General features: G+C 45.6%; 4 protein-coding genes, 1 long non-coding RNA gene and 1 other non-coding gene across 7 annotated transcripts; 1 reads left to right on the forward strand and 5 right to left on the reverse strand.

Annotated features, from left to right (window-relative positions):
• Positions 1-10,072: 10,072 nt before the first annotated feature.
• Positions 10,073-28,905, reverse strand: LOC109767877 (uncharacterized). 2 transcript variants are annotated; one of them, XM_020326600.4, is made up of 7 exons: positions 28,736-28,893; positions 27,823-28,359; positions 26,672-27,340; positions 25,871-26,008; positions 11,188-11,551; positions 11,019-11,093; positions 10,073-10,412 (listed from the first exon to the last, which is right to left on the reverse strand). In XM_020326600.4, exons 1-7 carry the CDS (start codon positions 28,756-28,758, stop codon positions 10,356-10,358), a joined length of 1,863 nt encoding a protein of 620 aa, XP_020182189.1. In that variant the 5' UTR covers positions 28,759-28,893; the 3' UTR covers positions 10,073-10,355. The 2 variants fall into 2 exon arrangements, with proteins under 2 accessions (XP_020182189.1, XP_045085281.1); XM_045229346.2 differs by lacking the exons at positions 10,073-10,412; positions 11,019-11,093; positions 11,188-11,551 and adding an exon at positions 20,025-20,336 and having other exon boundaries at positions 28,736-28,905.
• A 6,751-nt stretch (positions 28,906-35,656) lies between these two features.
• On the reverse strand, positions 35,657-35,730 carry TRNAV-CAC (transfer RNA valine (anticodon CAC)). Its single transcript has one exon. It is a non-coding gene; the product is annotated as a tRNA-Val (tRNA).
• Positions 35,731-36,159: 429 nt separating this feature from the next.
• LOC109767878 (protein MIZU-KUSSEI 1-like) lies at positions 36,160-36,957 on the forward strand. Its single transcript, XM_020326601.1, has one exon. The coding sequence runs from the start codon at positions 36,160-36,162 to the stop codon at positions 36,955-36,957; it is 798 nt and encodes a 265-aa protein (XP_020182190.1).
• A 9,500-nt stretch (positions 36,958-46,457) lies between these two features.
• On the reverse strand, positions 46,458-47,831 carry LOC109767874 (uncharacterized). Its single transcript, XM_020326599.4, has 4 exons — positions 47,485-47,831; positions 47,297-47,379; positions 46,927-47,129; positions 46,458-46,690 (listed from the first exon to the last, which is right to left on the reverse strand). The coding sequence occupies exons 1-4, from the start codon at positions 47,712-47,714 to the stop codon at positions 46,604-46,606; spliced, it is 603 nt and encodes a 200-aa protein (XP_020182188.1). The 5' UTR covers positions 47,715-47,831; the 3' UTR covers positions 46,458-46,603.
• A 7,262-nt stretch (positions 47,832-55,093) lies between these two features.
• Positions 55,094-57,945, reverse strand: LOC120965370 (uncharacterized). The gene is made up of 2 exons (XR_005758229.3): positions 57,700-57,945; positions 55,094-55,480 (listed from the first exon to the last, which is right to left on the reverse strand). It is a non-coding gene; the product is annotated as an uncharacterized lncRNA (long non-coding RNA).
• Positions 57,946-61,493: 3,548 nt separating this feature from the next.
• On the reverse strand, positions 61,494-68,161 carry LOC109767871 (glycosyltransferase BC10). Its single transcript, XM_020326594.4, has 2 exons — positions 67,223-68,161; positions 61,494-62,326 (listed from the first exon to the last, which is right to left on the reverse strand). The coding sequence occupies exons 1-2, from the start codon at positions 67,961-67,963 to the stop codon at positions 61,685-61,687; spliced, it is 1,383 nt and encodes a 460-aa protein (XP_020182183.1). The 5' UTR covers positions 67,964-68,161; the 3' UTR covers positions 61,494-61,684.
• Between the last annotated feature and the right edge of the window lie 3,377 nt (positions 68,162-71,538).

A 71,538-nucleotide genomic window follows, 5' to 3' on the forward strand; every position in this document is an offset into this window, starting at 1 on the left:
AGGCCGCGTGCCCCCCCCCATGGGCTGGTCCGAATTGGACTAGGGAGGGGGCGGCGCCCCCCTCTTTCCTTCTCCCTCTCCTACTCCTTCCCTCTCTCCCCTCTTGGAAAAGGAAGGGGACTCCAACTAGGATTGGGAATCCTAGTTGGAATCCCCTATAGGCGCGCCCTGTTGGGGAACGTCGTATTTCAAAAAAATTGCCTACAATCACGCAAGATCTATCTAGGAGAAGCATAGCAACGAGCGGGGAGAGTGTGTCTATGTACCCTCGTAGACCGAAAGCGGAAGCATTTAGTAACGCGGTTGATGTAGTCGGACGTCTTCGCGATCCAACCGATCCAAGTACCGAACGCATGGCACCTCCATGATCTGCACACGTTCAGCTCGGTGACGTCCCTCGAACTCTTGATCCAGTTGAGGCCGAGGGAGAGTTTCGTCAGCACGACGGCGTGGTGACGGTGATGATGAAGTTACCGGCGCAGGGCTTCGCCTAAGCACTACGACGATATGACCAAGGTGTGTAACTGGGGGGGGGGGCACCGCACACGGCTAAGACCAATCTTCAACTTGTGTTCTAGGGTGCCCCCTTGCCCCCGTATATAAAGGAGCAAGGGGAGGGGGCCGACGGCCTCATAGGGAGCGCCCAAGGGGGGAATCCTACTCCTACTAGGAGTAGGTTCCCCCTTTCCTAGTCCAACTAGGAGGGGAAGGAAAGAGGAGGAGGGGAGAAGGAAAGAGGGGGCCGCCCCCCAAGCCCTAAGCCAATTCGGTTTGGGCCTAGGGGGGCGCGCCCCACAGCTCCCTTGCTGCCCTCTATTTCCATTAAGGCCCATTGACCCCCCGGGGGGTTCCGGTAACTCCCCGGTACTCCGGTATTTATCCGGTGATCCCCGGAACCTTTCCGGTGTCCAAATGTAACATTCCAATATATCAATCTTTATGTCTCGACCATTTCAAGACTCCTCGTCATGTCCATGATCTCATCCGGGACTCTGAACAATCTTCGGTACATCAAAACACATAAACTCATAATACCGATCGTCATCGAACGTTAAGCGTGCGGACCCTACGGGTTCGAGAACTATGTAGACATGACCGAGACTCATCTCCGGTCAATAACCAATAGCAGAACCTGGATGCTCATATTGGTTCCTACATATTCTATGAAGATCTTTATCGGTCAAACCGCACAACAACATACGTTGTTCCCTTTGTCATCAGTATGGTACTTGCCCGAGATTCGATCGCCGGTATCTCAATACATCGTTCAATCTCGTTACCGGCAAGTCTCTTTACTCGTCCCATAATGCATCATCCCGCAACTAACTCATTAGTCACATTGCTTGCAAGACTTATAGTGATGTGCATTACCAAGAGGGCCCAGAGATACCTCTCCGATACACGGTGTGACAAATCCTAATCTCGATCTATGCCAGCCCAACAAACCCTTTGGAGACACCTGTAGAGCATCTTTATAATCACCCAGTTACGTTGTGACGTTTGATAGCACACAAAGTGTTCCTCCTGTATTCGGGAGTTGCATAATCTCATAGTTAAAGGAACATGTATAAGTCATGAAGAAAGCAATAGCAAGAAAACTAAACAATCATTATGCCAAGCTAACGGATGGGTCTTGTCCATCACATCATTCTCTAATGATGTGATCCTGTTCATCAAATGACAACACATGTCTATGGTCAGGAAACATAACCATCTTTGACAAACATGCTAGTCAAGTAGAGGCATACTAGGGACACTCTGTTTTTGTCTATGTATTCACACATGTACTAAGTTTCCGGTTAATACAATTCTAGCCTGAATAATAAACATTTATCATGATATAAGGGAATAAATAATAAATTTATTATTGCCTCTAGGGCATATTTCCTTCACGCCCCTCCTAGGCCGGCCTCCTCTTCCTCCTCCTTTATATACGTGGGCAGGGGGCACCCCAAAGACACACAAGTTGATCTTTTAGCTGTGTGCGGTGCCCCCTCCACAGAAACACACCTCGGTCATATCGTCGTAGTGGTTAGGCGAAGCCCTGCGCCGGTAACTTCATCATCACCGTTGGCACGCCGTCGTGCTAACGAAACTCTCCCTCGGCCTCAACTGGATCAAGAGTTCGAGGGACGTCACTGAGTTAAACGTGTGCAGATCGCGGAGTTGCCGTGCGTTCGGTACTTGGATCAGTTGGATCACGAAAACGTTCGACGACATCAACTGCGTTACTAAACGCTTCCGCTTTCGGTCTACAAGGGTACGTGGACACACTCTCCCCGCTCGTTGCTATGCTTCTCCTAGATAGATCTTGCGTGATCGTAGGAATTTTTTTGAAATACTACGTTCCCCTACAGTGGCAACTGAGCCAGGTCTATGCATAGATGTTATATGCACGAGTAGAACACAAAGAGTTGTGGGCGATAATAGTCATACTGCTTACTAGCATGTCATACTTTGATTCGTCGGTATTGTTGGATGAAGTCGCCCAGACCGACATTACATGACCGCGTTCATGAGACTGGTTCTACTGCCGTGCTTCGCACACAGGTGGCTAGTGGGTGTCTATTTCTCCAACTTTAGTTGAATCGAGTGTGACTACGCCCGGTCCTTGTTGAAGGTTAAAACAACATACTTAACAAAAAATCGTTGTGGTTTTGATGCGTAGGTAAGAACAGTTCTTGCTAGAAGCCCGTAGCAGCCACGTAAAACTTGCAACAACAAAGTAGAGGACGTCTAACTTGTTTTTGCAGGGCTTGTTGTGATGTGATATGGTCAAGACGTGATGATATATAATTTGTTGTATGAGATGATCATGTTTTGTAACAGTTATCGGCAACTGGCAGGAGCCATATGGTTGTCGCTTTATTGTATGAAATGCAATCGTCATGTAATTGCTTTACTTTATCACTAAGCGGTAGCGATAGTCGTAGAAGCAATAGTTGGCGAGACAACAACGATGCTTCGATGGAGATCAAGGTGTCAAGCCGGTGACGATGGTGATCATGACTGTGCTTTGGAGATGGAGATCAAAGGCACAAGATGATGATGGCCATATCATATCACTTATTTGATTGCGTGTGATGTTTATCTCTTTATGCATCTTATTTTGCTTAGTACGGCGGTAGCATTATAAGATGACCTCTCACTAAATTTCAAGGTACAAGTGTTCTCCTTGAGTATGCACCGTTGCTACAGTTCGTCGTGCCGAGACACCACGTGATGATCGGGTGTGATAAGCTCTACGTTCACATACAACGGGTGCAAGCCAGTTTTGCACACGCAGAATACTCGGGTTAAACTTGATGAGCCTAGCATATGCAGATATGGCCTCGGAACACTGAGACCGAACGGTCGAGCGTGAATCATATAGTAGATATGATCAACATAGTGATGTTCACCATTGAAAACTACTCCATCTCACGTGATGATCAGACATGGTTTAGTTGATATGGATCACGTGATCACTTAGATGATTAGAGGGATGTCTATCTAAGTGGGAGTTCTTAAGTAATATGATTAATTGAACTTTAATTTATCATGAACTTAGTACCTGATAGTATTTGCATATCTATGTTGTAGATCAATTGCTTGCGATGTAGCTTCCGGTTTATTTTTGATATGTTCCTAGAGAAAAATAAGTTGAAAGGTAATAGTAGCAATGATGCGGACTTGGTCCGTGATCTGAGGATTATCCTCATTGCTGTACATAATAATTATGTCCTTGATGCACCGCTAGGTCACAGACCTATTGCAGGAGCAGATGCACGTTATGAACGTTTGACAAAGCTCGGTATGATGACTACTTAATAGTTTAGTGCACCATGCTTTACGGCTTAGAACCGGGACTTCAAAAACGTTTTGAATGCCACGGAGCATATAAGATGTTCTAAGAGTTGAAATTGGTATTTCATACTCATGCTCGTGTCGAGAGGTATGAGACCTCTGACAGTACTTTTCCTACAAGATGGAGGAGAATAACTCAACCAGTGAGCATGCGCTCAGATTGTCTGGGTACTACAATTTCTTGAATCAAGTGGGAGTTAATCTTCCAGATAAGATAGTAATTGAAAAAGTTCTCTAGTCACTATCACCAAGTTATTAGAACTTAGTGATGAACTATAATATGCAAGGGATGACGAAAGTAATTCCCAAGCTCTTCGCGATGCTGAAATCGGCGAAGGTAGAAATCAAGAAATAGCTTCAAGTGTTGATGGTTAACAAGACCACTAGTTTCAAGAAAAGGGCAAAGGGAAAGAAAGAGGAACTTCAAAGAAGAATAGCAAGCAAGTTGCTGCTCCCATGAAGAATCCCAAAGCTAGACCCAAGCCTGGAACTGAGTGCTTCTACTGCAAAGGAAATGGTCACTGGAAGTGGAACTGCCCTAGATACTTGGCGGATAAGAAGGATGGAAAAGTGAACAAAAGTATATTTGATATACATATTATTGATGTGTACTTTACTAGTGTTTATAGCAACCCCTCAGTATTTGATACTGGTTCAGTTGCTAAGAGTAGTAACTCGAAATGGGAGTTGCAAAATAAACAGAGACTAGTTAAGGGCGAGGTGATGATGTGAGTTGGAAGTGATTCCAAGGTTGATAAGATCACCATCGCACACTCCCTTTACCTTCGGGATTAGTGTTGAACCTAAAATAAATGTTATTTGGTGTTTGCGTTGAGCACAAATATGATTGGATCATGTTTATTCCAATACGGTTATTCATTTAAGTCAAAGAATAATTGTTGTTCTATTTACATGAATAAAATCTTCTATGGTCATACACTCAATATAAATGGTTTATTGAATCTCGATCGTAGTAATATACATATTCATAATATTGAAGCCAAAAGATGCAAAGTTAATAATGATAGTGCAACTTATATGTCGCACTGCCGTTTAGGTCATATTGTTGCAAAGCGCATGAAGAAACTCCATGCTGATGGACTTTTGGAATCACTTGATGCTTGCGAACCATGCCTCATGGGGAAGATGACTAAGACTCCGTTCTCCGGAACAATGGAGCAAGCAACTGACTTATTGGAAATAATACATACTGATGTATGCGGTCCGATGAGTGTTGAGGCTTGCGGCGGGTATCATTATTTTCTGACCTTCACAGATAATTTGAGCAAATATGGGTATATCTGCTTGATGAAACATAAGTCTGAAACATTTGAAAAGTTCAAAGAATTTCAGAGTGAAGTAGAAAATCATTATAACAAGAAAATAAGGTTTCTACGATATGATCGTGAGGTGAATATTTGAGTTATGAGTTTGTTCTTCATTTGGAATGATGTGGAATAGTTTCGCAACTCACGCCACGTGGAACACCATATATAGCGTAATGGTGTGTCCGAACGTCATAACCGTACTTTATTAGATATGGTGTGATCTATGATGTCTCTTACCGATTTACCACTATCGTTTTAGGGTTATGCATTAGAGACAACCGCATTCACGTTAAATAGGGCACCATCTAAATCCGTTGAGACGACATCATATGAACTGTGGTTTGGCAAGAAACCTAAGCTATCGTTTCTTAAAGTTTGGGGCGGCAATGCTTACCTGAAAAAGTTTCAACCTGATAAGCTCGAACCCAAATCGGAGAAATATGTCTTCATAAGATACCCAAAGGAAACTGTTGGGTACACCTTCTATCACAGATCCGAAGGCAAGATATTCGTTGCTAAAAATAGGATACTTTCTAGAGAAGTAGTTTCTCTCAAAAGAAGTGAGTGGGAGGAAAGTAGAACTTGATGAGGTAATTGTACCTGCTCTCTTATTGGAAAGTAGTTCATCACATAAATCAGTTCCAGTGATTCCTACACCAATAAGTGAGGAAGCTAATAATGATGATCATGAAGCTTCTGATCAAGTTACTACCGAACCTCGTAGATCAACCAGAGTAAGATCCGCACCAGAGTGGTACGGTAATTCTGTTCTGGACGTCATGTTACTTGACCATGACGAACCTACGAACTATGAGGAAGCGATGATGAGCCCAGATTCCGCGAAATGGCTTGAGGCAATGAAATCTGAGATGGGATCCATGTATGAGAACAAAGTATGGACTTTGATTGACTTGCCCGATGATCGGCAAGCCATTGAGAATAAATGGATCTTCAAGAGGAAGACATACATTGATAGTAGTGTTACTATCTACAAAGCTCGAATTGTCACAAAAAGGTTTTCGACAAGTTCAAGGTGTTGACCACGATAAGATTTTCTTACTCATAGCGATGCTTAAGTCTGTCCGAATCATGTTAGCAATTGCCACATTTTATGAAATCTGGCAAATGGATGTCAAAACTACATTCCTTAATGGATTTCTTAAAGAAGAGTTGTATATGATGCAACAAGAAGGTTTTGTCAATCCTAAAGGTGCTAGGAAAGTATGCAAGCTCCAGCGATCCATCTATGGACTGGAGCAAGCATCTCGGAGTTGGAATATATGCTTTGATAAGTTGATCAAAGCATATAGTTTTATACAGACTTGCAATGAAGCCTGTATTTACAAGAAAGTGAGTGGAAGCACTACAGCCTTTCTGATAAGTATATATGAATGACATATTGTTGATCGGGAATGATGTAGAATTTTCTGGAAAGCATAAAAGGAGTGTTTGAAAGGAGTTTTTCAAAGAAATACCTCGGTGAAGCTACTTACATATTGGGCATCAAGATCTATAGAGATAGATCAAGACGCTTGATATGATTTTTCAATGAGTACATACCTTGACAAGATTTTTGAAGTAGTTCAAAATGGAACAGTCAAAGAAGAAGTTCTTGCCTGTATTGCATGGTGTAAAGTTGAGTAAGACTCAAAACACGACCACGGCAGAAAATAGAAAGAGAATGAAAGTCATTCCCTATGCCTCAGCCATATGTTCTATAAAGTATGCTATGCCGTGTACCAAACCTTTTGTGTACCTTGCCATGAGTTTGGCAAAGGGGTACGATATTGATCCAGGAGTGGATCACTTGACAACGGTCAAAATTATCCTTAGAACACTAAGGAGATATTTCTCGGTTATGGAGGTGATAAAGAGTTCGTCGTAAAGAGTTACGCCGATGCAAGCTTTTACACCGATCCGGATGACTCTGAGTCTCAATATGGATACATATTGAAAGTGGGAGCAATTAGCTAGAGTAGCTCCATGCAGAGGATTGTAGACATAGAAAATTTGCAAAATACATACGGCTCTAAATGTGACAGATCCATTGACTAAGCTTCTCTCACAAGCAAAACATGATCACACCTTAGTACTCTTTGGGTGTTAATCACATAGCAATGTGAGCTAGATTATTGACTTTAGTAAAACCCTTTGGGTATTAGTCACATGGCGATGTGAACTATTGGTGTTAAATCACATGGCTATGTGAACTAGATTATTGACTCTAGTGCAAGTGGGAGACTGAAGGAAATATGCCCTAGAGGCAATAATAAAGTTGTTATTTATATCTCCTTATATCATGATAAATGTTTATTATTCATGCTAGAATTGTATTAACCGGAAACTTAGGACATGTGTGAATACATAGACAAAACAGACTGTCCCTAGTATGCCTCTACTTGATTAGCTCGTTAATCAAAGATGGTTATGTTTCCTAACCATAGACATGTGTTGTCATTTGATGAACGGGATCACATCATTAGAGAATGATGTCATGGACAAGACCCATCCGTTAGCTTAACATTATGATCGTTGAGTTTTATTGCTATTGCTTTCTTCATGACTTATACATGCTCCTCTGACTATGAGATTATGCAACTCCCGAATACCGAAGGAACACCTTGTGTGCTATCAAACGTCACAACGTAACTGGATGATTATAAAAATGCTCTACAGGTGTCTCTGAGGGTGTTTGTTGGGTTGGCATAGATCGAGATTAGGATTTGTCACTCCGTGTATCGGAGAGGTATCTCTGGGCCCTCTCGGTGATGATCATCACTATAAGCCTTGCAAGCAATGTGACTAATGAGTTAGTTATAGGATGATGCATTACAGAACGAGTAAAGAGACTTGCCGGTAATGAGATTGAACTAGGTATGTTGATACCGACGATCGAATCTCGGGCAAGTAACATACCGATGACAAAGGGAACAATGTATGTTGTTATGCGGTTTGACCGATAAAGATCTTCATAGAATATGTAGGAACCAATATGAGCATCCAGGTTCCACCATTGGTTATTGACCAGAGATGTGTCTCGGTCATGTCTACATAGTTCTCGAACCCGTAGGGTCCGCACGCTTAACGTTTGATGACGATTTGTATTATGAGTTATGTGATTTGATGACCGAAGTTTGTTCGAAGTCCCAGATGAGATCACGGACATGACGAGGAGTCTCAAAATGGTCGAGACGTAAAGATCGATATATTGAAAGGCTATATTCGGACATTGGAAAGGTTCTGAGTTGTTCAGGTATTTTTCGGAGTACCAGAGAGTTATGGGAAGTCGTCGGGGGAAGTATTGGGCCTTCATGGGCCTTACTGGAAAGGAGAGAAGGGCCACAAGGGGAGGCCGCACGCCCCCCCATGGGCTGGTCCGAATTGGAGCTTCCTCAAGTCACCATCAGTTCCTCGATGACCGCTGTCAGTGTCATCCCTGTGGCACTGCTCTGCTTCTGCAGCATCTTCCAGCCGGCGGCGTCGTCCTCCTTCTCAGCGAGCGCCTTGAGGAGCTTCGCATTTTCACCCATGAGTTGCTCGACGAGGCCGGTCGCCTTGTCAACCGAGGCATCGCTGATCTTGAGCAGCTTCATCAAGCCGTCGACCAGCTCCTGCTGCTTAGTGACGCCAGCGAGAATGTTGTCGTCGCCGGCGAAGGACTTCAGGAACGCCAGCTCGTCACGATGGCCAACGCCGTGAATGCGCTTGTGAGAGCCCTCGCGTGCCCGTGAGAGCTCGTTCGAGGGCTCCGCGGCGAGCCGGGACATCTCTGCTGCGGCTGCGGCTTCGCGACGAGACCTCTCTAGTGCTTCCGCGGCCTTGGTCTTTGCTGCCTGGTTATATGTCCACCCTAAGCTCCTCCTACCGGTCATGGCGGAACGATTTGACAGGAAAGATCAATTTTGTGGGTGATGAGGAGAGGAACTATGAAGTAATTTTCGAGTGGGTAGTTTTAATAGCTGGTGCTAAGTGTGAACACATATTAGTTTAATAGGTGTGAACAGATTTGCAATTACTTATTGCGTTGTAATCTGCAATGTGATGAGAAACAAGGTCAAAATTGATTGATGGCAGAAGGTTGACCACGTGGTTGCTCGCCGTTGAGGCGGCGGCGGCGCGCTCTGCTCACGTCCGTCTGAGCGTTTTGCTCGCCATTGAGGCGTCTGCGGGGCGCTCCGTTCATCCGAGTCGGCTGTTTGCCATGTATCACACACATCTTGTTAAGTTGAAGCGTTTCTGTTGTGTTCCCTAATCGAAAACATATCGTTCAAGTGAACCGTATGCCGTATATCACACACACATTGATCTGGCTAACCGTTTCTGTTGCACTCCTAATAGCAAACAGTTCATCGAAGCGAACTGTATGCCATATATCGCACACACATTGATATGACTGCCCGTTTCTGTTGTTCTGCCTCATCGCAAACAGTTCGAATGGATTAACTGTGTGCCCTGCATCGCACACGCAACTAAAATCTGAAACGTGTTTGATGACTCCGCCATCGCAAATGTTTTGCACCTTTTTTGACGGGTTTTTACATCCCCGTTTGCGATTAATGCATCGCACACAGTTTCGTGAAAGGGTCTCTAATCGTAGTGTCGCGTTAGCAGCATCCTGCTATAGTGTTAATGCCGAGCGGATTAGATCATATTTAGAGAAGGGCCCTTTTCCCAGACTTACACCACTCCCGCATCCACATGTGTAGAGCCACTTGAAACTTAACGAAACTGATATCGACTGGCTAGCACTAGCCCTAGTTAAAGCCGTCGCTAAGTCAACAGAAAATTTACATTGAGTAGGGTAGACATAACATCAAGAGCTCATCCCTTTGTGCTTTTGCCAACGCGAAGCAACAAATAGTTACTGAAAATAGAAACTCGAGAGGCAAAGCAACAAATAGTTCCTGCAAAACATAAACTTGAGATGCATGGTGGCAATTGGTAGCAGAGATGCAACATTCCAAAACCATTATTGGGTAGCACAACATCAACCTCATAAGTTATTTTCCGGGTTTTTTATTTGACTCAAACTCATGGAATGCCCATCCATGATCACTATCTTCAACCTCTCTTTCTCTTGCTACCCCTTTTCCTGACGCTTCTCCTCATCGGTAACGCCAAAATATCCTTTCTCCCGTTGTTGCACCATTGTTGGAGTCGCTCCCGAGCTCCTCTTCGAACTCAGTCGGAGTCGGAGTCCTCGTCATCCGTCGACATGCCTTTCAGGCCGCCCACGCGCTGCAGAATAGCACAAAGCTCAACAAGGTGATCATCCATTTTGGCTACATGCCAAGTCTCTGTCATGCGAACAGAGAGAAACTGAAAGCCAAAAACACTGAAAGCAAAACGTTCAATGGGTTTGGCTGCGATTCTGTCCCCAAGACGGTACTAGGAAAATTAAGTCTCCAAGACAAAGTACTTCCTCCATCCAAATTGTCAGCCCCGCTCGTATCTTAAAACAATTTTCAATATAGATGTCACTTGCAAAATATGTGATATACTATAATAATTGTATTTTCAGATTTGTATTTGAAAGAAGTTTCTAATAATATATTTTTTGTTAAACATATAACTCATATTTTGTAAGTTGAATTTATGATAGAAATTTAACTCAAACTCTAGTGATAAATTTCTAGAACCAAAAACACTGAAGTCGTGTTATAAATCTCTAGAAATCTAATTACAATGCGAAATTTAGAAATAACATACGCAGTTGGATCTAAACAACTAATATAATTATAATCCTAACGAGGTGAATCACAATCAAATATATAATTCATCAAGAATAACAAAATCATGGTGATGAAGTGAAGTGCAAATAGCAGTGGAAAAGCTAGTCAGTACCTTCTCGGACTTCTTTTCCTTGACTTTGTACCTGGTCCTGTTGGCCTGCCAGAGCCACTCCCCTGGGCAGATGTTCTGCACGCACGAACAGATCGTGTCAGTGATACCAAAACGAATCCATGAAACAAAGGCAAAATTAATAAAAAAATCTTTGGGCATGCATGCATACGTTGACTTGCTTCTGGACTATCCCGGGGCGCCTGTGGGGGAACCGCGGCAGCCTGGTGACCGTCATGGCCAGCCAGTCCTCCTCTTTCTCCTCGTGCGTCAGCTGCGTGACGACCCGCGGCACCACCGGCCTCGCCATGGCCGCCTTCTCCTCCTCCTCCTCCTCAACGTGTGGCGGCACCTCCACCATGGGCGCCTTCCCTTTCTGCTCCGCTGTCGCCTTGATCGACTCCTGACGCTGCTGCTTCTTAGGCTCCACTTTGGGCGCTGGCTGCTGCTTCTCCTCCTCCACCGCTGGCTGCTGCTTCTCCTCCTTCGCCCCTGCCTGCTTCTCGCCGGCGGCGGTGTGAGGTTCCTCCGAAGAACTGGTCAACATCAATTTTTGCATTAGTAGAACGATCGATGACACGACCAGAACTCAAAAAAGCTTATCTCTTACGGCAACGTTGCGGCGTTGTTGGGTTGAAACTTGAAAGGGAGGGTCTGGGTGACACGATCAAAACGATCGACCACATGAAATAGAACAACAGAACTAACGCAGGACTATGTATGTTGTACGTAGTAGTATCAATCTATTTTGCGCCGGTGATGTCACCGGTTCGTCCCTTCCTTGCACCGCGTACATGCAAACAATGGGTTAGATAGAAACTATTAATGTGGCATTAGTGCCAGAGTGTACGCGGATGGATATGCAAGCTCACTGGATAGATACTCGATATATAATGCTGGACATTGGCCAGATTATCTATCCTCGGGATAATCTGGTGACGCTTAATGTGACGTTAGTACTCTACTGGTAGTGGAAACAAAACATGATTAAAATAAACTTCGGTTTCTAAAGATGAAAATAGAAGACTACAAAAAGTGTTTAAAAAAATTCGAAACAAACGCAAAAGATTTGCCTCATCTTGTCAATAAAGAAGAAGGTTACTAGAGGTTTAAGGGAGGAGGCCATTACTCCTTCACAAATGGACAAAAAAGGCATACTCTCGTGGCATAATGGAACCCAGGTGCCTTGCACTAGTGGGTGGTTACCCAAAGCATGGCCTCGGCCTTATTGAGCGCGAAGACGATCATCAGCATGTTAGATGGCGCAAATGAATCGTTGATTCAGGATCGCTAGGCCCTAGCCTTGTCGTCTGCTGGTAATTCGCATGGCCCTTTTGAGGCATGGATTGTGCTTGCGGCAAATTTACGCGTTTTGTACGTGTTTTTTTTGGGGGGGGGGGGGGGGGGGCAACGTGGGAACTCTTGACAAGGCTTTGCGCAAGCAGTTAGTGGCCAAATTGGCAATGCTAGATGCCCAGGCTGATCAATGTGTGTTCTTGCCGAACGGGAACATAGATACGCCACCGAGAACAAGGTCCGCGCTATCCTTCACACGGAGGAAGAGTACTCACGTCATAGAGGTGGGGTCAAGTGGATTACCAAAGGGGATGCAAACACACGCTACTTTCATGCATAAGCGAATGGTCGTCGGCGTAAGTGCTCCATCCAGCGTCCGCAATCGGAGCAGGGCGTATCTATAGTTTCTACATTAGCTGGACAGGCTCGGATGAGCCCAAATTGGTTGTGCTGCACTCTAATCTGCGGGTTAACTCGCAGTGCATTTCGCATGAGGAAAATGCTAGATTATGTGCTCCTTCCTGGCTCAAGAGATCGACGCGGAGCTTCTCTCCATGGAACTGGATAGGGTGTCCGGTCTAGACGGTTGGTCGGTTGCCTTCTTTCACATGTTCTTGAATTTTCTGAAGGGCCCTTTGCTTGTCATCTGCACTGGTTTCACGGTTGGTATGCTTGACATATCTAGGTTAAAATTTGGCGTGCTTCCGTTAATTTTGAAGTCAAGGGGGCTGATAAAACATTTGCCAATTTCGCCCGATAGCGCTGATCAACGTTCCTTTTAAAATCCGTTGTAAAAAGCCTATGCCTCACGTCCCTCTCCGATGGCCCATCGTGTCATAAATTGATGTCGATCCGCGTTTGTCAAAGACTGTTACATCCTTGAAGGGTCAGTGGCGTTGCATGAGAAAATGCACGGAGTTAAGAGATGTAGACAATAGGCTACCCTACTTAAGTTAGATATCAAAAAAAGCTTATGATTGTGTCAGCTGGGTATTTCTCCACGAGGTTTTTCTTCACAGTGGTTTTGAGGCTAGGTGGGTTCAACAAGCGTGGGTTGATACAAGGCAATCCCTCTACCGCTTGCTCTTTAACTTCGTTGTTGAGGCACTCTCGGCAATGCTCGATAGGGATCAAGCTACTGGGCATATGAAGGGGGTGGCCCACCTTATCCCTAGGGGATGTGCAATTGCAATACATAGATGACACAATGATGTTGTTCGAACCGGACCAGCTTAGTATTGCCTCGGTAAAACTAATCCTTCTATGTTTTGAGGCAATGTCGGGGATGAAGGTTAATTTCCATAAGTCCAAGGGGATGGATCACTTGGAGGAATATCAGGTTCCAAGTTAGGACACTTCCCAATCTCGTACTTAGGGGTTCCCAATTAATAACACGAACATTACAATCTCTGATGGCGAGGCGTTGTGTTGCTCGGTAGCTAAGTGGGTTTGCCCGTGGCATGCAAGGTCATGTCTTCGGGCGCCAGGCTGATCTTAACAAATTTGAGCATCTCCTATCTTACCATATCCACGACGGGCTTGTTCCTTCTAGCTGACGGGGCTCGCGCCAAACTGGACATGTCGCGCTCCAAGTTCTTTTGGGAAGGAGGTGGAGCCAAGAGGAAATACCATGAGGTTAAGTGAGCGACAGTTTACCGTCCAAAAAAGTCAGGAGGCTTGGGCATAATAAATCTCAAACTTATGAACATTTTCCTTTTATCCAAGTGGGTTTGGAAGCTCTCCCAAAATGCTAGTGAGCTTTGGGTAAGCTTTTCAAGGCAAAGTATTTCCCGGACTGCTCTTTTGTTTTGAATCTAAGGCTTGTGGCTACCCATTTTGGAATGCCGGCTTTCACTTTGGGGGCAAAGTTTTCGACTGGGAATGGCAAGCCCATCCGTATTTTTGTTTGACTATTGGCTGGATTTCCAGCTGCTTTGGATGGAATTATGTGCTCTGTACTCCATAATAGTGGAGCCGGATATCTCGGTAGCCGAGGCATTTCTCTTCTCCCCCTAGTTGTAGCATTTCATCATGAGCTAACCACTATTGAGAATGCTAGTCGGAACTCTCTTTGGGATAGGCTCCAATACATGCTCATGTCCAGTGGTGAGGACGTGGTTACGAGACACGATTACTAGCTCTAGCCAGTTCTCGGTAAAATCACTCTATGCACAACTATCTAAAACTTCTTCACTTTTTGTCATGTGCCATATTTGGAAGGCCACTACGGCTCAAAGTTAAAATATTCTTGTGGCAAATGTTTAGAAACCACCTGCCGACGTCTAACAATATAGTTAAGCGCAATGACCGTTTGGACGCCCATTGTGCTTTGTGTGTGGTGTGGAAGGACGCCAACCACGTCTTCTTTAGATATCATTTTTCGCGCTTTCTGTGGAGTGCAGTTCGTGAAGCTTCGGAGCTGCATTGGGATCTAGCCTCTAGTGCAGAGTTGATCTTGCTATTGAACTCGTTACGTGGCGTGTCCAAACACGTAATGTGGCCATATGTAGAGCCACTGTTATGGGCCATTCGGCAAAACGACAACAAAATTACGATTGAGGTTGCCCTCCCTCTCCCCGCTGACCGCTTTTTCCAGTGCAATGTTTACCTGCAGCAGTGGATGCTGCTTGGGAAGCGAAGCGACGTTGATAGCATAGTGTTGGCGATCAACAAGCTATGACGGGTCTACTCGATAGCTCATTCATCTCCGCCGGTGTGTTAGGGTCATGGCATCCTTTTGGATCCTCCCCGAGCCTGCGGGCTCTGCCTTGGTTTGATGCCCTAGTGATTTATGTCGTACTCGGGAAACCAAGTTTCCTCTATGTGGTGTGACTTGTTTGTATATTGTCGGTGTGTAGGCTTTATTAAGTTTATGCCAGACACTTTTGTTATCTTCATTCGACCTCGCATTCCTCTCATTCCAAAGTTCCCACACAACGAGCATGATGGTGGAGGCTATCTCTTTCCTACTTTGGCCACGACCGAGAGTACCGTGGTAGTCCACCCCATTGAGCGATGTTCAACTCCAAGGAGGCAAGCCATGCCTTTAAAACCTTGAAAACACAGATGGAGGGTTTGCACTTGAACAAAATGTGTGTAGCGGACTCAAGCTTCCTCCTAAAAAGTTGACTGAAGCTAGTTTGGACATCCTCTCCTCTCTAGACTCGGTAGTCGAAAATCATATTCTTGATGGCAAGTCATGCAAAAAACTTGCACTTGGGGGCACCCACTTATGAAATGTTGCATGCTTAATCAAAATGGTGATGGACCCCTCAGCGGAAGCAGCAGAGTAGATGCCATTTGCCGCAAGCTTCCAAACGATGTTATTGGCGGTCTCTTGCTGAAGATGAACATGATCAAGCATAGCCCAAAGAGCGCAAACTTGATTGATGTGATAAATTATGAGTCCCGTGGACATGTCAATTCTCCTCAGCCAACCATTGTCGTGGAGAGTGTGATGAGGACCGAACCTCGAGGCAAGATCTGGTCTATCATCACAACCCTATCTTTCACGGCCGTCCACCTTCAGTGCAGTAGCCTCTTGCCCCGCACGTGGTGTACACGAAGTAGAGGGTTTGAACCTTGCGGTTGAACACAATATAACCAATCTAGAAGATGGAAACTCATGCACAAGACAATTTTTATGCAGAAATCACAATATACAGGTCTTCAAAGATTCCTCCAAAACATAGGATTTTCAGACAGCTTCCCTCAAAACTCGATATGGGTATTTTTCTGCAATATATGTCTATTTACTCAAAATAACTTGTTTAGTTACATGGCACACAACATAGGCTTTAATACATGACCCAACTAACTTAGCTTGGAAAGAAAGTTGATTGCCCAACTAAATCTCATGTACATGCTCAAGAATTGCCTAAAATCTATCAACTATTAGATTTCTTAGTTTATAGGTTAGCAAGACAAGCTTTACAACCCAAATCAAACACCTTAGATTTCTATCGTAAATAAATACGACTTCTTTTAAATTGGTGCGTCACAGTGATGTTGTTCAAACCGGACCAGCTTAGTATTGCCTCGGTAAAACCAATCCTTCTATGTTTTGAGGCAATGTCGGGGATGAAGGTTAATTTCCATAAGTCCAAGGGCATGGATCACTAGGAGGAATATCAGGTTCCAAGTTAGGAGACTTCCCAATTTCGTACTTAGGGTTCCCAATTAATAACAAGAACCTTAAAATCTCTGATGGCAAGGCGTTGTGTTGTTCGGTAGCTAAGAGGGTTTGCCCGTGGCATGCAAGGTCATGTCTTCGGGCGCCAGCCTGATCTTAACAAATTTGAGCATCTCCTATCTTACCATATCCATGATGGGCTTGTTCCTTCTAGATGATGGGGCTCACGCCAAACTGGACATGTCACGCTCCAAGTTCTTTTGGGAAGGAGCTGGAGCCAAGAGGAAATACCATGAGGTTAAGTGAGTGACAGTTTACCGTCCAAAAAATTCAGGAGGCTTTGGCATAATTAATTTGAAACTTATGAGCATTCCATTTTATATAAGTGGGTTTGGAAGCTCTCCCAATATGCTTTTTCCAAGCAAAGTATTTCCCGGACTGCTCTTTTGTTTTGAATCTAAGGTTTGTGGCTGCCCATTTTGGAATGGGCTTTCAATTTGGAGGCAAAGTTTTCGACTGGGAATGGCAAGCCCATCCGTATTTTTGTTTGACTATTGGCTGGATTTGCAGCCGCTTTGGATGGAATTATGTGCTATGTACTCCATAACAATGGAGCCGGATATCTCGGTAGCCGAGGCATTTCTCTTCTCCCCCTAGTTGTAGCCTTTCATCGTGAGCTAACCACTATTGAGAATTCTAGTCGGAACTCTCTTTGGGATAGGCTCCAATACATGCTCATGTCCAGTGGTGAGTACGTGGTTACGAGGCACCTTACAAGCTCTAGCCAGTTCTCGGTAAAATCGCTCTATGCACAACTATCTAAAACTTCTTCACTTTTTGTCATGTGCCATATTTGGAAGGCCACTACCGCTCAAAGTTAAAATATTCTTATGGCAAATGTTTAGAAACCACCTGCTGACGTCTAACAATATAGTTAAGCGCAATGACCGTTTGGACGCCCATTGTGCTTTGTGTGTGGTGTGGAAGGACGCCAACCACGTCTTCTTCAGATATCCTTTTCGCGCTTTCTGTGGAGTGCAGTCCGTGAAGCTTCGGGGCTGCATTGGGATCTAGCCTCTGGTGCGGAGTTGATCTTGCTATTGAACTCGTTACCTGGCGTGTCCAAATGCGTAATGTGGCCATATGTAGAGCCACTGTTATGGGCCATTCGGCAAAACGACAATAAAATTATGATTGAGGTTGCCCTCCCTCACCCCGCTGACCACTTTTTCCAGTGCAATGTTTACCTACAGCAGTGGATGCTGCTTGGGAAGCGAAGCGATGTTGATAGCATAGTGTTGGCGATCAACAAGCTATGACGGGTGTACTCGATGGCTCGTTCATCTCCGCCGGTGTGTTAGGGTCATGGCATCCTTTTGGATCCTCCCCGAGCCTGCGGGCTCTGCCTTGGTTTGATGCCCTAGTGATTTATCTCATACCCAGGAAACCACGTTTCCTCTATGTAATGTGACTTGTTTGTATATTCCGGTGTGTAGGCTTTATTAAGTTTAAGCCGGACACTTTTTTTATCTTCATTCTAAAAAGAACCTCGCATTCCTCTCGTTCCAAAGTCCCCCCCCCCACAATGAGCATGATGGTGGAGGCTATCTCTTTCCTACTTTGGCCACGACCGAGAGTACCGTGGTAGTCCACCCCATTGAGCGATGTTCAACTCCAAGGAGGCAATCTATGCCTTTAAAACCTCGAAAACACAGATGGAGAGTTTGCACTTGAACAAAATGTGTGGCGCGGACTCAAGCTTCCTCCTAAAAAGTTGACTCAGGCCACGGTTTGGACATGCTCTCCTCTCTAGACTCGGTGGTCGAAAATCATATTCTTGATGACAAGTCATGCAAAAAACTTGCACTTGGGGGCACCCACTTATAAAACATTGCATGCTTAATCAAAATGGTGATGGACCCCTTAGCGGAAGCAGCGGAGTAGATGCCATTTGCCGCAAGCTTCCAAACGATGTTACTGGCGGTCTCTTGCTGAAGACGAACATGATCAAGCATAGCCCAAAGAGCGCAAACTTGATCGATGTGATAAATTATGAGTCCCGTGGACATGTCAATTCTCCTCAGCCAAGCATTGTTGTGGAGAGTGTGATGAGGAACGAACCTCGAGGCAAGATCTGATCTATCATCACAACCCTATCTTTCATGGCCGTCCACCTTCGGTGCAGTAGCCTCTTGCCCCGCACGTGGTGTACACGAAGTAGAGGGTTTGAACCTTGCGGTTGAACACAATATAACCAATCTAGAAGATGGAAACTCATGCGCAAGACAATTTCTATGCAGAAATCACAATATACATGTCTTCAAAGATTCCTCCAAAACATAGGATTTTCAGACAGCTTCCCTCAAAACTCAATATGGGTATTTTTCTGCAATATATGTCTATTTCCTCAAAATAACTTGTTGTTACATGGCACACAAGATAAGCTTTAATACATGACCCAACTAACTTAGCTTGGAAAGAAAGTTGATTGCCCAACTAAATCTCCTGTACATGCTCAAAAATTACCTAAAATCTACCAACTATTAGATTTCTTAGTTTATAGGTTAGCAAGATAATCTTTACAACCCAAATCAAACACCTTAGGTTTCTATCGTAAATAAATACGACTTCTTTTAAATTGGTGCGTCATTGTGGTATACTGTGCATGGTAGACCCCAACTGCAAGTCTTCCAACACAATATATTCCATGCATGTGAACCTCTCAGCCAAATCTCTCCTTGATGTGAACGAATAAAAATAGCAAGTTCATGCACCTTTCTCTTTATACCGCGGCCCTTAAATAATCCAACCATCTCTTCTTCAAAGTAGGAAGCCAATCTCTTTGTTTTTGTCATACACCTTTCACTTTCTACCATGTCACGTAAATAATTCGACCATCTCTTCTTCAAAGTAGGAAACTAATCTCTATTTTTTCATCTCCAACTCTTAAATTATAACTAAGTTGTTGGTTTCCTTTTACTCATATGATTGATACGGTGGCTCTGAAATGACAAAATAGAAGCATGGACTTCTCTTCTCCTCAGCTCGCCCACATGCATCGATACCTGGTTTCTTCTTGCTCCCAATTGAAGTTATTTTTGTCCAGTCCGGGACAAATACATTATTTCTCATGTCCAACCCATGCAAAGTAGATGCATGGATTACGACTTATGTACAATGTGTGCATTGGCGCTTTATCATCACAGACTGGAATAACACTAAGAAAATCATGAACATGTATGGTCGTATCATCCTCTAGACCTTGAGACGAAACTGACCTCGGTTTTGAGTAAGTCCCTTCAGAGATATTTAATTTGTAGATTGATCAGAGACCATAGAATTTCAATAGCTTTGACCTTCTTCTTTTCTGCTTCTTTGTGATCTTTTATCTTCTCAAGGTGTTCTTTCCTCCAAGCAATAAAAGGCTCATCCTGCACGTGCACGAAGCCATATTTCTGACCCTCATTAATGTGATATGTGTTGGCGTGACTATTATATTTAGCACGGTGTTCCTTGTACCATGTATCTCCCAACAACAAGTGACATGAAACCATCTATACAGGGAACATGTGGAACATGACTTCTCAAAAGGATTTTTTCAACAAAAGCGATACCTTTGTTCAACAAGTATGGTTGAGACCCTCGGCCTCTGCATCATTGTGATGCACAAAACCATATATTAATTGTCAAGCGGAGTACTGAACAAATGCATCTCAGGCCGAAACATTACAGGTTGTGAAAAAACACCTAGGACTAAATCAACTTCTTCCGCAACAACGCCTTCAAGAAGGGATAAACGTCCTCGCTTGTCATAGCCACATCCTATCAAAGATGGACCAGACATGATTTGCATCATGGTTGCCGTGACCAGCACCACAACAAGTAGAGAACACCTTCAACAAGGTAACAACGCAAGTTCGTCACTTGTAAGCATGATTAATAAAGACCAGTACAAAATAATTCACCATAGATATGAAGGAGTGTTTCAGTTAGCATCTTCATCATGTATGAGGGGATATTAACATCCATTAGTACTCCATGTGAATAAGGTTAATCCACCTAAAGTCAGCGAAGCATTCATCACCATTCTTCTTTGGGAGGATCACAATGTTGGCCGAATTAAGCCGCTTAATGTGCTCAATAATGAGTCTGGAAAAATTATTGATCATAGCCATGATGCCATGCTTAATTGTAGCACAACAAGCCTTGGAAAAAGCCCAGACAAAGCGATCTGGAGATCGAGACTTATCCTTAGGCATCTGTGCAATGACGTCAATCATTTCCTTCTCTGTGAAAGGGTCTCCGATGCCAGAGAGGTCGCAGAGAAATATAGAATTTCCCAATTAAAGGCTCATTGACACCCCTGTGCTTTATGCGACATGGTGAAGAAATGGTCTTGCACCACCCTTGCTTTATCATTGTCGAAAGTAAGCTAGCCGGCTCCCTGCCGAATCTTGTCGATGAAGTTATTGTGCCTTCAAGCATAGATGCAGAGGTAATTTGTTTGTATTTGCATCACCCTCCTTAAGGTTTGAAATGATCTTTCCAGACTCGTTAGATCGACGACCCTCCACTTTATCCTTTATCTCAAATCACTCTCCTCTAGTGAAATCGGTAGGGAATCTATGTCTGTATAGAATCTAAGGATGACCTCAAGTGCCATGTACTACCGAATCTTAAGGTAGAGAAAACGACATTGCTCCATCACCGAAGATGGATGTTTGTGCAATTTAATTTGTCAAAGAGCACCCTACACTACTCCTTGTGTGGCGAGGACTTCCCCCAAGCCTCCACAACAAAATTCCAAAAATGGGAAGCTTGACCCAAAAGTTCTCGAACTTGAATGCACGCAGCTACTTCAGACCATGGTCACTAGCAAGAAACAAGGGAAGATGATCCGATAGGGCGGACGAGGGGGCAGCGAGCACATGATTTTCAAAATGAAGATCCCAATAGGTGTTGCGGAAATAGCTATCCGGCTTGCATAGGGTCGGATCCGGCCGCTCATTACACCAAGTGAACTTCCTATTCTGCAGGTGGATCTCTTTAATCTCGCATGGATCAAGAGTACCGCATAAGCGAGTGACGTGTCGAATATTAGTGTGCCTCCTTTGCATCGTGCTCTATAAATTTGGTTAAATTCACTTGTGACTAACCACATGACACCAAGACAAAGTTTGTGGATGAGGAGCTCTACAAAAGAACCATCTTTCCGAAGATAGGTCATGGGTCCATAGGCCGTAGTCAGCTTGATCTCGATCATAGCTGATAGATGGAACACCTCGCTGGTGATGCCAGAAGCATCGAGCATGTCGTTGTTCTAGAAAAGCAAAATACCACCCCTAGTACCAAGGGCCGGTGTGACTGGAAAGTTCCTCAGCCTGACGTCACCAAAATAAATGATAGTAGCAGCGTCAGTCGTTCCCAACTTGGGTTCTTGAATGTGCACGAGTTTATGAGAGGATGTCACAATCATCTCAAGGAAAATTGATATTCTATCATGATAGTTTAGCCCCATGACATTACAACTAATGATGCTAAGGGTTTGTTCTAACATTGGTAAGAAAGGGTAATCAAGCAGAGCACACAAAGGAACACTTGCACTTTAAGAAACAATGGACTACAAACAAGTTCGGACCATCTCTAACCACAACATTATGCTACAAAGAGGAACAACAAGGTTAAGGAGAATGCCCTCCCCTAAAGACATACAACAAAAGGCTTGCTAGCATCTGGGACTAAAAGAACTCAAGCAACAACTTGTACACAAAGTTAGACCACAATTGTGGTTTTGAACGATTCCTGTATTTACTAGTCGAAGCTCTCCTCGTCCCCATGCAGGATCAGAACATCCTCCATCGTGGTAGCCAGGTCGCAGTCCTGCCTAAAGAGCGCATGGAGCGCGCTGACAGTGACCGACGAAAGCTTCCCTTCAAGCAGTTTATCTAACTTGGAGATAGAAGCTGAGTAACATCCTCGCCCTCGACGATAATCTCCATATGCCAGTACGGGATCTTCTTGGCAATCACGCCACTAGGGTGGACCTGATCTTGGACTGGAGGCAAGCATTGTTTCAAATAAGTGACACCACGTCGTGCTGCAAAGTCGATGCCTCGGCCTATAGCAATGAAGAGTGTGAAGTAGCGAGGGTAGTGTCGGATGACGAACAACGTGGCCGATGGGGTCTCAACATTGTGGGGTATAGGGGCTGGGTTCCCATGCTCGTGCATGAGATCCGACAATGACTCAACCATCAGTGGCGATGCAGAGGCCACTAGTGGCGGCGGTGTTCCCAGGACCGGATTAGGTGCAGTAGGGTCATGCATATGTGTGAGTGGTAAGCGCATAATAGCTTCCCACATGGTGGCGTACCATGCGCCACATAAGAGCTCGTGGCATCAAAGAAGTAGGCCCACCGTTGGTGAAGCATTGAGAGTGTCGTGCAGTAGCTGAGTGAAACCAGCCCCCACCATGGCCTAGGATGCACCCTTTGTCCATAGGGCGTGGGAGGCAGGGCCAAGACAGTCTTGCCCGCTAAGTTGTGCAGGCACGCGAGGGAGGGTTGTGGACGGTTGTCCTAGAAGCCGACGCATGGCCATCACGGGATGAGTGATGTGCTAGACAAGCACCGCGCCATGATGCTACACTGCAGCTCCCCGCTGCCAGTGAGGTCCGCCAGTCGCAGCACCACATGGTGCACTGCAGCTCCGCCACACTGCCAATGAAGACCGTCCCAACACAATGAACGTTGCACTGGAGCAACCACACCCCCTCGCCTGCGAGGTCCACCGGTCATAGCACCATTTGTTGCATTCCAGCTCCGCCATGCCACCGATGAGACGGCTACAACACCTCTCCGCCGGTCGCAGCACCGCGTGTTGCATTGCAGCTCCGCCGTCCCCGACAAGATCTGCAAGGGCGCGACACCGTGCGCGCTGCACCCTGCACGGAAGCATCCCTATAGGCCGGAGAGAACTGCAGCCCCCCCCCCCCCCCCCCCCCTCACCTGCAGCGCCGGCAGCGCTGTACCAACGTGCTCTGCAACATCGACCACAACAGCGGCCTACAGCGCCAATGATTCTCGGCATCACAGACCACAACGACGGAAGACACATATGCTGCAAGACGACGCAGGTGCAGCGGGTCGACGGCTGCTGGGCTGCCGCACCCCGCTTGCGGCTGCTCTGGCGAGATCCATGGCGAAAGGTCGGAGAGGGATGCGGAGAAGAAGTGAAAAAATGGGGATCTCGCTCGTGTGTGGAAGAATGAGTGGATCTGAACACCATCCTGACTTTCACTTCTCGGGAGCTGTTTCCATTGTGGAGGGCGCCCCGCTGGAAGAAACTCGCGGTCTAGCTTTTCTTAACCAGGGGCTCAAGGCACACATCAATATTTGGAAGGAGAGACTGACCATGGATGAAAGCATCGGTGTGGCATAGTAGAATGGGCTCCTGTAGTTCTGCATGGATGGTGAGTCACATAGAGTAGAGATGGAAAAGGTGTCAGGTGGTGAGGACTGAGAAGGAGACTTGTTTTGCCAAGCTTTTACGTAGAGAACCATGGTGGGACGCGAAAGAGGACACACGACAGAGAGCGGCGGTGGTTGTGGTCACGATGTGGCTGAGCTTGCGAGACAGATGCGGTGGACGAGGGTGGTGGCTAAGAGAGAGAGAGATTTATCCCGACGTGAGGAGGTGATGATTTTCAACCCAGGAATCTGGAGTGGATCCGGGACGAGCCCAGCGGGGTGATGGATGGATAAATTTCTTAAGTTTTCATTTGTTGCCGGATATACTATACTATGATCCTTAATGTGTTCTGTGGCATTGGTATTGCTAGCATATTATGGAAACGAAACATGTTGTAAATGGAAAGGTTACAGAAGGCGTACTCTCTCCGTTTTTATTTAGTCTGCCTATTAGGTTTAATCAAAGTCAAATTTTGTAAACTTTGATAAAATTTATAAACAAAATTATTAACATATACAATAACAAATCAATATCATCAAATTTATTATTGATTGTAATTTCACATCATATAGATTTGTTATATAAATGTTTGTAGTTTTTTTTATAAAATTGATCAAATTTTACCAAGTTTGACTTCAGTCAATTCTAATATGCAGAGTAAATAATAACAGAAAGAGCATAAATGAGAAAATAAATGCACCACAGTCCCATATGGAGCACCATCGGAATGATCCCCTATGCCGACGGCCTTAGGCCCGAACCTCGAGGGGGCGTGATAGCCCACAGCACGCCACTAACTAGATCGGACGAAGCCTGAATGAACCCATAATAACACAAACAAAGGAGACCAGAGCTGCTGCGGAACGGACTCACGGTGGGAGCTGAGCTGCACCGGAGGCAGATCAAAGGCGGAGTATTTTGTGCTGCCTGTGGGAGAGAGAGGAATCTATTTTTCACCGCTTTTGGGGCAGTCCACACTCGAAACAGTTCTGGAAAGTGCTCCGACAGGAGAAGGCTGCGCCGGTAGCCACACCGCCGGAGTTTAATGGTTCCCACAGCGCCGTTTCACAGTGGCTGCAGGAGTGGTTCGCCGGTGCTAGTGACGCTGAACGTGAGACAATGGTGCAGGCTGTGGCTTGCTCGGAATTAGGCACGCGATGGGAAGAGAATTGCGGACGCGAAAGCTGTGGCGGAGCGGGTTCATGATCATATTAGGGAGTGGACGACTGAGGTTCACCAAAGAACAGCCAGGACCATGGAGCCAAAACAGGTGGACAGATGGAAGCCACCCTAAAACTGCAGGTTTACGGCGGAGGACGGAGTGGTCTTGCGAGACCATGGTGGATGCTCGTTCCTCCCAAGCACTTCCGACCCGGAGATGCTTGAGGTTTTGGCAAGCAGGCAAGCAGGCAAACTGGCGATGCAGCAGAACGTAGAGAGGATCCATCTTGAGCTGGACAGCAAGGGAGTGGCGGCGATGATCAATGGTAAGGGCAAGAAACCTGTCGGCTGTAGGTCCGTTGGTGGCGGAGATCAACCAGCTACTACAGACTCAGCAAGAGTTTAAGGTGAGCTGAGTGCGTAGATCGGCTAATGAAGGAGCGCATAGGTTAGCAAAGGAAGGGGTTAGCATTCGTATGAATAAAAATGGCTTGAGGTGCTGCAGGCTGTTGCAGATGAGATTCCTGACTTTGTTTGATTTCCTTTGATTGAATAAATTCTTTACCCCTAAAAAAACGAGACCAGAGCGGACCTGAACCCATAATAATAGAAGAAAAAAAAGACCAGGCCGGCCCTAACCGGATCCCATGGACCCGTGAATCAAACCCGACCGAGACGACACAACACAAACAAATGAAGAATAGACGCGACGCTGTCGTCGACGACCCATGGGCGCTGCCTGCGTATATAGAGAATGTCGAGTACAGTATGCTTAGTGGGCGGGGAGGAGTGCGTACCTGTGGTGCGAGAGGGTGGCAGCATGAGGAGAGACGGTCGAGAAGATGGGACCAAGGGCGCTCGGCGGCGGCATCACCTTCTCCTCCTTCAACGTTGGCTGTTGCTCGCCAACGGTGTTGTGAAGCTCCGCCGCAGAGCTGCTCATCATTGTCATCATCTTAGCAACAAATAGTATGACGCAACAAGTAAGACACGACCAACTAGAAAAAGGTTTGTCTTTGGTCAATCGAACGATTACAGCACACTGGTTGGGTTGAAAGGACTATCAACTGAACATAGTCTATGTATGTATGTAGACGCCCAGCCAGTACATAAATAAGATGGTTACGAGGATCATATTTGTGTGTATGTATCTATCTCTCTTGAGTAGAGTATATATAGTAATTAAGCAGTGGTGTCACCGGTTCATCCGTCCAGCACCGCGTACACACAAACAATGGTAACTATTAATGGCATTGGTGTGAATGGGTCACTAATGCTTTTTTTCGTTGCGAGATACCCCTATGATGGGTTGATGATTTAATGTGATGGATTCAGTGCTACTAGCATGAAAACTAAACATGCTCAATGTGCTGGATGAGTCCAAAAAATGTAATTGAGTGACACACACACACACACTCTCTCCACCTCTTACATGCGGGCCCCATTTAATGTGCTCGATGAGTCAAAAAAAATTATCTGAGTGAAGTTGTAAAGGAAGATACAACTGCATGCGACACAAACCAGTAGGGAACTGCGACAAACATGCCAGTAATGATGATGAGTATGGACAATATAGCGAGGCGGAGGGATTTGTGTACCTGCGGAGAGAGAGGGTGAGAGCGGGAGGAGGGAGTGACAGGTAGGTGATGAGGTTGGGCTCGCAGGCGCCCGATGACACCATCGGCTTCACATGCGCCTTGGCGGGCGTCAACTCCGGTTTAGGCGCGGGAGTGCGTGCAGGCGCCTCCCGGCGGCTACGCGGGCGCTTCCTTTGGCCCCACTGAAGCGGCACATGGGCATTCGGTGAGGCGATGGTGTTGCCGCCACCGCCAGTGACGTTGGATCCCTGGGAGGTGTGCATGGCGTTGTTCAAGAGATGGTGGCTCACAGGGGCAATTGGTGAGTACGCCGGTTGGGGCGGGTACGGAGCGTGACCCCACAATTTGTGTTGCTCAAGTGAGGTGCGGACGATGTCGCTGCTAAGGCCGCCACCGACGTTGGGTCCTTGGTATGTGTGCATGCCGATGTTGTAGATATGGTGGCTTACGAGGGCAGCGGATGAGGATGCCGGGCGCCCTCGTGTCATGTGGTTCTCCAGCGTGGTGCGGCCGAAGTACGGCGTGAGGCATGAGGTGTCAGCGACGACGAGTGGGGTGCGCTCGAGCTTGCTCTGTGTGGGGTCCGGCGTTGGTGACACTGGCCTAAGGATCATGCTGCCACCACCGCCATCAGCGAGAGGGAGGGAATCCGAGTTGATTCCCGGGTACCTGCACAGAAAACAAAATCAAACAAACGTTCGAGAGACGATGTTAGCGAGCTATATTTGGATTGCAACAAAACCAAGTCGAACTTTTGGATATAACATGAAATGAACATAAAAAAACTACTTTCCCTCTTTGTGGGTTACTAGCAACCGAACAATATATTTGTAAGTGTCTAGAGCCTGCATGCCCAGTAGGAGTAGATGGCTGTGAACATCATATATGTATGTGTACATGGATCTATCTATCCTGAGTAGGCACCAACAAGGACAACGAAAACTATTAATGTCACTGTTTAATGTGATGCATTGATGATTAATGTGATGGATGCCAGTGCTTAGCATGGAAACAAAACATGGTGCTGGATGAGTCCAAAAAAGTGCAATAGAGTGATGCTGTAAAGAAAGATAGAACTGCATGCAACACGAGCCAGATAGAACTGCGACAAAACAGATAGTATAGCCCAAGGGGAGGGGCGTGCGTCGTACCCGTGGAGCCAGAGGGTGCCGGCGCGAGGAGGAGGCGATGGGGATGCGCTGAGGTTGGGACCGCGGGCGCCCGGCGGCGCCATAGCCGCTCGCGCCTTCGCCTTCGCCGCCCTGCGGCTCCTGTAGTTGAGGGATTTCTGACGGCGCACCTCGGCGCGCGTCAGCTCGGGTTCGGGCACCGGCGTCTCGCGACGGCTGCGCGACCGCTTCCCGTGGCCCCACCACTGGAGCGGCAAGGGACAGTCCGACAAGGCGATGCCGCCGCCACCGCCGCCGCCGAGGTCGGGTCCCTGGGAGTGGGACGTGTCCATGGCGACGTTGTAGCGATAGTGGCTCAGGAGGGCAGCGGATGAGGACGCCGGACGATTCTCGAGCGAGGTGCGGGGGAAGTAAGGCGCGAGGCGTGAGGTGTCGACGACGACGTCCGGAGCGCGCTCGTCCTTGCTCGGTTTGGGGGCCGGCGCCGGCGCCGCTGGGTTCCTGCTCGCGCCGCTGACTCCGCCATCAGCGAGGGAATCCGGGTTGATTCTCTGGGACCTGCACACGAAACAACACCAAATGAACCATTGAACATTTGGATGCAGCAGGAAACGAAGAGCAAACAAAACTTGTTCCCCGAGCAAGGAAACGCGAGGCCAGGATTTGTAAACCAAAATCAGTACAAGAAAAAATAAAACGTGTTTACAAACTGCAAAACTGAAGTGCGGACCCCGAGCATTCGAAGATCTGGAAATCCGCACAAAAGAGCACAAACAGAAACAGTCGGGCGAAAGAAAGAATCCGGACTCGATCAGAAGAAAGAAAACATAAACCCGGACCCGATCTCTCCGCAGGAAGGAACGAACAACCCAGAACACGGCACCGGAAGGAAGAACCCCAAGAGCTAGCAAAATCGCGGCGGCAAGAGGGCTACCTCATCATGTGATTGACGTCCATTTCGGCGGGGCTGGGTTTGGAGGGGCGTCGGGAGCAGCGTCTCAGCCCCCTCCTTGTCTCCTTGGCTGCCGTTTCACTCTCCCCTCCCACTCTCTGCCTTGTCCTCGTGCTCTCTAGCCTCCACAGGTATGTGATTAACGGAATGCTGCTAGCTAGGGCCTCGGCTAATCCACACCCACAATTGTCCCCGTGCGCGAAGCTTCCCCTGAGGCGTGAGCGTGACGATCCCCGCGCTCACGTGACCCATCAACACCTGACGTCGCACTGGGTGGATAAGCGCCGTTGGTTTTAGACTAATTAATGCATGCTTATCTATCTATATACCAGCAAAAAACAAATGCTTACCTATCTATACATGTGCTTCCAACCAAAGTGGCAACCATGCATGTAATAGCATCTCTAATATTGGTAGCCATTAAGATTGATTTTTATGCTAAAAGTACCATCGTTCTTACTACATCCAAAATGGATATATATGCCTTTCACTTCTGTATAGGTTCGAATATAGATACGCGGTATCATGCCTATAAATTAGAAAATTGATTTTCATTTTGTAACATGAAATGGCAGGTGTTATGATCTAATATACTATTGTCACTCTTTTCATATAAAAGTAAAAAATGCCTTCCACTTCACTAAATGATACAAGCATATATTTGGGGCATTTCGTGTGCTCCGATAAAAAGTTTCTTTTTTTTTTGTACTGAAGTGCATGAAAGCTTCGCTTTATAAGCTACCACATGATCACCCTTTCTGTTATGAATATGTCAAACAATTATTGTATGATACTACAAGTAAGGATTAATTTCAGGACGTGGCTAGCAGGCGCGCGAGCGCTCGTTGGTGGGATCGAGCGCTCTTTCAAATATGGAAAGACCTGCTGGTGCGCCCGACGTAGCCCATAAAAAAGGAATCTTGTCTCACGTGCATTTATTTGGAGGTCCAAAAAGTTTAAAAAGCTATAACTTTTGATTTAAGCATCGAAATCTAATTTCGTTTTCACAGCTGGATTTCTCGCGACGAGTTCTTCAAAACTAGATCTCATATAGATAGGTTTCGTCGAACTTTTTTTTGAGGCAACTTTGGGTACGATAGAGGCAACTTTAGTGCTACAGGAAAGCAACTTCATTTTTTGCCTAGAGGACTGTCTATTAGGTTGGTTTGTGTAAAAATGCTAAAATAATCACAACTGACCTACCATGGTTGCTCAGTTGCCTACCATGGATATTCAGTTGCCTATCAGTGATGCCCACTTGCCTACAATACTATGAAATTGACCTACCATTGATGTCCAGTTACCTGCTATTGATAATTAGTTACCTATCATTACTGCTTAGTTGTCTAACTTGGCAAATTAGTTGCCTACAATTATCTGCTTATCATTGTGTTTTTCCTAAGTTGCCTAAAACACTATGAAGTTACCTATCGGTGATGCTCAGATGACTGGCATTTTTAGATCGTTATGAAACCTGAGTATCACACAAAAAAGTTAGCTACTTTTGGGGTGTTTTTGTGCAACTCCAGTGCATTCAACAAGCAACTCATGTGTGTTTTCCATCATTATATCTGGAGATTTCAATAATTTTCACGGGCAACTCATGCAAAAATTATGAACAACTTGTGTAGGCTTGTGGGCAACTGTCTGATCCGCCCCCTATGAAACTTCTCATCACCCCCTATGCAAATTATCATCTGTCCCTACTTATGCAACCAGTCAACACCCATGACATTGCTAGCTAACACCCACGTGCTCGGTAGCGTTGGCCGATAGACTCCCCCAAAAAAGGAAAGAATAATGCTATCACACCATCCATCTCCACATAGTTTCGAAATTTGAAATCATGATAGACAACTTATATCCCACAAAAACTTTTCAACATTGTAGGCAAGTTAGGTCCCTTGATGGACAACTTTCATACTATTTTAGGCAATTGGGGTGTGTAGGCAACTTCGTAGCAATATAGGCAACCTGGTTTCTGAGGCAGGCAACTTAGAAGCCGTGTTAGACAACTTTCCACTCTGCGGTAAGCAACTTTCGCAGTATCATAGGCAACTAAACTATCGACAACTTAGTTTTTGATGTATGCAACTCAACAACCATGATAACCATCCATTAGACTATTGCACACAACTATTAGTAGGCTAGTAGGTGAATCACTAACACACACAATGCACTTCATCTAGCATTAAAGTTGCTCCAGTTTAGCACTAGAGTTGCCTCATCTAGCATCAAAGTTGCTTTAAAAAAGCATCAAAACATATTCATATGGGATCTAGTTTTGAAGAGTTCATCACGAGGAACCCAATGATGAAAACGGGTCATAATTCCAACATGCAGTTTGAAAGTTATATTTTGGAATTTTCTTGTACTGAAATTAATGCATGTTATGTCATCGTTGGGTTCATATGGTTGGTCAGACGAGTTTATGAAAGATCAACATACTATAGTAGATGAATCTTTCCATATATGGGCAACTTAGGATGATGTCAAGCTACTCGTTAGTCACGGCACGTAAATATTGTGCCCTTGCTTATTATTGTTTTCCTAAGTTGCCTACAAACACTCTGAAGTTGCCTAACAGTGATGCTTAGTTGCCTGACATTACTTTTTCAGTTGCCTACAATACATTGAAAAGTTGTCTATAAGTGTTACTAAGTTGCATATCTATGAAACTAAGTTGCTTACCATACCAAAAAGTATTTTATGCAACTAAGGATAATGTTAAACTATTCGCTAGTCATGGCAGGCAGCTTAGGATAAATATTAGCCTAGCTCGAAAACTAAATTGCCTACAATACTATCAACTTAGAGGCAAAACTAAACTAGTTATGGTAGGAAACTTAGAGGTGAAGCTAGCTAACTTCAAAGGGATTTTCGATGATACACAGTCATCCTACGCAGACTGGCAGTAAGTTGCTTTCCTATAGCACTGAAGTTGCTTCCGTTTCACCCAAAGTTGCTCATAAAAAAAGTTAGTCAAAACATACTCATATGGGATCTAGTTTTGAAGAGCTCGTCGCGTGGAACCCAGCCGTGAAAACAAATTTGAGTTTCGATGATCGGTTCAAAAATTATAGCTTTTTGAAATTTTGAAAACGCAAATTAAATGCATGCAACGTGAGATCTTGTTGGGAAATCACGACATGGATGGGCGCACTGAGACACGGTGGACCAACTCCTTTTTCTGTGCGTTAATTCCTTTCTGTGGGCTGGTATTGGAACCACGTGCGAGAAAGAGGCGGGAGACAGGAGCATAGAATTTCTTGTCGTGTAGCGCGTGCGCCCGCCATGACGAACGAGCGCAGCTGCGCGTTTAAGATTTCAGGAAGAAATATGGGCTGAACCACGTTAGCGGAAAAGTAAATGGGCACTGCATACGAATTGCGCTGTACTTGACGGGTTAAGCACCAAATAGCACTAGCTGCTAGACTTACCAGTTCGATTGGTTCGTTCTTTTTATTCTTTCACTCACTTTAGTGAAAAACATGCATCTAGCTTGTGGAAAAACCGATTATAGTTTTTCTAAAAACAAAACCGTACATTCAAAATATATTCGTGGATATTTAAAATGTTCAATTGTTTTAAAAAATTCTCACAAATTTAATATATGTCCAAAAAAATGTCAGTGAATTTGCTAAATGATCATGAACTAAAAAAATCTTCACGAATCTAAAAAGTTATTTGCGAATCAAACAATAGTAATGAATTTTAAACATGGTCACGGATTTAAAAACGTATTCATAGTTAGTAAAAAACAAATGAAGAAAAAATAAAAAATTCTAGATAAAACTCGAGTAAGAAAATACATAATAGAAAAAGAAAAAAAATCATATCAAAAAGCTTCTAGAAGCTTTGCAAAATAGATTAAAAATGCCTACTTGGGCCCGCCCACTAAAGAAACTGAACGGGCAGAGGGGTGTGTGTTTTTTTTCCAATATCGGAGTATATATCACTACTAGTATGTATGCACGTGCAATGCGTGTCTTAATATAACGGAAGGATTTTGGAATGTGACTCAAAAAAAGTATAATGGCGTGATTTTGATAAATGGAATAAAAAAGGTCAAAGATTTGCAAATAGATCGAGCAAAAAGAAATATAGTAATATACTAATCCAGATATTAATTAGTAGGAATTACTATTCATTCCTCCTGCAATTGTTTTTAATATTCATATGAATAAAATATACATTCACATCTAAAAAACTGTAGGTTCATTTAAAAAACTTTATGTTATTCTATTTTCTCTTTCCCCACTTTCTCTTCCCAAACCATCTTTTCTGGGCTCAAGTTGTCATTCGCTCAAGTGGTAATATAGCCCATGAGGCACCACATATGGGACTTTTTTCTAGAAGGGCCACATGTCTGTTATAGAATACAACAAAGGTAACATCACTCTACTGTTCATGGAGAATCCTGCTGATCTTGGCCCTTGGATTTTGGAGGCCAACGGTTATGATTGATGCTCTAGATCCATTTTGAAAACTGGTACACTATATAGTAGTATAGATAAGGCCTTATTAAGTTTTATAGGATGTAACAAGATGTTTCCCTTTCGCACAGAGGCCACAACTGGCCGGCCAATTTAGGGTTGTGCATGGTAGCAAAGCATGGTTGGTTTCTCTAGTGCGTTTTTTGGCTTCCTTTGGTTCATTTATTTTTGACTGGGTTTTTCATTTGATTTTGAAAAAACAAGAATATTTATATATTTATTTGAAAATATAATCATTTTTTGAACTTTTAGAACATCTGTAAAAATGAAGGAGAACTTTTGATTTTTTAAACATCTTTAAAAACGAAAAAAAATTAATATACTAAACACTTTTTGAAAGTTGGATCTAATCATCAACTTGGCCAAAGAAAACTCATAGATTGGAAAACATTACGTAGCTATAACAATCACACATAATAAAGTTCAAAAAAGCATCAATTACTTTCAGTGAATAATCTGATCATAAACCCACAATTCATCGGATCCCAACAAACACCGCAAAAGAAGATTACATCAAGTAGAACTCCGAGGAGAACATTGTATTGAAGATGTGAGAGAGAGAGAGAGAGAGAGAGAGATCTACTAATCATTATGGACCCGTAGGTCTGTGGTAACTATTCACACATCATGTGAGGTGCATCAAGGTTGATGTAGAAGCCCTCCGTGGTCGATTCCCCCTCTGGCAGAGTACGGGCGAAGGCCTCCAGATGGGATCGCGGAAGAACAGAAGCTTGTTATAGCGGAATAGTTGCGGGTCTCGCTCTGGTGGTTTTGGGGATTTATGGAAGTGGAATTAGGTCAAATAGAGCCACGAGGGCCGACAAGCTAAGGTGGCGCCCCCCTGGGGCACGCCGTGTGAGCTTGCGGCCCACTCATATATCTTCTGGCCTCCTCCCGAAGCTTCAAGGGTCCCTTCTGGTTCACAAAAAATCTTCGTAAAGTTTCATCACGTTTGGACATCGTTTGGTACTAATTTTCTGCGAAACAATAAAATAGGCAAAAAAACAGGAACTAGTACCGGGCACTAGGTTAATAGGCTAGTTCCAAAAATGATATAAAATTGCATACAAAACATACAAGATTGATAATATAATAGCATAAAACAATTAAAAATTATAGATACGTTGAAGACGTATCACATGCATCTCAAAGTATTAAGTTCATAACAAACAGAGTAATGCATTAAGCAAGATGACATAATGTACACAAAATAAGATCAACTAATATGACCAAACCCCATCGTTTTATTCTAAGTAGCAACAATACAATACGTGCCTTGTCACCCCTCCTGTCAGAGAGCAAGGTCACCGCCAAATTAAACCTACTAAGAAGCACCTCTCCCGCTGAAAATAAATCAATCTACTTGGCCAAAGAAGACAAATAGACCGGAGAGAAAAACAAGACTATAAAGTTACACAATCAAAGAGATCTCAAATGACTCAAATAATATCAATGAATAATCTGATCATAAACCCACAATTCACTGAATTTCAACAAACACGCCGCAAAAATTACATCGGATTGATCTCAGAGGAGATCATTGTATTGAAGGTCAAAAAAGAGAGAAGAAATCATCTAGCTACTACTATGGACCCGTAGGTCCCGAAGGAACTACTCACACATCATCATGGAGGCAGCAAGGTTGATGAAGGTTTCCTTCCCAATGGTTTTCCCCTCCGCAGAATACCGGAACAGGGCTCCAGATGGGATCACGGAAGAACAGAGGCTTGCGGTGGCGGAACAATTGTTTCGGGTCTTGCTTCGGGGGTTTCTGAATATATGAGAATTTATAGGCCAAGAATTAGGACAAATGGAGTCACGAGGGGCCCACAAGCCAGGGTGGCACGCCCTACCCCCGGGCGCGCCCCCTGCCTTTGGCCACCTCGTGGTCTTCTTCTTCTTCTTCTTCTTCATCTTCTTCTTCTTGGGCTCACTCATGAACCTATCCTCAGAGGCATTGTCGGTGTTTGGCTTCGGCCTTGTCAGCCCCTGAAGTACGTCCAGTAGAGGCCTACCGAATGGCGGCATGGCGACGGCGCGACTGGACGAGGACGCAACTGGACGGCGTGACTGGACGAGGACGCAATGACGAGGAGGCTACCGGATGCGTCGTCGTAGATAACATGAATTTAGATGAAACCAATAATCTTGCTGGCCAACTGCGAGTAGTCTTATAAGTTCACTTTCCATTTTATGCACATGGGCAAGTTGTTGTTACTAAAAAAAAGTTGTTATTACTCAATATATTTGTGTTAACATAAAAGACATATGAAAGCAAAAGTTGACAGTGAGCCATAACGAGATAGCTCGTTGCGCAAAAAATAAAATAAACTAACGAGATAGCTCTTGCAAACGACCGTTCTGCGCAACGTAATAATTAATGCAAAAGAAACCAAAAAAGGATATATGTCTAAGCCCAGGTTCGAACTGGGGACCTTTAGTGTGTGAGACTAACGTGATAACCAACTACACCACCCAGACATGTTGATTTAATCCGTGGAACAATATTTATCCAAGACAGAAGCAGTCCCCATTATCTGTTTCTTCGTCGAAGCGCCACCACCAGCCTACCAAGGTACTATTTCATCTGATTATAGTTTATTTATCAGTCGCGTATTTCCTTCAGTGGAAACGACGAAAAGATGTGCTTATAAACTCAACACAGTGTAGTTTCCTCCAAAGAACACAAATTTTGGCATGACGCGTCTGTCCAAAAAGACACATCTATAACAACGCACGTTGCATTAAGTTAGGATCCCAATGTTCTTGTGCCGTGCGTCCACATCTACATGCATGGCTCTTCACGCCGACGCTGCACATATATCATCGCCTCACTCACTCATTTGGCACCAGCTCACAATAAGATCGATCTTCGCTTGCCCGCCAGCATCTGAAGCACACAAGAAGCGGATGTCGGCATCTGAAGAAACTCGGGGCAGCATGAAGAAGAAGGAGAAGAAGAAGACGACGGGCTGCCTCGCGCCAATCTTCGCCGCCTGCGTCCCCTCCGCCAGGCAGCAGCCCGGCGGCGACGACGATGCCGCCAGGAGCCGCCTCAGCTTCTCGTTCGCGGAGCAGAGCCAGCCCGAGAGCATCATCGACCCGGCCGCCTCGGCCGTGGCCAGGAAGGACGGCCGGCACCAGCAGCAGCCGCAGCACTGCGCCGTCATCGTCGGCACCATCTTCGGGAGCCGCAGCGGCCGCGTGACCTTCTGCGTGCAGCGCGACCCGGCCGTGCCGCCCCCGTTCCTCTTCGAGCTCTCCGTGCCCATGCAGTCCCTCGCCGCCGAGATGGCGTCCGGCCTTCTCCGCATCGCGCTCGAGTGCCACCGCTCCAGCGGCAGGTCGTCCGCGCCCGGTGCGGCCGGCGAAAATGCTGCTGCTGCCGGCGGCAGCTCCCGCCCGAGAAACGTCTGGACGGCGTCCTGCAACGGCCGGGACGCCGGACATGCCGTGCGGCGGCCGCCGACGGAGTGGGAGCGGGGCGTGCTGGAGAGCATGCGGACGATGACGGCCGGCGTCGGGGCGCTGCCGGCAGCCGAGCCGCAAGAAGGGATCAGCGAGGAGGTGATGTATATGAGGGCGACCTACGAGAGGGTGGTGGGCTCCAAGGACGCGGTGTCGTACCATCTCATCAGCCCACGCACCGCCGGCGATAGCCCGCCGCAGGAGCTCAGCCTCTTCCTGCTGAGAACCAGAGGGGATTGAGATTCACTGTCTGTGTGTACGCAGTGACATTCACTGACATGCGTGTAACGTGCATGTGCTACTCCCTCCGTGTTAACATGTAAATATTTCTGTTGTAATAGTCTGGCACGTCCAGCCCTAGAATTTAGGATCTCAACTAATGCCCTGGCCTGCGTGCCTACTTCCTTGGGCTTTCTATATGTAATGACTGTTGTACTGTAACCAGAAATCAAGGACAATCATTCTATTGTCTAATTTGGTATCAGTGTCTCCAGGTCTCTCCATGGCCGAACACTCCTCTTCCTCCTCCGCGGCCACCATGCCCGCCTCCTCGCCGGCCTCCCTCTCCTCGACGGCCTCCTCCGGCTCGTCCTCGGCCACCGCCGCCGGCACATCCACGCCGCCGTTCGTCTTCGGCACTGCCTCTGCCCACCTCATCGGCACCTCTCCCAACCCTAATTCCCAGTTTGCTCCTCTCTTTTCCTCCACCAACCCACAGCCGCCGCCGCCGGCACCACCCGCTCGCCACCCCATCCTCAACGTGGATCTCACTAGCCACATCAAGTTCCTCCTGAACCCTGCTGAAAACAATTACCACAAGTGGAAATCTTTCTTCCTGATGGTCCTTCTTCGTTACGGCGTCACCTACCTCATCCAGCATCCACCACCTCCCAACGCCGACAGCCACTACCTCGAGCTTGACACCCATGTCGTCCTCGCCATGTACGCCACCCTTACAGATCAGATCATCGATCATGTGATCGGCGCCACCACCACCTATGCTCTCTGGACTCGGATCCAAGACTACTTCCTTGCCAATCGTGCGGCCCGCTACATGATTCTGAACCGGCAGTACCGCAATCTCAAGCAGGGTGACCTTTCCGTCGACGAGTACGCGCGCCGCATGAAGCTTCTCACCGCCGGTCTCGCGGACATTGATCATGCCGTCACCGAGGTCGACCTCACCACGCAGTTTCTACACGGCCTCGACGGGCGCTTCGACACCATCCGTGTGGTTCTGGGGGACACCGTCCCTTGCCACCCTTCGAGACCGTCTTCTCGCGCGTCAAACTCGCCGAGGAGAACCAGGCTCAGCGCGCCTCCGACACCAGCGCCACTGTGCTCGCTGTCCACGGGAGCGGCGGCACCCCCGAAACTGGCGGCTCCTCCGGGCCTTCCTGCTTCCCCAACAACGGCGGATCCGGCCCCCGCTCCGGTGAGCGCGCGGATCGGTCTTCGGATCGGGGCTCCAACCTGCAGCACGGTCGTGGCAATGGCCCTTCTCGTCAAGGCGATGGTGGTGAGCGTGGCCGCGGGCGCGGCCATGGGCGCGGCGACTCGGGCGGTCGTGGCCACGCCCTGCCGGCCTACAACCCCTACATGGGCTTCTTCGCCCCCTATGGGATGGCGATCCCTCCTCCACGCCCCGTCTGGGTTCCTTCCAATTCTGCTGGCGTGCTTGGGCCACGTCCGGGATCCCACGCCCACGCCTATCCGGTGCAGTATTCGCCGTACCACGCGCCCTCACCACACCAGCCGCCGTCTTGGGATCACCTCGCCATGCTTCACGCCGCCTACAGCTCCCACGGCTTCTCCAACCCCGGGCCCTCCTCCAACGAATGGTACCTCGACAGCGGCGCCTCCAACCACGTGACCGGCAACTCTGGTAACCTCACCTTCTCGAATTCTCCTTCTAAGCATAATTTATCAAGCATTATTGTAGGCAATGGATCTCATCTCCCCATACATGCCACTGGCTCCACACGCCTTTCCCCTCATAACTTTCATTTACGTGATGTTCTTTTCTCACCTCATGTCACTACCAGCCTTATTTCCGTTCGTTAATTTACCAAGGATAATTCTTGCTCTATAGAGTTTTACCCGTTTGGTTTTCTTGTGAAGGACCTTTGCACACGGAAAGTCATCCTGATCTACGCTAGCTTCGGCGACCTCTACCCCTTTCACGGCAGCAACAAGGCTTGGCGCACTGCCTTTTCCACTACTGTCTCCGATGGTGATGTGTGGCACCGTCGGCTCGGCCATCCTAGTCCTCATACCCTTCGCTCTTTAGACAATGCTTTTCTTACCTCATGTAATAAATCTCCTCATGTTCCTTGTAGTGCATGCCAACTTGGGCGCCAACCACGTTTACCTTTTCCCTCTTCCACTAGTCGCACGTTTGCTCCTTTTGATTTAATCCATTGTGATTTATGAACCTCTCCGGTTGTGAGTTTTTCTGGTTACCAATATTATCTCGTTGTGCTTGATGATTACTCTCATTTTTCATGGACGTTTCCTCTACGCCACAAATCCGACACATCCACTACCCTACAACGTTTCTTTGCTTATGTCAAAACGCAATACAATGTGATCATCAAAGCGTTACAATGCGACAACGGTGGCGAGTTCATTAACTCCGATTTACGCTCTTTCTTCTCTACCAACGGCATAGTCTACCGTTTCTCATGCCCTCACACGTCTCCCCAAAATGGCAAGGCCGAGCGTTTACTTCGCACCACCAATGATATAGTTCGCACACTCCTAATCCAAGCCAAACTCACCCCTCCCTTTTGGGTCGAAGCCCTCCACACCGCCACCTACCTTCTCAATCGACGTCCCTCGCGTGCCATTAACAACCAAACACCATATTACCGCCTTCATGGTCTTCACCCCACATATGATCACCTTCGCGTTTTCGGCTGCCTTTGTTTCCCCAACCTCTCCGCTACCACGCCACACAAGCTTGCTCCACGGTCCACACGCTGCATTTTCCTCGGCTATCCTCTCGAACATATGGGTTACAGGTGCTACGACCCCCTTTCCCGGCGCGTTATCGTGTCTCGCCACATTGTTTTTGACGAGCACACGTTTCCATATGAGCCTCCCACACCCTCGCCCTCCGCTAACCCTTCCGCAGAAGATCCGGTCCCCGCGATCCAGCTGCAGCGCTCCGTCCCGGATCCCACCGACCCAACAACCTCGGACGGGCCCCACCAAATCCCCCCCGCCGCGCGGCCCCGCCAACCAACCAATGCAACCAATCCCCGCGCCGGCCCCTCCACCCCCACCGCGCCACAGTCCACGAGTGGCCCCACCTCCCACGCACCCACCAGCTCGCCCTCGTCGCACGCGCCAACCAGTCAGCCGCGATCTTCTCGGGATCCCGCCTCTGACGCACCTGCCTCCCCACCCAGCGGCAGCCCAGCCTTGGATCCCACGCCCGTGCACACTCCCACCGAATCCTCCTCGGATCATGCGCCTGTCTCCCACCTACCGCCCGATAGCCCCACCAAATTTGCCTCTGATTCTGATCCAGCCTATACCACGCCACCACGTCACCCCAAGCATGCAATACCAATTGCACCACCGCAAAACTCACACAAAATGCGCACTAGAGCCAAATCTGGGTTTTGTTTGCCCAAGCGACTTTTTTTAGCCACCACCTCTTCTTCCGCCATATCTCCCATACCACCTACCTATCGTTCTGCCCTAAAAGATCCAAATTGGTTGCAAGCAATGCGTGATGAATTTAATGCTTTGATTATGAATTCGACTTGGTCTTTGGTTCCAAAGCCTGCAGGTGTCAACGTGGTGACTGGCAAATGGATCTTTCGTCACAAGTTCAATCCCGACGGATCCTTGGCACGCTACAAAGCGAGGTGGGTTGTCCGGGGGTTCACACAACAGGAAGGTGTGGATTATGGTGAAACTTTCAGCCCTGTGGTCAAGCCTGCAACCATCCGTATTGTGTTGAGCATTGCCAAGTCAAGTGCATGGCCCATTCATCAACTTGACATCAAAAATGCCTTCCTTCATGGCGATCTCAAGGAAACGGTCTATTGTGCTCAACCATCCGGCTTCCTCGACTCGTCGCGACTGGATCATGTGTGCCTCCTCCGCAAGTCTCTCTATGGCTTAAAGCAGGCTCCCCGCACGTGGTTTCATCGTTTCCAAGCTTTTCTCTTGACACTGGGTTTCCGTGCTTCCAAGAGCGACTCCTCTCTTTTCATCCTCACCCACGGCTCGTCTCTTGCATATCTCTTGGTCTATGTGGACGATATCATTCTCACCGCCAGTACGCCACATACTCTCCGCTACATCATTAACTCTCTCAAACGGGAGTTTTCCATGACTGACATGGGTGAGCTTCACCACTTTCTCGGCATTAACGTCACCCCAAATGCATCCGGTCTCTTCCTCAGCCAACAACAATACACACTAGAGATACTTGACCGCGCCAACATGCTCCATTGCAAGCCTGTTTCCACCCCCGTCGACACCACCGCCAAGCTATCCTCTAGCTCCGGTGATCCACTTCCCAACCCCACCACTTACCGCAGCATCGCCGGCGCTTTACAGTATCTCACCCTTACTCGACCGGATATTTCCTATGCCGTGCAACAGATCTGTCTCTTCATGCATGAGCCTCGAGCGTCTCACATGCAACTCGTCAAGCGAGTCCTTCGCTACTTGCGTGGTACATCCCACTTCGGTCTTTAGTTATACAAAGCCTCCTCGCTCGATCTTGTTGCCTACACGGATGCTGATTGGGCCGGCTGTCCCGACACACGGCGATCCACTTCGGGTTTTTGTGTTTACCTTGGGCAGAACATGATCTCCTGGTCTTCCAAACGTCAGCCCACAGTGTCTCGTTCTAGCGCTGAAGCTGAATATCGCGGGGTCGCTAACTGCGTTGCTGAATCCTGTTGGATCCGCCAACTCCTCTATGAACTTTGGCGTCCGCCCTCTCGTGCCACCATTGTCTACTGCGACAATGTCAGTGCCTCATATCTCTCAACCAATCCAGTACAACATCAGCACACCAAACATGTTGAGATCGACCTTCACTTTGTTCGCGATCGAGTTGCTCTTGGTGAAGCCTGGGTTCTTCACGTCCCATCGAGCTCGCAGTTTGCGGATATCTTCACCAAGGGTCTGCCCTCGCCGATCTACACGGAGTTTAGGTCCAGCTTGAACGTCCTACCCAACGGCGTACCAGCTGAGGGGGGGTGTTAACATGTAAATATTTCTGTTGTAATAGTCTGGCACGTCCAGCCCTAGAATTTAGGATCTCAACTAATGCCCTGGCCTGCGTGCCTACTTCCTTGGGCTTTCTATATGTAATGACTGTTGTACTGTAACCAGAGATCAAGGGCAATCATTCTATTGTCTAACTCTCCGTTCCATATTACTTTCGGGTGCCACACATGTTGTACTAAATCAGCGACAAGTGATATGGAACGGAGGGAGTACAAGGGAGTAGTATATATACTGATAAAGGATTGTTCGACCTTCGTGAAGATTCATGTAAAAATTTCTTTTAATTTTTTTCTTCATTTTTATATATTCTATCACTTGAGTGAGATCTAGCCACACTCATATTGAACCGTGCTTGCAGTTGGAGCCTTGGGAGAGTTGAGACTTGAGAGTAAACTGTGTTGTGGCAATGTACTCATGTGTATAGTTCTAGCATAGTTTCAATAAAATATTTGTAAGAAAGGGGAATATATGCGCCTTGCTGGATGGTTATCTGGTATGTTATGCATGTAGTGTCTTTTTCTAAGAATAAAAAACAAATAGTTTCAGTAAAATATTTGTAAGAAAGGGGAATATATGCGCCTTTCTATATGGTTGTCTGGTATGTTATGCACGTAGTGTCTTTCTTTTTAGAACTACTCCCCCGGATGAGGATGTGTGGCTTTCGGGTGCCACACATCCCTATAATATAGCAATAAAAACATTTTTGAAATTTTTGAAAGTTTCTGAAATTTTTAGATATGAAATCTGGGTGCCCGTTGTACATCTGTATCCAATTTCGTGCGGAATGAATGCTCGTAGTACTGTCAATATAAAAGACAAAAACATTGTATGCATATAGAAAAAAACTGGATATAACGTATTTAGGACCGTAATTCCTGCATCACAGATACCACATGCACCCATTCCCCATGAAAATGAACACGAGTGTACAGTGGGCACCTAGGTTTCATATCCTAAAATTTCAGAATTTTTTGAAATTTCCAGATATTTTTATAATGCTATTTCCATATAGGGGTGCGTGGCACCCGGGTGCTCCAGTGCATTTCCCTCCCTCCGTCCCATAATATAAGAATGTTTTCCAGATGAGGTGCCCAGGCTCAACTGAACCCGTGATGATCAGAAAATTCAAAGCAAATACTAGATTTTTTTTAAAAAAATCCCTAATTTTTATGGAAGATAATTTGATGCGTGAGATGCGCTCCAAATTTCATATCATTTGGACATCTGAGTAGCTCTTGGCAAAAAAGACAAATCTTGGGTCTGTGAAAAAGTTTACTGTTCATGTATTGTTCTGACCCAATTTGTCTTTTTTGCTGAGAGCTACTCATATGTCCAAATGATCTGAAATTTGGAGCACACCTCACGCATCAAATTATTTTCCATGCAAAAATAATTTTTTTTAGTAGTTCTTGTGAATTTGCTCTTCACCGGGTGCAGATGAGTATGGACTCAGAAATGGATATTCAACGTTTTTCACACTATACTAGTGTAAAAACACTCTTATGTTATTGGACGGAGGGAATAATATATGTAATGTAATGATAAACCTTTGCATTTAGAAGTCAAGTAGTATTTTGAGGTAAATCTTTTTGGAAGGACCATTAATTACGTTGAACCAAGTTTCATGTAAGTTGAGTGCAACTCTACATTGAATCAAGGAGGAGGTGATGTATATGAGGGCGAGCTATGAGAGGGTAGTGGGCTCCAAAGCCACGGTATATCGTACCACCTCCTCGGCCCATGCACCGCCAGAGGCTGGAGGTAGCCCGCTGCAGGAGCTAAGCCTATTGAATTCATGCTCCAGCCAGTTACTTCAAAAGTTCGAACTATGGGAGAGGGTTGGACATTAAACTCCAACACTCCTCCTAACTTCTATGCCACTTTGGAGTTATAACGTGGGCAGCGGAAGCGGGGGTAGGCCGCAATTATTTAGTGCATTTACTGGATTTTGAACCTGGAACCTCTTGGTTGCAAGTCTAGGCTATTTTATTCCTTAGATGTGTGATCGATGTAGGCCGCAGAATCTTTTTATTTTAATATTGTGTTGGTAGAGTCTTGAACTCAAGACGTTTTGGCTCGGATACCATAATGAATTCATGCACCAGCCATTTGCTCCAAAATTTCAAACTGATGCGAGAGGGCTGAACCTTGCACTCCAACACATCCAACTTTCATGTAAATTGTGTGAAACTCTGGGAGCGCCATGTTAGCGCCTATAGCGTCGAACCGAGAAAGTGGCGCTCATGTGAGCGGGAGTGGGCAGAGGCCCATTAAGCTTCGCTCCCTCGCCTTGCTCGATGTTTGTTCGCTCAATCAACCCGCCTTTCTCGGTCCTGTATTTTTTTCTCGGTTGTGTTGTGTTGTTGCTTGAGGAAAAGGTCCGGCCACCAGTTTTGTTATTATGAATACTTTCATGATATAAAAAAGTTCATGGGTTTCAATAAAAAGTACATAAATTTGAAAAAGAGTTCAAAAAATCATTTTTTTTTAATTTTCTTAATTTTCTGAAAAAACTCATAAATTTGATGAAAGTTGAAAATAATTCAAAAAGTACAAGAATTTGAGAAAACTTCAAAAACTTTATGATTTAAAATAAATGTGATTTTGAGAAAAAAAAATCACGAATTCTAAAAAAAATTAATGAAATTTACAAAGTTCTTGAATTTGAAAAAGAAACTTCGTATTTGGAAAAGTTCACCAATTTTTTAAAAGTTAACAAAACTGGAAAAGTGCATGAATTTGAAAAAGATTCACGAATTTGCGGAAAAGTCACAAATTCCGAAAACAAATCATGAATTTTATAAAAGTTCATGAATTCAAAAAATATTCATGTATTTTAAAAGTTTTTCTAGTTTGAAAAAAGTTTGCAAATTTTAAAAGTTCACAAATCTTGAAAAAATTCACGAATTTGAGAACAAGTTCATGAACTCTAAAAAAAGTTCATGAATTTCAACGAATTCAAAATTCAAAAATGTTCATGAATTTGAAAATTTGTTAGAATTTTACAATTACAAAATATATAAAATTTAGAAAAGTTCACATAACTTGAAAAGGTGTATTAATTTGGAAAAGTATTCCAGAATTTGATAAACAATTCATGAATACTTAAAAGGCATGATTAAAAAAATAAAAAATATTCATGAATTTGAAAAACTTTGCAAATTTGAAAAAGTAAAAAAGGAGGGGGAAATAAAATCAAAATTTAAAAGCAATACAGAAAACCATAAAGCATGGTTTGGAAGCTTCTAGATGCTTCACAAAACAGTATGGTCCACATTTTTTTGAGATAAAATAGTATGGTGCACATGCTTCCATAAACGAAAAAGTGAACTTACATGGGTTGGCCCATGTGCTATGTTCGTGCTGCAATGCGCTAGTTAGCAAATAAGCCTATAAGTAGCATCTTAAGCGCCAAATAGGACTTGAGCGCAACTCGAGCGCAAGTCAGGTCAAATACGAAACTCCATCCACAATGATTTAAGGAACTGTGTCACAAATGATGCATTCACGACAGTTTCACAAATTAAGCCGCATGGGATGATTGGCAGATGGCTAGGCCTGAAAGAAATCACCGTGGATGACTGCCACATACGTGACCTTTTTTTGTGTGCAAAAATCGCCGTGTATGCGTACGCGAAGACTTTTAGGAAGCCTTTACCCATGACGATTCATTGAATGAAATCGTGCCCTTGAGTTATCCTCCATTGCATACCCACCCACCCCCCGGCCCCGCCCCGTCCCTCCCCCTTATCCATTCCAAACCCTAGCAGCCACACTCATCCACCTCACCGACCTCCTCCACTGCAAACTCCTCCAACTGTGGCAGCTCTGCTACAATTGATCCAGCCTATCCATTGGACCTCCAGCCCCTCCTCCACCACAAAATGGAAAATTGGCATTGTTTAGTGGTGTTCTTGTTGTTTATTAGGTTAGATGGAGAATTGGCATTGGTATCATTATATATGCTTTTGCAAGAGTTCTTTTTGATTGGCAACAAAAATCACATGAATGCAGGTGAAAATAAATAAATTAGTTTGCATTAAAAATGTTTCACAAAGTATTTAATAATATAGATAAAAATTATACAACACAAAGATGTGGCATCGGTCGTGTTGCCTAGAATATTGTGTTATGTATATCGTTTGGTTATATTAGTGTCCATGCTACCTAGTTAGATTATTGGCGTTAGTTGATCTAATAATTAGTTTTTCAACAAAGATCTAATGATCAGTTGTAGGTTCAATGTGTAATTAGTTTTTTTTACATTATATTTGTTATTTTGGTAAATGTGTTGTCATTGTTGCAACTACCATTTGCAAGAGTTTGTGGGATAGGAGTGGGTTGATATATTCCATCACTACATTACAATGACACTGCAAACCATGGCCTCGAGAGTTCGGGCATACTACGAGCACAGGAAAAAATATTTCTCGACTCCTAAGATAAGATCTCCGTACAAGCAACGATATGGATACCCATGATTTTTCAATGTCCATAACTCCATATACTTATTTTTATTGTGAAAATGAATTTGACATGAATAATGCAGTTTTATAGAATGCTTCTCTGTTGTCTCCGCGGTCCCATGAGCGGCCCGGATGAATCTAGGCTACAAAGAAAAAAAAATCTACTTTTCTAAATGCTTCCTTTGGTGCTTCCCATGATCCATAATCGGTTCAATAATTGCCTTGACGTCCTCCTCAATTTCGTCAACCTACATAAACATTTAGCTTGGTGATGAAGGAGAGTAGTAATAGTAATACAGCCGCCATTGTAATCTTAGAGTTTTCTTATGCTTTATAAGGGTGGTAACTAAGCACCCTACGAAACAACAAAACAGCACTGGGATGTTGCTTCAAGTCACCGACGCGATCACTATCACTTCATTTCCAGTCGACCAAAAGCAGTTGCTTAAGATTGCAAGAGAACTCAAAAAAGCAATCGGACTACCTTGTGGATGATGTCTCGTGCAAGATGAGCCTCCTCCGCGACTTCCTTGGAGGCGTGCTCGACCACCACCGCGGCGCGTCTCAGCCTGCCGTCCTCCGGCAGATGCCCGGCCACCTCGGACGACACCTTCTCGGCCACCGTGGCCACCTCCTCCACGACCTCCGCCGCGGTCTCGGCGGCGTCCTTCACCATCTCCACCTCATCTTAACGGAACCAGTCCATGACAAATGTTAATATCCATGGATTCTATCTTCCTAGTTACTCCCTCCGTAAACTAATATAAGAGTGTTTAGAATACTAAAGTAGTGATCTAAACGCTTTTATATTAGTTTACAGAGGGAGTACTTGGTTAATTGGTTGACGTGCTTACTTCCGATCCGCAGAATCGACGCCGATTTGGAGTGCAGGAGCGGCGCCGCGACAGCAACAGTGGAGCCAATTGCCAGTCTTGCCCTGACAAAAGAAGAACAGAGAGTTGCAAGGGCAGTTTACGAATGTAAGCTGTACTACGACCATTACAAAAACCGGACCAAGATCATAGAAAATTGGTTGGATTACCAGGTGGAGAAACCTGCAGCAGGTCGTCCTGTGCCACCTGCGCCGCCGCCGCTGCTCCTGGTTCCTCTGATGCCACGGCGCAGGCCAGAGGACGAAAACGATCTCCGCCGATCCAACGCCAGAAAATGCGCCGCCGTGGCAGGCGGGTTGTCGCAGCCGAGGCGGGTGGTGCAGTGGATGTGGATCAGCCTGTGCCGGCAGAGCGACGCGAACGAGCTGGCAGGAGACATGTCCAGCGGATCAACTGTTCTTCGGTTTTCTCCTTCTTTTCAACTGATCGACACTGAAAAACTGAACTGCTGGAGTGTTGGGGGCATCGATCAAGCGATGGTCATATATAGACCTTGCAAAAAATGTTGCTTGTTGGCTTGCAAGACTTATCTAATCGAGCTGGTGGATGATGAATCCGTGCGGAGTGTGCACGGCAGCGCGTAAACTCGCATACATACCTTGCAAGTATCAGCGTGGCTGATTAAGCTGTCCATGATTGCCCAAAGCGTCAAGTAACGGGGCACATGCATGATGCATCTAACACATAACACAATGTAATGTTTCTTTTTTCCTTTTCACTCTTTTCTTATTATATTTGTCTAGTCCTAAACTAGATTTTGTTGCTGCCATTTACAAAAATATCCATGTAAGACATTCTTTTATGCTTACGAGCCTATGTACAGAAAACTATGCCATGTTTCTTGAATAAAAATAAAATAGAATCTAACACAATGGAGTAATTTACTACTCCCTCCATTCCAGAATATAAGGTGTATTATTTTCCGTGCAAGTCAACCATTTGAATGTTTGACCAACATTATAGAATAAACTAACTACATCTAAAATACCAAATAGATAAAATATGAAACCACTTTTCATGATGAATCAAATGATATAAATTTTATATTATGGATATTGGTATTTTTCTAAAAAAACTCGGTCAAACATAACTTCGTTTGACTTTTGAAAAAACAAACACACCTTATATAAAGGAAGGGAGGGAGTATCTTTTGTTTGCACAACATATTTTTAACTAGATGATACCCCGCGCGTTGCTGCGGGATTTTTTTAGCACGCAATGGTAGAAGTTAAATTCAATAAAATTGTGGTACAAATATTTAATAGTAGTAATAACCAAAAAATAGATAGTAGTAAAGAAGTTTTATTTTGGCAAGGAAGAAAGAAAATTCAGTACAAATGGAAATAAACCAATGAAGGAAAATTCATGACAAAAGAAATTGAAACATGTCTTAGTTAGATTGCTTAACATTTCTTGGTTAGAGGAGGCAAAGAATTTCACATATTTTTCTTGAGTATACCAATTAGATTCGTAGCTAAGTTTGTATGATATGCATGTATCTCTTAGCTAGCTAGGGTCCATTGGCTACGTAGCTTAGGGTAATTAGCAAGGAACTAGTCATGCATGCGTGCGCATGCTAGTACCAGCGACGACATACACAGACGTGTAATAGTAGTGGCATGCAAGCAAGCGCGGCGCTCTCGCTGGTGAGGCTGCCGGAGATCGTCGTGATGGAGATCCTGGCGAGCGTTGCGACCTCTTGCGCCGCCGCGCGCAAGTGCTGACGCGCCCTTGCCACCGAGCCGTCCTTCCTTCTCTGCCGCTGGCTAGGGGGTGCCTGCCAATGCTCCTCCCTTTCCCTTTCGGCTTCCTCGTCCGGGAGCAGCGCCACGGTTCGGAAGGTCCGCCTGGCTCGTGCTTCGTCCACGTGCCGCTGTAGGTGCTCTGCCCCGGCCGTTCCTTGATCGGCTCCTTCGTCCAGGCCTCGCCAGCCTCTTCGACGACCACGTCATGCATGCCACTCGCGTCGGCGTCCTCCTCGAGTGCTTTGGCGGCGGTGATGAGTCGGAGCCTGGCCTCTACGGCCGCCCCGTCTGCAAAGTGCTCTCCGGCGCCTGCCACATACTCAAGGAGAAAAGAACATAGGTGTATCGGTGTTTTCCTTTCCGCTAGGCCTGGTTCTTCCACTTCTTGGACAGGAGTGTGCGCGTCCCTGTACCGGACGCCGGCAGAACCTCGGCAGGAAGACAACGGGGACTACGGAACACACACACACACACACAAAAAAAAAAACTCGTGTCAGCGGCACATCAGATAAACATCGCGGTGCTTGGCTGCAATTGGGAAGAACAAATCCGACCGCCACGAGCTTGAGGCCGTCTACATCGGCAAGGATTAAGCGCCAGTCGTCAGTTAGGTGTGAAGGTCCCTGGGAGCTTCCCAAGATGATGGACGCAAACAACTTGACGCACATGGGGCAGCGGGCGCTCGGCTCGATCAGGTTGATCCACAGTTATATCAAGGAGAGATTGGAAGAGGAGAAGACATGCTTCCAATGGAAAGGGAAATGACTCCAATAAACACACGTAATGGTCGGTATTAAAATGGTTGCATTGATAGACGCCTAGTGGCCAACGTGGATGCATGGGAAAGATCGTTCCTATTCTGCCGATGGATAGAAAAATCGGGTCACATCTGAAAGAAAGAGAGAGCTCAGATGGAATGCATGAGTGGGTGAAAAATTGCTGACATGGCACAAAGCTGAGGTGGACAACCTGCATGTTGAGAGAATGCCTTGTAGTGGGGAGCAACTTCTTAAGAATGGTAGATGAGTCATGTGCACATATTCTATGGGAAAATAAAGTATTTATCCATCAGAAGTTTTTATCTGTCGGACACTTTAAAGAGTTGAACATTTTTTAATTTACGTGAAGATTTTGTTTGACATACATGAAAAGTTTCCAATGTGAGGTGAAACATATAAAAAATGATTTCTGTCCTTACACAAAGTTTTTATGTTGAAATGATTTTCATGATGTGAGTGGACATTAACTTCTTTCACATAAGTACATTTTATTAAGCACCCATGAACACTATTTGACTAACATGGACATTTACATAGACAATAGAACGTATTTCATTTATTAAAATAATCTTGGGAGTACTGTTCCTAAATAAATGCAGTTTATAAATTATATATTCATTGGAAGGGGTAAATTGGCAGTTGACAAGTTTAATGGACCAACGACCTAATATGAAAAACAAACATTGAAAATTATAAACAATGTCTCCTTAGGTTTAATTTAATTTAGTACAGAGATACAAAAATATATTTACAATGCCATGAAATAACAAGTCTAAATTCAATCCACAATTCTACAATAAGAAAAGTGAAATCATGTAAGGAACACTAGTTATTCGGAAGCCGTGAATTGATCTCATTAAAAATGTAAGTTGAATTTGTTGTTTTTCTTTCTTGAGTTGTGGCTCAAGTTTGAATCTAATTTTATATTAATTGTAGATTAAAGTGTGTTTTTTCAGGTTTGATGCATTGGATACGTCCTCTCTATAGGAACTTCCGAAGACCCAATTCACCAAACCAGAAAGGTTTCTATTAGTTCGCCATTGAGCTATCGGCCGAAAATCAAATAAAAGTGTCCTTCGAAGGCTAAAAGTGTAAAGCTATATCTCTCTCACTGCAAGATATAGAGAGCGCTCGCTTATAGAGCCCTCGATCCGGGCCAGCCCAGTAGTATAGGGGGAGAAGGCGGTGTTGAAATACCTATTTGCACAAGGTTCTATTCAGTCGTGTTGTTGATTTTAAACAGGTCTATCAGGGTTTATTCCTTCCTTGGATTTTTGAGCCATGTTGATTTCCCTAGTTTAATATTCTTTTATATCTTGGAAAAATAATACAATACACCTGGCCATGTTAACCAGAATGAGGGCTCTCTCTCTCTCTCTCTCTCTCTCTCTCTCTCATTTCCTTTTTATTTTATTTTTATTATCTCGTTTCTTTATTTTTTATTTTTTTTTCTCGGTTCTTTTTTCATCATGTTTTAAACAATGTACACTGTATATTTTAAAAAAGTGTTTTTTCTTGTGTTTAAAAATGTTTATCATGTATCAAAAAAATTGGCGTGTATTAAAAAGTGATCATCGTGTACTTTCAGAAAGTTTTGGTGTAATGAAAAGTATTCATATCTATATTAACAAAATGATCATCGTGTAGTTTAATTTTTTTTTGGTTTATTAAAAGATGTTCATTCTGTTTTTCAAATATCTTCATCATGTAGGTTAATATATGTCAATATTTCATCATTGCATTTTTTCATAAGATGTTCATCATATATTTTTAAAATATTCACTCTGTACACATAAATTTTCCAGAGTGTACTTTGAAAATATTCATCATACTTTTAAAAAATGGTTATCGAGTATTTATAAAAATATCATAGTATATTTTATAAATACGTCATCGTTTATGTTCTTGTGATGCATGGCTTTTTTTCACTTTTTACCTTTTCAATATATGGGAGATAAGTTCTTTTACATACATGTTTATTTATCGGGCACACGCAAACACACATGTGGTGTGATTTTTCGTAACCAACACTGTGTGGTATGCCATTAAAAAAAGTGTGGTGTGTTACTAACTTTTTTTAGGGTCAGTATTTCGTTTTTGATTTTCGGTGTGGTGTGCTAGTTTTTTTTAGAAGAAGTGGTGTGCTAGTTATTCTAGACGTGGAAGACGTAGGTGACTAATGGGGTGCTTGCTAAGAGCATTAATTGATATGTATCGCTTGGGGGGGGGGGGGGGGGGGGGCTGCTATGTCTCGCGTTCAGCGAGTCGAGTCTTCTGACTCACTGAAGAGCGCGAGGATATGGGCCGGCCCAGTTCGCGGTAGGTACACTGCATCGTTCTCTTTTCTGTTTTTTCCATGTTTTTATTAAATTTTTTGATTCCATTTTTTACTTTTCTTTACACTTTGAAAAATGTTGAATGTGTATAAAAACATGCTGACCATGTAATAAAAAATGATAAAATTTCTTGATCATGTATATAAAAATGTTAATCAACCATCTAAAAAAATGTTCAACAAGTATTTAAAAAATGTTGAGCGAGTATTTGAGAAATGTTGAACAAGTATTAAGAAATGTTTAATAAGTATTAAAAATGTTGAGAAGGTGTTTAAAAAATGCTGAACAAGCGTTCGGACAATGTTGAACGTGTATATAAAAAATGTTGATCTCTTATTAAAAAACTTGAACAAGTATTTACATAATGTTGATCAAATATTTGAAAAATGTTAAATGTGCATAGAAAAAAGTTGATCATATATTAAAAAATCAAGAAATCTTGATCATGTATATAAAAAATGTTTATTGAGCAGTTGAAAAATGTTAAACAAGTATTTAAAAATGTTAATCAAGCATTTGGAAAATGTTAAATGTGTATAGAAAAATGCTGACCATGTGTTAAAAATGTTAATAATGCATTTAGAAAATGTAATCAAGAATTTGAATAAATGTAGATGTGTATTAGAAAAATGTTGTTGACATATACAAAAAAAAATGTAGAATAACAATCAAAAGAAAAAAGGAAACCGGAAAAAGAAACAAAATGCAATTTTTTTGGAAAAAAAATGGCAAACTACATAATGTGATTTTTGCAATAGGTTCTTGGGAACTTCTCTTAGAGACTACCTTTGACCCCAGCGCATAGAGAGGCCCATAAGAGTTGCTATGTTGATAACTTTTAGTTTCACTTTCCACCCTAGTTATAAATGTATGTCACAGTAAAATAGCATTCTAATATCCAAGTAAATGTACATATCATTACATGCCATATGGTCGACAGGATGGGATTGCCGGAAGCATCAACACTAAGTGGGACGGTAGTGGCGGCTAGGGTTATGCGCGAGGAGGCAGAGAGTGTGTATCGGCTAGCGTTGCCAACGCCTCCAGTATATAGGTTGTTGGGTAGGGAGTTGTGGGCCAGGGCTTAGGCCCACGACTAAGTAGGCAACAACTCACGGTCCAACCTCTCGGATATCTTTGATTAATTAACTGTTCCTGACCGGCAAAAATAAAGTGCATGCATGACATAGGTCTAAGCTCGGCTCGGCTCATTCATGAAACACGAAGCGCGTATGATGCATGGCATGGCAAGACGGGCGACAGAGGAGGAGCGCGTGTATCATTCCTCTTTTCAAGCGGCAATAGCATGTGAAAGAGAATACCTTGTAAAGAGGTCTCAACTCTCTTCCACTCGCAGTAGGGTACTAAATTTCTCACCATGTCATGCACCCCACATGAGCCTTATAGACCAACCATGAATTATTGTTTATATGGGACCAAAGCCTATCTATAATTCAACAATGCCCCATCAGATCTCGGAGGCACATTATGTTGTCCTTTGTTCTAAAAAATTGCTTTGATATGCTGATAGTTTTAGTGGACATTGGTTAAGGCTGAACGTCCACTTAGAGCAAAGGGTTACACTTCGTCACAATTGAACCTCGCCGCCTCCACCACCGCAGGAGCAAGGCGAACGGGGTGCCGTCTCGGTCGTTAGGTGGCATGTGTCAAACGTAGGAAACGATTTGTGGGAGAGAGAGAGATCAGCCGGTTGAAAGCAAGAGTTTTCCAAGAGAGAGAGACAGAGACCTGAAGTGGACCATTGGCCCGTTTATTCTGGTTTAGTCGACGGTGTGCTTGCTCCTGCTTAGGCCCATGGGCCAAAATTGACACCGGCCATGCATTGTGTACCGGCTGAAACACATCATCACGCTTGGGAGGCTAGGGATTGGCGTGACCGACGTGAATTCCTATTGGGACTGTCTAATTGACAGTCGACTGAAAATCAATTCGTTTTCAGTCAGATTTTTAGGCCAATAGGAACCTAACGGTTGTCTGTCCCTGTCACCTGTATGTCCATGTCAAAATTTGCTACCAGCCTAACGGGTTTGTCCATCCACCAAAGCCAGCCCGATTACACTGGAGGGATCTCGTAGCACCTGAACTTGCGAGGGAATTATAATAAGCTAAATAAAACAGAAACATGCGGGAAGGAGGGATCTCGTGTCAATCGATCTAATCACCAAGGAAGAAGCAAGCAGGAGGTCAAAATCACCAAGTTCAGAGACACTCACATGGAAGAAAAACTGCTAGATGAACCTCAGGGGACATATGTTCGAAAATTCCTCCTCACGACCTCTTTTGCGTTCATCAAAAAAAAAAAACTGCCGTGCATTACCGTTCCAGTATTCTTCTCATATGAACTTGTTCTAATATGGGCTGAGTCTGGAAAACACAGTACACACGAACATCAACAGTGTGTGAAATCGTCTGAAAGAAAGTAGACAGAACATAAAACAGAAATTCAGGAATTCAGCACTAGATCAGAGGAAATTTCAGTATAATGTCAAACACCAGTAGTTTGACAGCAGCAACAGTAGTTTTAAAATACAAAGTTCAGGCATTGCTTACAAACAACAGTAATTCAACAATGATCAAATAACAGTAGAACCATCTATTTTTAGGCTATTTCTTGTAAAAATACAGTAGAATAACAGTGCAAATGACAGTGAGCTTTACAGTGTAATTGCAGTAGATTTACATTGTAATTTATAGTAGAATTACACTGTAAATACTACATGTTCCAGTGAGATTTTACAGTAGATTTACAGTGTAAATACAGTAGTGTTGCAGTTGAGTTACAGTGTAATTTACAAGTAATTCTACTGTAAATGTCAGTGGAACTACAGTCTAAATACAATTGTATTTTACGATAGAACTTCAGTGCAAAATACAGAGTTTTCAGTGTAATTCTACTATAATCAAAGTGTATTTTACAGTAGAACTTCAATGTAAATACAGATTTTTACAGTATGATTGCAGTAGATTTACAGTACAATTACACCATAAATACTACAGTTGAGTTCCAGTAACATTTTTACGGTGTAAATACCGTAGTATTGCAGTTGAATTACATTGATTTACAGTTTAATTTCACAAGTAATTCTACTGTAAATGTCACTAGAAATTTCAACTGACATGCACCTCCATCTTCCTAACAACATAAACACCCACTAATTGAAGAACACATCACTGTTAAACATAGACAGGAAACAACTACTCGGATCACGGCAACGCAGATGAGCTACTCCTGGAAACATGTCTTCTTCAGTTAGTATCGTCCGCCTGCAAAGGAAACAAACATGAGTATTATAAGAGAATGTTAGAATAAGAGAACATATATTGCAAAGGAGATTAAATTTACACACATCTTTAAATCAAATCTACAACTGATGTGAAGTCTAAAACCTTGACAGAGAATAAACCAAAACCCATAACGCATTGGTTTCACTGGAACCGGTTCTTGGACCAAAAAACACCTGCACCTACAATACTGAAATTACAGTAGCTAAAATTACAAATTACACTAGAATATTCAGTTTACAGTGCGATCTTGTGAAATTCAGTTTCCATTGTTTCAGTGAAAAAATTACAGGAGCTAAAAACACCAATTAAATTTTGCACTGAAATTCTACTGTAATTACCATGTAAATTACACTGTAACAACACTAAAAAATTCAGTGTAATTACAGTGAATCACACTGAAATTATACTGTAAAATCCAGTGTAAACTAGCATGTAAATTACGCTGTAACAACACTATAAAATTCAGCGTAATTACAGTACAAATGCACAGTAAATTCAGTGTAACTACTATCCAAAAGAACACTGAAATTCAGTGTAACCACAGATGCATTTTCTGTAATTACACTGCTTAGTAAACTACAATGAAGATTGCACTGACTTACTAAACTGTAATTGCACTAAAAAAACTAGTGCACTGACTAATGACACTGACCAAGTACAAAAACCTGTGCACGGTCAGATTTCTTCCACAAAACGTCAAACATTAACAACCACTGAAATTTCAGTATTTTTATTGCCAACACACTAAAAATAAGATAAAGTTCTAAAATGGTGCTAAAAATGGATGAAATAATACGCAACAAAGACCAACCCCAACAAAGAAGACAAACCCCAAAGAAAAGGTTCTGCAATGCTTGCAGGCCAACCATAGACAAACCCCTAACAAAAGGTTAACATAGACGAACTAGAAAAAAACCACTAAGAGCTACAGTGTGGAAAAGAAACTTCAGTTACAGTGAAAATACACTATAATTTCATTGTAATGTACACTCAGAATCTGTCTTTAATTACACTGAATATTGAACTGTAATTACCATGAAAATTACACTGTAACAACACTAGGATTACTCTGCAATGTGCACCGTAATTGCACTAAAGATCCTAGTGTAATTTTAAATAAACTGAAAGAGAGAACTGAAAAAGAAAAGAAAAGCTAGACAAAAATAACTACCGGCGACATATGAACGAATCATCTTCCGCGGAGTCATTGGGCACAAAAACATTAATCCAAAGAATCTGAGGTTTCAGACAGATTACATAAACATGATACACAAAGGTCAACAACACTTACTGGATGAGCTAGAAAACAAAAGGAAAAGCAAATTATGCATAAAAAGAAATAAGAGAAACAACTGAATACTATGGAACTTAACCTGCTTGATTATGGAAATTGCACTAATGAAAAATTATGGAACTCATTGGGGTAATACAATTTTAAAAGATACTGCAAATTTCTGAACTCGCCACCAGGAGAATGACAGAAATAAACATGGTACTAAGCTAATGGTCAAAAAGGCTTGACCATCATTTCTACGAGGATGGAACTGCACAAAACAGAACTGTACCCGACATATATTGCAAATGCAATGAAGAAAAAAGATACTACAAATGTAGTGAAAATACTACCTACCTACCCTGCACAAGATAGCTAGCAAATGTTCATGCAGAAATGAAGTCATACTGCAAATACAGTGAACAACACTAGTTACATAGCACCAAACTGAAAATACAGAACCAATACACTGTAAGCAACTAAAGTACCACGAATCACATACATTGGAACCTTAAAGTAACTCAGTACAAAACTGAAACAGAAAAATTCAGAGCAAGTAGGATCTAACACCTACATCCACAAAAGAGATCATGAGACATCTAAATCAATCGGGAGACTGAGAAAACTTCACATACATCTACATCAAATGGGCCAGCCAAAAATTAAATGATCATGGGGGATCTAGCGCACTATTAGATGCCCACGGGGATCAATCAACAACCACTGTAGTGGGATGATATCAAAATCGAACAGCAGTAAAATATCAAAAGGGTCAAGGGGATCCACTGCTACATCTGAAGCAATCAATGGGAACCAACGAATTGACCGCCTGCGTTAGATCCGGGGGAATCTCGAAGGGGCACAGAAACATGAAATTGAACGCGGGGGGGGGGGGGGGGGGGGGGGGGGAGGGGAGGTGAATCACCGGAGCGGAACTCAAGCTCGAGGAGAGGTGCAGCTTGGAATCGCAATGGAATACGATCAAAATCGCCTCTTCCTCTCCGCTGCTGTAGCGCTCACTCTCTCTCTGCCTTGCCCATTTCAAACAGTGACGCCTAAGGAAATGAGAAAGCAAAATGCCAATTCATCGTCAGAAGAATAAAAGGGAAAAGACAGCGTCCGGGCGGTAACGGGCCGACCCAAAATGAAAACCGTGCCCGACAAGTAGAAACCGCCCAACAAAACCCAGCTCTCAGCACGAATCGCGCGCAAGATCGAACGGCCAGCGAATTGTAATTCACTCGACTGTAAAATAGCAAATCCGTTCCTATTTCGATCTCGATCATGATTCGTATCCAGCCTCCTCTATACGGGATTTTCCAAACTCGATCTATTTAACCCACCACTTGGCACTTGCTCCGCCAAAGCCACAAGGATTTCTTCACACCGGGCGATACACATCTTTGAATCCCGCCGATGTCGACGAGCCCGATGCCGCTGCCGTGCCTCGCATTCCAAAGCGTGGATGATCGATCCACGGTACTCTTCAGCTTGTCGGACAAGAAGCCCATCGCCGCCGGCGGTGACATCGGCGCGCTGGAGAACATGATCATATGTCCGACCGCCCGTGGCTTCATGTTGGCCCGGGACCCGACCTCCCTGTCCACTTTCCTGTGGAGCTCCCAGAGCCGCCTCAAGATCAGGCTCCCGCCCCTGGGACTCGACGTGGACGACGACCTGCCAATAGAGTGCAACTGCCTGCTGTCCGACAAGCCCACCGCTCCCGGATGCGTCGTGCTCCTGGGCCCAGCCCGACGCCCCCCTCATATGGTTCTGTCACGTCGGGGATAGCCAGTGGGAGAAGTATGAGTACGACATAGGAACCATGGCTCTTCCGGACTGGGATCCGCCGGAGGAGAAGGTGGTGATATGCCCGATCGCGGCGTGCCGCGGCAAGTTCTACTTCAACAGCACGTCGACCAGCCTCGATGTGATCGACTTCTGCGGCGGCCTTGCTGCCCCGGTCTTCAGCTCGATCGCCGTCGAGGATACCATTGGTATGTGTCATGGGAGCGTTTTCTTGGTGGAATCTAGTGACCAGCTCTATATGGTACGCCTGTTCGGCGTCAATGCCTCGGAGCCGTACCATGGCGCCACCGTTCACATGATGGATTTCTCGAAGCGGCAATGGTGCGAAGTGGACGACCTCGGCGGCTGCACGTTCCTCTTGTCCATCTATGAATTTGGCGCCTCGTTCTCCGGTGACGGCAGTTGTGGTTTGCGGCAGGATTGCGTCTATTTCCCGGACCGTCACCGGAAAACATTGCAGGTGTTTGACGTAAAGGATGGAAGTATAGAGCTGCAGAAACTTGATGAAGCTCCGGCGTCAGATAGAGCATTCTGGGTGCTTCCTACCGATCTGTAGATAGAGCAGCAAAAGAAACCATAACTTCTGTTTCATGTTAGTTTTAGTTGTCGTCCACCCTCTGCCAATTTCGGTTTTGTTACTTGTGTCGGTTTTGTCACCAAATTGTGTAATTCTTCTTAGAATAATAAAAAAATACTGTCATGTTTCTTTAGGGAATGTATTAGGCATCTCTAGCAGACCCCTTAAAATGCATGAAACTATAAAATAACCGCCAGTTTACAGTTTTAGGCGGAAAAAGCGACCCGAATAGAACCCCTAAACGACTCCGACATGTAAAAAAAATTGATGGGGCGCGGAAAACATCCCCACCGAACCCAGTCACCGCCCTGCTCATCCGGGAAGCCGCCCCACCCGTCCGGGCCGCCGCCCGTCCATCCCCGGCCGCCGCCGTGCTCATCCGGGAAGCAGCCCCACCCGTCCGGGCTGCAGCCGCCCCACGCGTCCCCGCCTCTGCTCGCCAGATCAAAGCCTTATCGTTGTCTCCCTTGGCCTCCACCGCCTGAGCTCGCCATGGCCACGACGGCGTCAGAGCGCACGCACCAGCAGTACCAGCCGATGCGGCGCATGGAAGGCTTGAGCCTGGGTCTATGCTGTGCAGCGACCCGCGCGTCCCACAGTTCAATTTCTCAAAATCAGATGTATGTATGCGTGTTCAGAGCATCTCTAGCTAACCGTGGACACGGGCGAGAGGAAGAAGAAGGCGTGGGAAAATAAATATAAGTGAATATTCGGTTTTTGTCGTTTGACTCGGGAATCCCTGATAAAAGCTTTTAGTCCGTGCCTGGCAGTTTCAGCCGTGGTCCGGTTTATAAAGTTTGAAGGGTCTGTTCGGCCGCAGCTCAAATCGACCCATAAAATGTGCTTTCCGCGAACTGAAAAACACGCTTTCATTTCCATGGTTTAAGGGGTATGTTAGAGATGCTAGAGATGTTCTTACTCACGTAGCAATGCTACCATCAGAATTACAAAGATTCACGACTTTGTCAGGTCATGATGAGACCGACCTGACGAAGTCGTCAGTGACCAGCCTGACTTTTCTTTGGAAGTGGACCGTCCATCCAAAGTGCAAAACAGACTTTCCCTTGCTAGTTCTTGTTGAGTCGCAAATATACACTGAACATAGCTTCACAAGAAACATGCCGAGGCCTCAACTGGACAGAGGTCCGTAAGCTCAAGATTTCGAGAGAGAAATACTGCCATGTTATTAGCGCAGACACATCTTTGATGTTTTCAACTACGATTTATATGTTGTTCAATTGAGTCTCGCGAATCCAAAAGGTGATACACGATACTAGCAACAAATGGGCTTCTTCTGGAAAGAGTAAACTTTATGTGCACTTGCTGTTTCGCAGCACTACTACCAAATTACAGCGCAAAGCCATGAATTTTAGGATAAAAGCTGTGCTAGCATTGTGCGGGAACATAATTAGAGATACATGACTAGAAGAACCAGCATAGAGCACTTTGACATTTAACTTGCTACAAAAATAATGCACACGTGACTTGAGCATTGACATTACTTCCTCCGTTCCTAAATATAAGTCTTTCTAGAGATTCCAATGCGGACTACATACGAAGTAAAATGAGTGAATCTACACTCTATAATATGTCTATATACATCCGTATGTAGTCCTTGTTAAAATCTCTAAAAAGACTTATATTTAGGAATGGAGGGTGTAAGAGAAATCAAAACATAAAAATGTATCACTTTGCTTTGCCTTACGCGGTTATCCACATTAGGCATCCTAGCAGGAAGGGCCGCCTCAAAATGAATTGATAACAACTTCAACCATTACTTTATTCCGTATGACATAGGAACCCAAGCTCTTCCAGGTTAGGGTCCGCCGGAGGAGGAGGTGGTCATATGCCTAATTATGACGTCTCATGGCAAGTTCTACTTTTTACTGAAGGCGCAAGAAAATTGCGCGTCATTCATTAAGATGGGAGAAAAGGTACACAAATCACAGGAAGACATACAACCTCAAACCAATATCCACCACACCACCTACAAGAAATACTATATGGATTGGTGACAATGGCACGTGAAAATGATGTGTGGGAGAAGATTAATTACAGAGTTATAAACTTATAATTGAAGATTTCATTTCCAGAAATACTAGACGGATTGTGTTTTCCGGTAGAACAGGAGGTCAATTTATTGGTTTAGTACTGGCCTTTACTAATTTAGCATTAATATTTGATGTATTTATGAACATTGCATGAAGTAACACATTTTGAAGTTATGTTATTAAGAGAGGGTATGATTTATAGTCATATGAATTTTTTCAATTTTCAGAGCCCCGCTTTACATTTTGCCCGAGGGCCCAAATTCGTAGAGACGGTTATGTACATTGGCTATTACAAAATGAATTCTAAAAGGATGGATTAGAGAAAATGAACGTATATCCTTAAGTATACATAGTACAGAGAGCTGCTTTACAGAAACATGAACATCAGTCAAAGAATTGTGTGATAATGTATCCTACTAAAAAAATTAAAAGTTGAATTGTTCTTTGTCTAGTCCCGTATATGCATCGGTCCTTCAGCCAAAGCCCATCACCTTTGGCGCGAATCTCAAGAAGCGGGTGAGCGAGTTGGGCAGGAACTTCCTCGCGAATAGGAAGCAGACGGTGGTGGTCTTTCCATTGTACTCACATGTCGTCCCGCCCCTGAGCCACCGCAGGAAGTCCACCGTGACCTCCATCCTCGTGAACCTTGACGGGTGGGGCCCGCCATGGGACCAGTCAACCCACGTCACAGTTCGTCCGGCGGCCACCTCAGGGTGGCGGATGTGGAGGAATGTCGGAAGGTAGTGCTCGTCGGCGTAGCAGTTGCGCTTGCAGAACTTTTTGAAGACCGGGAAGTAGACGTTGTCGGCAACGACGTCAATGGCAAGGGCCCGGTCCATCTCGAACCACTGTGAGCCCTTGCGCCACTGCCAAGGGGTGATGGTGGGTGCCATGCCACGCTTGTACCGGCCCCGGCCCGTCCCGCCGGGCTCGTCGTAGGACTCCATGTACACCTTGGTGGAGTTGGTGAGGTAGGAGTAGACGGTGGGGAAGTCAAAGAGTGGGACGTGCGACTCCGACAGGAGGATGAAGCGGGCGTTGGAGTGGTCCAACAGTGCGTGCGCCAGGAGACGCCGTTCGGCTTCCACCATGCTTATGTGGCCCCATTTTACCTCCTGTTTGTGTAACAATGGCAGCATGTTTAGTGAAATTGTATGATTATAAATGCTATAAGCTCTCTTTAACAATATATCATGATACGATGATCTGTAGTCAAAATAACTTCATACACTATACGATGTATGACTCTTTTTTTCTTAAAGGTATGATGTATGACTCTTGTAATTTGTAGCTAGTTTGGTAGTTCTATTTTTCTGGTTCTGTAGGCAAAGAGTCTTTTCTGTGGCAATGTAGGCAAAGACAATGGTTCCAGTTTAGTCACACACAAAAAAGACAATGGTTTCAGTTAAATGAAATAGAACAGGAAGCCCTTTTTAAAATACTAGATGATGTCCTAGAATACGCGCAATCAAACTTTGTTGCTATGCTTCAACATGTGAGATCAATACCACAATATTTGTAGTAATATTTTAACAAATACTCCCTCCGGTCCTTTTTACTTTGCATATAAGGATTGTCTAAAGTCAAACTTCGTAAAGTTTGACCATATTTATATGAAAAAATATTAACATCTACAATGCTAAATTTATACAATATGAAAACTAAAGTTATGACGCATCTAATGTTGTTGATTTCACATTTTGAATGTTGGTATTTTTTCCTATAAACTTGGTCAAAGCTTACGAGGTTTGATTTCAGACAAATCTTATATGCGAACTAAAAAAGACCGGAGGGAGTATCGTAATTTCACAAGATTTTATTGGCACATTCATGTGAAAAACAAAGTAATTTTTTCAGTGTGGACGGTGTATAAGTCCAACATAGTTCTATGTTATAACCCCTGTGAACATTTATCGTGCAAAATTAAGGTGATTCTCTAGGCCCGTGTACACATGCATACGGTTTTTTTGTACACATGCATACGTGAGCTACGGGAGATGAGAGTAATTAACTAAGAAGATTCTCAAGGCCCAAGTACACGTGCATGCATACGCACGCAAAGTGCCCAAGATATTCTTTTCTTTCAGGAGGAAAGATTTACTAGAAAAGGGTACGTATGCATTGTCACTGTTCCCATACGCAAAGTGCCCAAGATAATTCTTCTCGGGATCTATGCTATGCGTCTAGGTTTGCATGTTTACTGGTAGTACAGTTAATTTTTATGTCAGGCATCTTTGGGTCAGTTCACCGCATAAGAGCATCTACAGCCGGATACACAAATCCGGCCCTCAAACACCCATGGAGCGGTTCGCACGCAGTGATCAATTAGACTTCAAATTTTCATTTTCACAACTGGATACCTTAAGTAAGAAATCTCAAATCCATACAATTACATACATGTGAAACCTATTCTAAACGGATCGTCCGACTCCACTTGTCCATGTCCGACAGCCGGCTGCGCCCCTCAAAGTATTGCTCCGATCGCCGGCGAGGTAGAGTAGAACATGAGAGACAAAACGGCTCACGGGACTCAAGCGCCGCCGTCTCCCATGCCCTACTCTTCTCGTCAGAGAGCGTCGCCTGCATGTTGCCTGTCGACATGAGATCGGTGATGGATCCATCATGGTCAAAGCCAGAGAGTGCGACTCCGGCTTGGCAACATCCGCCACGAAGGGCTGCCGTGGCCTCCCGCGCCCTCTGCCTCCCACGGCAGGCACGCCGTGCCATCGATGATAGCCATCGAGTCAGAGCGCCAAGCAAGCGGTTGCGCCTCTGCCACGATGTTCGGATGCCAGACGGAACGCACCGCCGGTGGCGACGCACATCTCACCGGATCCAAGTCCCACTTGGGCGGACGTGATGAGCTCCCGCCGGAGCGAGTCCGACCACTGTCGGGCGCTCTCCTCGTAGGCGCGTGGAGCGCACTGGAGATGGCCATCTCCTCCTTGGAGCCACATGGGATGAGTTCCGAGTCAACGAATCGAAAGGTGTAGGACTCGGATTCGCTGCACGCCATGCTGGAGAAGTACTAAGCTCGCCAGACAGGAGCTTGACGGTGAAGTGGAGTTGAAAGACTAGGATTTGGTCCAAGGAGCAGATGGGAATGGATAAATGTGAGTCGGATCCTATGTGACGTACTCATCCGGTCGCGCCCGGGCCACCCCATATCCTCCCCCTAGATTTGAGTTAGATATGAGAGGTGCCGGTTAACCCAGATATTTAAAGCCAGTCTGAGGCGTTCATCTAGATAGTTTTTTTTTTGACCGGTTAGCGAACAGGCCGTTCGCCCGAACGCTTTGAGGGGTGTTCGAGACGCACGGTTGTAGTAGATGCTCTAACTGTCTTTTTTAGAAAAGGAGCAATACCCCTAGCCTCTGGATCTGGACGATGCATACAGCCAATTTATTAATTATTAACACAAGACCTTACAAAGTCGTACAACAGTAAGACCAAAGCCACCATCTTCGCAACCTCTGTCGCTACTCCTATCTAACTGATGAAGGGGCGCTGATGGTCTGGGCCTAATACCAAACAGACCTCGCAACCAAACCTAACATCTAAGACCTAAGGTCCCAAGCAGGACGCCTGCCGGGTATGGGCACCCACCAGTCCGACGTGCTCCTCAACCAGGACGCCTGCCGGGTATGAGGCCGCCACAGCCACCTGCCACATATCCATCTTCAGAGCTTTACTGTTGCATCGGCCTTGCCCGGTCTCGCTGCCGCCGACGCCACCACGACGCCAGACAACGTCGACCTCCTGCGCGTGTCCATCACCACACATCTGACGCCAAGCCTCCGCTGCTCCATGCCGCCAAGAGCCGCCGCCAAGAATATATAGAAAGAAACACCGCTCCACCGAAAGGGAGGCAGCACATCCCCACCCCTCACCTGCAGACCCTTCCATCCGATCCCAATGTCCTTGGCGTCGCCTCCAGGAAGGTTACGGTGCACGGGGCGCCGCCGACGCCCGATCCGCATCGGATCTTGGGCTTTCACCCGGACATGGGTCGGAGTGGAGAGATGGTGCCCTCAGCAGCGTCCCCCAAGGAGGAAAGCGGCGCCAAAAAGCGGCGTCGCCGCTGCCGGCCAGCCAAGGCGGCCAAGGTTTCCCCCGGACAACGATCTGCTCCACCAGAACACACCAGAGGTGGATCCGGCAAGATCCAAACCAAATCGGGGACTGGGAAGGGATGCATGGAAGGGAAGGGGGCAATACCTCCAGATCTGGCACGCCTGCGGCTCGCCGTCCTCACGGCCGAACCCTCAGGCACGCTGCACGTCACGCCAGCAGGGACCGCCGCCCTGGATCCGATAGCCTCCGTGAAGAAGCGCCGAAGACCCCGCCGCCACCTTTCCCGGCGGTCGTCTCCGGTGGCGGCGAGGGGGGTGGGGGAGGTGGGGGAAGGCGGCGGGGGAAAACCCTAGACTCCCCCGAGTCGCCCTAGGGGCGACGCGAGGGACGGGAGGGACGTGATTCAGCTAATCAGATGCTCTAACTGTCTAACACATGGTATATTGTCGATCAATCCCCTTCCTGTTTCGCCTTTGACGAGCTCGAGTCTGATGACAACTTGGAAGGCCGCGTGAATTGCCCTGAAGTAGCTGGTGCCCTGTGCGCTGATGGCGATAGGGAGGTCGATGATCACGAGGCATGCCATGCAAGAAAGGCACGGCTTCGATGGAGAGCATTGGGACAACGACCACCCACTTTCCTACAATTTTGGCTTCGTTTGCATCAATGATGGAGCCGTGGTACATGGGCCACTATGGACGTGTGGCGAGACCATTGCAACATGTGCACATTGAAAATGAGAGAACGTACCAAGCGAAAGAGGTTTGTCAAAAAATAAATGTCCGTCCGTCCAAGTGATTCTGTCTGTGCAACTGTGGGGTTGTCGGAGAGGTTGATGGCGATGAAGTCAGGCCCACGTGAGTGCCGTGAGGCCGCTGCGTGCGCTCGCTAGCGCTGGTGCTTTACGTGTTGTTGTTGTTGTTGGCTGGGTGATAATCGAGGTCGGCCGACGAGGCGATCGAGGGACGTCGTGCACGTGATGTGGCATAGTGGAGGGGTTCTGGGGACTAACGACATAATTAAGCAAAGCAGCAGATATAATTTTAGCTTGGGTAATAGTAGAGGACATAATGGTGTAAATCAATTGAATATTGACTATTAACGACATAGTGAGGTGTCTGTGATGATTTCATCAATCTTCAAGGTCCGCGGCTTCGATCCGGTTTTCAGTAAGCATTATGTGAGTGTGTGTGTGTGGTGGCGTGAGTGAGTGTGTGCATCTACGTTGTAATTAACAGCTCTGAAAAATACAATAGTGTAACATATAATTGTAAAAGAAAAAAAGAGATGCGTTTTCCATCCTCGAGAAGAACGAGAGCGGCGTGTAATTTGAAATAACAATTTTCACAAGAAAAACAAAAGGGAAAGACAGAAACGAAAGCGTCGTTCTCCAGCATCTTGGAATGCATCGCGCGATCTCGCGCCCCGTGTGGAACTCCGCGCTTCCTCTTCCTCCCCATGTGGCCGCGTCGATGGAGCCAATCAACTACTGGCACATCGCGTGCGCAGCCAAGACACACGGCGGAGCATACACAGTGATACCATACGTACCACTAGTAGTCCAAGTTAACCGTCTCCTCGTGACACCTAGCTGGCTCCGATGGACTTTCCTATCCTTCTCCAAGGACGACGACGACACTCCATCTCGTGTCAAACTAGACGTCTCACTTTTCGTGTAAAATCAGGACCGAATTAGCGGGTCAAGTCATGCATGCATGCATGCATGATGCACGCATCTTGAAAGCCTAGCATGCATGCATGTGGGAGGCGCGTCAATGCCGTGGAGTGAGGAATGCCGCCGTGCAAATTCATGCATCCAAGAAATCGACTACTACCACTGGTTGTTGTTTTACTACCAAGAAGTGAGCAGGGAAATAAGCTAGGCATCGATCCAGTGGGCGTGCATGTGATCGTGATGACGATGTGCACGCACGTACCTTGCTGGGGATGTGTCGGCGGTGGAAGGCGGAGCCGCTGTCCGGGGCGGCGGCGGAGGCGTTGAAGGCCGGGTCGGTGTGGACGTAGACGGAGTAGAGCCCGCGGTGGCCCTCGAAGAAGCGCTCCCACAGCGGCGCCATCGGCAGGTCCCACTTGGCCAGGAACAGGAACGCCACCTTGGGCGCGGCCCCCGCCCCCACGCGCACCGCCCTCGGCGCCGCCGCCGCCAGCGCCATCAGCCGGTCGTCGTCGTCGACCACCGCCCGCTCGCCGTCCTCATCACCAGTGGTCGCATGCACAGGCAGAGCCGGACGCTTGCTGTCGCTGCCGGCATCAGCCACCGGCGGCGACGGCGGAGACGAGACGCCGGCTGCTGGTGCCGCCTGTGGTTGTACTGGCAGAGCCGCACGCTTATTAACGCCAGCGTCGGCCACGGGCACCGGTGGCATGGACGAGACGATGGCTGCTGGTGCCGCATGTGGCTGCACCGTCCGTGGTGGCTGCCGGCGCCGCACCTCGGTGGACACGTTGACGGGGGGCGACGGGAAGAAGAGCTCGAGGGCGGCGCCGGGGAGGGCCGACGACGCCGTGGAGCCCATCAGGGAGAGCGTGGCGACGATGCCGAGCGCGAAGCCGAGGGCGACGAGCAGGGGCTTGGTGGGGCAGGGAGTCGCCATGGCCGCCACAACCATCTGCGCCACGGCACGCTGCTGCTGCTTATGGTTGTCCTTCGCGCTCATGGCTGGCTGCCCGCCTGCCTGCCTGCCTAGTGTCGTGCGGGAGACGAAGGGGCGATGGATCGCTGCGGCTTCACGGCATGTAAAGGCGAGCCGGCGGGGGCGGCATCTGGGGCCGGGCGGTCGCCATTCACGGAGCCGTGTAAATAGAAAATTTTGTGAACAGTGTTGGTGGGAGGAATCTTCGGGGGAGGGCAGCCGGCGGCCAAATTGGACCGGGAGGAAAGGAATGAGCTTCGATGGACCGGGCGGGGGCCCACGGGAGGGAGATGACTTGGTCCTCCTGTCTGCTTCTGGATTCCTCGTCGCGATCGGTCGGTTCTTGCCGTGCATTGAACCATTGAACCCGACTCTTCTCCTCTCCCCTCCCACCACACAATTGGCGCACGCGCACCAGCAGCTCAAGGACCGTCTCAACAGTTGGACTGCATGCTTAATGGTGTGTTTAAACCCCTCACGGTGTGGTACTATCATAAATCGGTATCGAGGGAAAAGTCTAAAATAAACGCAAACTCATATGGCTCACTGGGATTGAACCTTGAACTCTTCAACGGGACGCTTCTACGAGTGCTTAGCCAAACCCCCGGTCCGCCAGCGGCGGTGCCAACACCAAAAGGCTGTGGGTTCAAATGCACTAATCTCTCTAAAATCTTCTATTTTTTTCACAAATATGAGTAGAACTAGGCTTGCAATTAAAAAACCTGTGGGGTCAGCTGACCCCACAGGTTACACATGGAATCGCCACTGCGGTCCGCCCCATCTCCGATAGCCTTCGGGCCATGGAGATGCGGAGGATCTCGGTCCCCCGCTGGCGGAAGGGACGTAATTTCCGTTCTCATTAGATTCAGCATCTTGGTTGGGCCTGTGTGGCGGCAACGATGTCCCTTAGTAGGAATAATGTCTCCCACATTCTATCGCCGTCACGATGGCGTGTCTAGCATTGTTGGAAGGCGTGTGGAGGTGTGTTTTCGTTGGATCTTACAAGATTCCGTCGGTGTTGGTCTTCAGTGGATCTGTTTCATCCGGTCTTCATTCGTCTTCGTTTGAGTGTTTACATGTTTGATCCTTCTGATCTACGACGTTCTTCATCGGCGATACTTGCTGCTCTCGTGCACTGAGGACTTAGCACGCCGACTGCTCGGCTATCTACTAGTTTCTTCCCTACAGTGATGGAAGGGCGATGACGAGGCTAGTTGGTCCAGTACTTGTAGTCGTCGCTAGGTGGTCCACGGTCATGGTTGTATTTTTTATTATCTTTATTAGTTTTTGTACTGTCATGATTGAAGATGAATAAATTTGAAGTTTCTCATAAAAAATACAATAAATGTTGTAGAATAATAAAAAACACCTTAGCGTCTCCTGCTCCAACTGCGGATGCTAACTTCACATCAGAAATGCCCCAGTTGTGCCTGGATAGTTAGCACCCCTACTCCATATTATTTTCCTCGTTCTTGAGGCCAACCGACCTCAATGACACTGAAGTCAATTTCCTGTACCATGTTTTTTTTTCTTTGCAAAAGTCCTGTAACATGGTCACCTTGCCAAAATTTGTTTTCTCTGGAGGGAACTAGACTGAAGCAAAACACGCAATTAACAGGCTAATAATCAGACAAAATAGTACAGATCGTGTGAGTGCTTGTACCAGATATATAAATGAGCTCGACATTGTGTACCGATCGACATGTCTGGGTGATGTAGTTGGTTATCACGTTAGTCTCACAAAGAGCTATCTCGTTATGGCTCACTGTCAAATTTTCTTTCATATCCCGTCAAAAAAAAATCTTTCATATGTCTTTATGTCAACACAAATATATCCGAGTAATAACAACTTTTTGTTGAGTAACAACAACTTGCCCATGTGCTTAATGTGGAAAGTGGACTTACTCCCTCCTTTTCGGTTTATAGGGCTTATCTCGAAATTTTCGATTTCTCATTTTATAAGTCTCAATTTGATGGTTCCCTACCACATGTTCAGATTTTAAGGTGCATTAAATCACTGAATGCAAGTATTGAGAGAAAATTAACCAATGCATAGACTTCATGCATGCATGTATTGCAATTAATGCATTGGTAAACATAATTTTTTAAGGAAAACGAGTGCATTAATTGAGTGTTTTTGCAAACTACAAAATTTATTCCACCACTCACCATCTACCTTGGTTGATGAGATTTTTGAATTGAGACCTATAAACCGGAAAGGAGGTAGTATAAGACTGCTCACCGTTGGCCAACAAGGTTATTGCTTTCGTCTAAATTTACGTTCTCTCTGGAGGATAAACACATTATCTTTCACTAACCAAATTCACATGTATGCTCACAACTTCTCGTGAATGCTTTTAAAACCAATTAGTCTCAGCCATTCAAAGCCTAACCGAAACACAACATGCATCATGTAATTATTATTTTTGTTGCATGATTATTCACTTGATGTACACTGATTAGGCAATATCTCCATACAGTTAATTCAAGTATCACCTTCAATTCCTTAAAGTGCCAAGCTACCATTATGTCACAGCCCTAGAATTGCTTGTAGTTAGTTGCATGAAAGCATTCATGTCATCATGTCTAATTCAAATGAATTTGAATTGGGGATGACCAAACCCTAGCACCAAATGAATTCAACTAGGTTCAAAATAAAAATATTTTCATTAAACCCAAAATGCCCTTCAAAAATGTTCATTATTTATGGAAAAAGGTTAAAACCTTTACCAGAGGTCATGCACATTTTTCCAAGGCATTTATGGTCTTTGAAATTAATTCAAACATATTTGAATTGGAGCTATTTAAATGCTATATACATTTTAGGTGCTCCAAAAATGTTGGAAATTGTTATGGGTCACTGGAATAATTCAGACAGCACCCCTAATTATTTCCAGGATTTTATAAAATGGTTTAGTATTTTACTAAATCAAAACAAAACAAATTAAACTAGAAAACAGAAACAATTAAGTAAGAGAGAGAGAGAAGGCCACTGGGCCCCTCACCTGGACATACCTGGCGCCCCACCACGGCCCAGGAGCTGGCCCAGCCCACCAGAGCCGCCACCGTCTCCCACCTCGCGCCAGAAGAACGCCAGAGGGACGCCGGGCGTGTGGTCGCCGCGCGCGAGGCCACCTCCTGCTTCCGCCGCTTCTGGACGCCTCCACGAGTGCCACGGCACCTCCCCGACCCCCTCTCACTTCTCCCTCACTCGCTGCACTCCCTCCCCTCCCTTGTCTCTCTCCCCGCAGCACCACCGAACGGAGGCGTCGCCACCGTCGCCGTTGCCGTGGCCACCGGCCACCCCTCGCCCCGCCGATGAGTCCACGAGCTCCGCCTCGACGCCTTGAAGCTCCCCCTCAACGCGAGCATCGCCGGACGCCCTGTCGCCTCGCCATCGACCCGTCGTCTCCGCGCACGGCCGTGCATCGCCGCCGCCAAATTCCGACGCCGTCCGTGCCTCCCCGAGCTCGCCGAGAACCTCTTCGTGACCGCGGTGAGCACCCGGTCATTTCCCCCCTAACCCTGCTCCCCGTTTGGTTGCCGTAGCACCGTTCCCCACGAGCACCGAACCACGCCGCCGCCCGAGCTTCTCGCCG

Source organism: Aegilops tauschii, chromosome 1 (genome assembly GCF_002575655.3).
Source record: "Aegilops tauschii subsp. strangulata cultivar AL8/78 chromosome 1, Aet v6.0, whole genome shotgun sequence".
Lineage (NCBI taxonomy): Eukaryota > Viridiplantae > Streptophyta > Magnoliopsida > Poales > Poaceae > Aegilops > Aegilops tauschii.

Coding starts and splice junctions, on each gene's coding strand:
- LOC109767877 (XM_020326600.4), bottom strand. CDS start 28,758: ATGGACGTCAATCACATGATGAG. Junction 28,360..28,735: donor GACGTCAATCACATGATGAG/GTAGCCCTCTTG, acceptor TTTCGTGTGCAG/GTCCCAGAGAATCAACCCGG. Junction 11,094..11,187: donor TAGTCCAGAAGCAAGTCAAC/GTATGCATGCAT, acceptor TCGTGCGTGCAG/AACATCTGCCCAGGGGAGTG.
- LOC109767878 (XM_020326601.1), top strand. CDS start 36,160: ATGTCGGCATCTGAAGAAACTCGGGGCAGCATGAAGAAGAAGGAGAAG.
- LOC109767874 (XM_020326599.4), bottom strand. CDS start 47,714: ATGTCTCCTGCCAGCTCGTTCGCGTCGCTCTGCCGGCACAGGCTGATC. Junction 47,380..47,484: donor GCTGCAGGTTTCTCCACCTG/GTAATCCAACCA, acceptor TTCTTTTGTCAG/GGCAAGACTGGCAATTGGCT. Junction 47,130..47,296: donor GTCGATTCTGCGGATCGGAA/GTAAGCACGTCA, acceptor GGTTCCGTTAAG/ATGAGGTGGAGATGGTGAAG.
- LOC109767871 (XM_020326594.4), bottom strand. CDS start 67,963: ATGAGCGCGAAGGACAACCATAAGCAGCAGCAGCGTGCCGTGGCGCAG. Junction 62,327..67,222: donor GCCGACACATCCCCAGCAAG/GTACGTGCGTGC, acceptor TTACACAAACAG/GAGGTAAAATGGGGCCACAT.